The 72,089-nt window shown below is 44.6% G+C and overlaps 1 protein-coding gene across 1 annotated transcript; it reads right to left on the reverse strand.

Annotated features, from left to right (window-relative positions):
* Positions 1 to 23,376: 23,376 nt before the first annotated feature.
* On the reverse strand, positions 23,377 to 36,118 carry LOC143987661 (uncharacterized). Its single transcript, XM_077486555.1, has 2 exons — positions 35,576 to 36,118; positions 23,377 to 29,593 (listed from the first exon to the last, which is right to left on the reverse strand). Exon 2 carries the CDS (start codon positions 28,257 to 28,259, stop codon positions 27,096 to 27,098), a length of 1,164 nt encoding a protein of 387 aa, XP_077342681.1. The 5' UTR covers positions 28,260 to 29,593; positions 35,576 to 36,118; the 3' UTR covers positions 23,377 to 27,095.
* Positions 36,119 to 72,089: the final 35,971 nt, after the last annotated feature.

Here is a 72,089-nt window from a genome sequence, read left to right on the forward strand (position 1 = left end):
TCACACCCTTTCTTCAAAAAGATGTAATCTGGCCTATTGGTGTTATTAAAAAGGCTGGGGGTTTCGTTGGTTAGATTAACCACTTAAGGACCGCCACATGGCAATGTACGTCGGTGCAATGGCACCGACAGGCACAAGCACGTACGTGTACGTGCTCGCCTTCCAGCGGGTGGGGGGTCCGATCGGACCCCCTCCCGCTGGATGCGGCGGTCTGTTTCGCTGCAGGAGCGATCCGGGATGAGGGGATGGCCGTTGGTTTCTGGCCATCCCCTCTCGCTCGCTCCTGGCCAATGAGAAGCTTCCCCCGCTGTGTATAGTAAACACAGGCAGGGAGGAAGTGATGTCATTCTCCTCGGGGCGGTCTTTTTGACCAGACTACGAGGAGAACAGTGAAAGTAAGTGTGCACCAACACTACACTGACATGTAGGCACACAAACCCCCCCCCGATCACCCCCCCCCGATCGCCCCCACCCCCCTTCCCCCTCCCAGTCACAGTGTCACTGATTGCAGTGATCATTTATTTTCTGATCACTGCATTTAGTGTCAGTTGTGACAGTAAAAACTGTCAGGGCAGTTAGTGTTAGGTCCAGGGTAGCCCCCTACCCCCCAATAAAGGTTTAACCCCCCGATTGCCCCTAGAGTTAACCCTTTCACCCCCTTTTGCCAGTGTCACTAAGCGATCGTTTTTCTGATCGCTGCATTAGTGTCGTTAAGTAGCTAGTTATTTTTTTAGGTTCACCGCCAGGTTTTTATAGCGCTAGGTACCCCGATATACTACCCAATAATGGTTTTAACCTCCTGATTGCCCCTAGTTAACCCTTTCACCCCCTTTTGCCAGTGTCACTAAGCGATCGTTTTTCTGATCGCTGCATTAGTGTCACTGGTGCCGCTAAGTAGCTAGTTATTTTTTCAGGTTCACCGCCAGGTTTTTATAGCGCTAGGTACCCCGATATACTACCCAATAACGGTTTTAACCCCTTGATTGCCCCTAGTTAACCCTTTCACCCCCTTTTGCCAGTATGATTAAGCGATCGTTTTTCTGATCGCTGCATTAGTGTCGCTAGGTAGCTAGTTATTTTTTTAGGTTCACCGACAGGTTTTTATAGCGCTAGGTACCCCCATATACTACCCAATAATGGTTATAACCCCCTGATTGCCCCTAGTTAACTCTTTTACCAGTGATCACCGTATAAGTGTCACTGGTGACGCTGGTTACCCAGTTAGTTATTTAGGTTCCCCGTCAGGTTTTTATATAGCGCCAGGGACCCCCATATACTACCTAATAAAAAATTTGAACCCCCTGATTGCCCCTAATTAACCCTTTCACCAGAGATCACCATATAAGTGTTACGGGTGACTCTGGTTAGTTAGTTTGCTTTTTATAGCATCAGGGCACCCGCCATTTATTACCCAATAAAGGTTTAACCCCCTGATCACCCGGCGGGTGATATCAATTAGGTTTTAGGGTCAGGGGCTGCGTCGCCCCAGGCAGCGCTAGGTTAGTGCCAGTACCGCTAACACCCACGCGCAAAGCATACACCTCCCGTAGGGGTATAGTATCTGAACAGATCAATATCTGATCTGATCAGATCTATACTAGCGTCCCCAGCAGTTTAGGGTTCCAAAAAAACGCATTGTTAGCGGGATCAGCCCAGATACCTGCTAGCACCTGCATTTTGCCCCTCCGCCCAGCCCACCCAAGTGCAGTATCGATCGATCACTGTCACTTAAAAAACACTAAACACATAACTGCTGCGTTTGCAGAGTCAGGCCTGATCCCTGCGATCGATAACAGTTTTTTTGGTAGCATTTTATATTTAAATCCTGAAGGCGGTGCTTGGTTTTTGGGGTCCCGCACGCGGCTAGGCTCCCAAAAAGTCCCCCACATGTGGTATCCCCGTACTCAGGAGAAGCAGCAGAATTTATTTTAGGGTGTAATTTCACTTATGCCCATAGCATGTGTGAGCAATATATCATTTAGTGACAACTTTGTGCAAAAAAAAAAAAAAGTTTGTAATATTCCCGCAACTTGTGGCAAAATATAAAAATATTTCATGGCCATGGCCTTGAAGTTGGTTTCCTGGAACGTTAAGGGACTGAATATTCCTGAAAAACGGTCTAGCTGCCTGGCGGAGTTATGGCGGATGAAGTCTCAGGTGGTTTTCCTCCAGGAGACCCACTTCAGGTCAGACCAGATCCCAAAACTCTACAGCAAACACTTCCCCCTGGCATACCATAGTACTTCAACTACCTCTAAATCGAAGGGCACGTGCATCCTCCTTGCTAGAACCGTTCCGTGGTGGCTGATAGACCTCCAAACTGATAGTGAAGGGAGATACCTCTTTGTTAAAGGCACACTCCACTCGAAAAACCTTTACCCTCGCGAACCTATACATGCCGAATGTAGATCAGCTCCCGGCCCTGGACGCTTGTTTAGATGCCCTGGCCTCTTTCACAGAAGGAACTTTGATTGTGGGTGGGGACTTCAACCTCACCATTGATCCCCACAAGGACTCGTCGACGGGGACCTCCGCCCTGTCTGCGTGAACACGTATGCAAATTAGAGAACTGCTTCACTCCCACCGCTTGATAGACATTTGGCGCACCCTCCATCCACACGAGAGGGATTACACATTCTTCTCCGCAGCTCATGGGTCGTACTCAAGAATAAACATGTTTCTGGTTGCCCACGGTACGATCCCTCTAGTCTCTGATGCTCGGATCGGTCACATAGCACTGTCGGATCATGCCCCAATTTCCATGATGCTGAATCTGTTACCTGAGTCGCGGGGTTCGACCTCTTGGAGGCTCAATGAGTCCCTCCTGAAGGAACCGGAGATACATGCGGATATAACCCGGGAAATAGAGCGCTTCTTTGAGAACAATAATGACTCGGTCCCCAATCCCTTCACAGTATGGGCTGCCCACAAATGCTACGTAAGGGGTATTTTTATTAAACATGGACATAGACTCAAGGCAGCCAGGTCTAAGGCCCTCTCGGAGCTTATCTCCAAGTTACATGTGTGCGAGCAACGACACAAGTCACACCCCAACAGCGCCCTGGAGGCAGAGGTGGAGGAACTTAGAGAAAAAATTAGGGAATACTCCCTCTTTCAAGCTAAAACCAAACTCTTGTGGACCCGTAGAACATATTATGAATTCGGAGACAAATGTAGTAGGTCCCTAGCAAACGCTTTACGGGCACAACGTAATGCGTCTTATATCCCGGCAATCTCCTCCGCTACAGGATCCAAAATCCATGATTCAAAGGATATCGCAGAGAACTTCCGTTCCTTCTATGAGGGCCTGTACAATCTGCACCCACAGCCATCGGGAGACCGCCCCCAAACCCACTCTGAAGCCATTGAATCCTACCTTGCGTCAGCGAGCCTACCCTCCCTTTCAGAGGAAGAAGTGGAGACACTTTCACAACCGATCTCCCCTGAGGAATTCTCGGCTGCCTTGGCAGACTCACCCAAGGGCAAGGCGCCTGGCCCGGACGGGTTTACCGTCCCTTACTATAAAGCATTCCAGTCCCTGCTAGCCACGCCATTCATCGTTGCCTTCAATGCCATACTGGAAGGCCAGAGTGTCCCGCCGGACCTCCTGCAGGCCAGTATTTCGGTCATACCTAAACCGGAGAAGGACCCGCTGCTCTGCTCGAGTTACAGGCCCATCTCATTACTGAATTGCGACCTCAAGCTGTTTACAAAAATACTGGCGGAGAGGCTTGCACCAGTTCTTCAGCGACTGGTACCCCTAGATCAAGTGGGTTTTATTCGAGGTAGAGAAGCCAGAGACAGCACAACGAGGACTATTGACGTAATAGCCAGCGCCAAGCGCCTTAAAGTCCCGATTATGTGTTTATCAGTGGATGCCGAAAAGGCGTTTGACAGGGTGAGCTGGCCTTTTCTCCTGGCCACCCTGAGACACCTAGGTCTGCCGCCTCCTATGATTTCCTGGATAGCGGCCCTTTACTCATCCCCTTCAGCGGTAGTTAGAGTTAACGGAACCAACTCAGCTCGCTTTACAATTAGTAATGGTACAAGGCAGGGGTGCCCGCTGTCTCCCCTTCTATTCGTTCTTTCCCTTGAACCTCTCCTTCAACACATTAGACTTAACGCCAACATCAGGGGGCTAGAAACGTTGTCATACCACCACAAGGTTGCTGCCTTTGCAGACGACCTGTTGTTTTACATTTCTGACCCTCACACCTCTCTACCAGCTCTCTTATCGGAAATAAGAAGCTACGGAAAGCTTTCAGATTTCAAGATTAATCTACAGAAATCAGAGGCACTTAACGTCTCCCTATCCTCCAACACCCAGGCCCAAATGAGCAAAAATTTCCCCTTCCGCTGGGCGACCCAAGCAATCCAATATTTAGGCACCATGATCCCCCCGGACCCAAACCTTATTTTTCGGCTGAATTTTCAACCCCTATTGAAGACGTTCACCGCTGACCTGGAAAGGTGGTCAAATTTGGCGACCTCCTGGTTTGGTAGGTGTAATGTACTCAAAATGAACGTAATGCCAAGGCTACTATACCTTTTGCAAGCCCTACCCATAAAGATCCCCCAGTCATTTTTTAGAGCGCTGCGTTCCATGTTTATTAAAGAGGGATTCCACCAAAAAATATATATTAAAAGCCAGCAGCTATAAATACTACAGCTGCTGACTTTTAATAAATGGACACTCACCTGTCCCGGGTTCCAGCGATGCCGGCAGCCGAGGCCGATCGATCGCTCGGCCCTCGGCTGCTGCCGCCACCATTCTAGGTGAGGGAATCAGGAAGTGAAGCGAATCGGCTTCACTTCCCGGTTCCCTACTGCGCATGCGCGAGTTGCGCCGCGCAATAGGAAATCTCCGCGCTGTCACTGGGACCCGTGTGTGTCCCAGCAGACAGCGCGGCAGGGCAGGAAATGGCCTAGACTCCCACGGGAGTCTATGCCCGGAAGTGGGTGTAAATACCTGTCTTTGACAGGTATCTCCACCCCCCTCCCCCCTGAAAGGTGTCAATTGTGACACCAGAGGTGGGGAGGGATCCGATCAGCGGAGGTTCCACTTTAGGGTGGAATCCCGCTTTAAGTATGTGTGGCGTAATAGACCATCGAGACTTAGCCGGACATTGCTCCAACGACCGAAGCACAGGGGGGGGTAGGGCTCCCGGACCCTGCATTATACTATAAGGCGGTTCACATGAGTAGGACGGTAGACTGGTGCAGACACGTGGAAGGTAAACTCTGGGTCCGACTGGAGCGCGAATCGGTCTCGTGTCCTGCTGAGGGATTGCATTGGAGTGGGACTAGCCTGCCCGAGAGGGCTCGGGTGCATCCCCTTATTGAACCCACGCTACGGGAACTAGATAGGTACTTCAAACTGGCAGGAGTGCCTGGATTTCCCTCACCCTTGACCCCCATAGTGGGACACCCTCACTTTGTGGCAGGCACATCCGACAAATCCTTCCGACTTCATCAAGACGGAGACCTAGCTCGGGCCTCCCACTTTCTGGGAACAGGGGACTGGAGGGATCCCTCAGTTTCATATTGGACGCTAGGGAATACCGCGTTAGGCAGGTGGAAACTGGCCCAACTTTCCCACTTCCTCAAATCATTGCCTTACAGTGACCGCTTCCGCAGGTCTTTAACCCCGTTCGAGGAGATGTGCGTGGGAGAGGGACCGATCCGCGGATCACTATCACAATCATATGGCGTCCTCTTGGACCATTCCTCACAGGGGGACCCTCCGTTCCTTGGAAAGTGGGAGAGAGACCTCTGTGTTAAATTTTCGACGGACCAAAAGAACCGTGCACTCCTTTTTGCTCACAAGTCTTCCTTGTGTAGCAAGTACCAAGAAATCACTTACAAAATTTTGACCCGCTGGTACAGGACCCCTACGGTCCTAGCGGCCATGTTTCCGGGACACAGCCCCATGTGCTGGCGTTGTGGTACGCAAGCAGGTACGTTGATTCATATCGTTTGGGAATGCCCGCAGTTAACCCAGTTTTGGAGACAAGTCCTTAAGATCACTCATGACCTCACCACGGTTGACCTCCGGGATAACCCAGCTGCGATTTTCCTTAACCTAACTCCTATGTCTGGGAAACGATACCATAAATCTCTACTGAAACACCTTTTGAATGCGGCCAGGGCATGCATACCTAGTATGTGGAAGCAACAGTCCTTACCGGCAGTAACACAATGGTTCGCGAGGATCAGCGACATCTATCGCATGGAACAGCTGACGGCGGCAATGGGGGATAGGGAGGAGGAACACGATGCCCGTTGGATGCCCTGGAACATTTTCAGGTTTTCTGACAAATATAAGACTTATCTGTGAGTCCCATGGTGGGAAGTGAAGGGAGGGCCCGGCTCGCGGGAACCACTAGAGTCTCCCCCCTATATCTCACCCCACTTAGACCGCGCTGGTCCACATTACCCCCCCTTCCCTCCCCCACTGTATTTCCTCCTCATGCTCTGCTCTTCCCCGCTCCTATCCCTTCCCCCCCCACTCTTCCCCTTCCCCTCCCCCCACTCTCCCCCTTCCCCTATCCTTAGCAAAAATCTAGTGATTGTCAGGGCTTTGTCACAATATTTCCTCATCTTCCTTACCGAGGGATGGTATGGCCAAGGATTCTCCCCACTGGCGGCAAGGTGCAGCACTGTAGGGGATCTCTCCGGGACGGACTGAAAGGGACTTGTCTCGGGGAGAGGTCCAGGTGCCTGTATGCCGCTGGGCAGCCAGCTGGGTGGGGGAGCCAGAGTCGTGGCTGTAAGGTACTCACAGTAGATAGGACTATTACATAATATTTTACTACTTGACCTGTTTATTGTAATATGTGTATTAATCGGTATCAAGGAAAGAAGAGTAACATGTTTTGCTCAGTATGTTTCTGTATTACCTGCAATCCATAAATAAAGAATATAAAAAAAATAAAAAAAATATTTCATGGACTCAACATGCCTCTCAGTAACTAGCTTGGGGTGTCTACTTTCCAAAATGGGGTCACTTGGGGGGGGGGGGGGGGTTTGTGCTATTTTGGCATTTTATGGCCTTCGAAACTGTGATAGGTAGTGAGGAGTGAAATCAAAAATTTGCACCCTTAGAAACCCTGAAGGCAGTGATTGGTTTTCAGGGTGCCGTACGCGGCTAGACTCCCAAAAAGTCCCACATATGTGGTATCCTCGTACTCAGGAGAAGCAGCAGAATATATTTTTGGGTGCAATTCCACATATAACTATAGCATGTGTGAGCAATATATCATTTAGTGACAACTTTTTGTAAACTTTTTTTTTTTTGTGTCATTATTCAATCACTTGGGACAAAAAAAAATAATATTCAATGGCTCAACATGCCCCTCAGCAATTTCCTTGGGGTGTCTACTTTCCAAAATGGGGTCACTTGGGGGAGTTTTGTGCTATTTTGGCATTTTATGGCCTTCGAAACTGTGATAGGTAGTGAGGAGTGAAATCAAAAATTTGCACCCTTAGAAATCCTGAAGGCAGTGATTGGTTTTCGGGGTGCCGTACACGGCTAGACTCCCAAAAAGTCCCACATATGTGGTATCCCCGTACTCAGGAGAAGCAGCAGAATATATTTTGGGGTGCAATTCCACATATAACTATGGCATGTGTGAGCAATATATAATTTAGTGACAACTTTTTGTAAACATTTTTTTTTTTGTGTGTCATTATTCAATCACTTGGGACAAAAAAAAAATATTCAATCGGCTCAACATGCCCCTCAGCAATTTCCTTGGGGTGTCTACTTTCCAAAATGGGGTCATTTGGGGGGGGGGGGGGTTTGTACTGCCCTGTCATTTTAGCACCTCAAGAAATGAGATAGGCAGTCATAAATTAAAAGCAGTGTAAATTCCAGAAAATGTACTCTAGTTTGTAGACGCTATAACTTTTGCGCAAACCAATAAATATATGCTTATTGACATTTTTTTTACTAAAGACATGTGGCTGAATAAATTTTGCCCTAAATGTATGTCTAAAATTGAGTTTATTCAATTTTTCTTATAACAAAAAGTAGAAAATATATTTTTTTCTCAAAATTTTCGGTCTTTTTCCATTTATATCGCAAAAAATAAAAATCGCAGAGGCAATCAAATACCATCAAAAGAAAGATCTATTTGTGGGAAGAAAAGGACGCAAATTTCGTTTGGGTACAACATTGCATGACCGTGCAATTACCAGTTAAAGCAGTGCAGTGCGAAATTGTAAAAAGACCTCTGGTCCTTAGGCTGATAATTGGTCCGGGGCTGAAGTGGTTAACTGTTATACCTTCCTTACAGGTGGTGGACCCTATGAAGTTATCCCCTCTACCAAAACTAAAGTTAAAGAACACTTGTGGGTTACCTATTTGTCCCGATACCCATACTGGTTTTGTGAGTGAGGGGCAAAAGCCAGAGCTAATGTTAAAACTATAACTAATTTTACCCTCTAGGAATGTATCGTTAAGTTCTATTGACAAGTGTCTGTTTGGAGTCTTTAATTTCCTCATACCAATACGGATATCATATATAGCATGTACTGCTGCCATTGCTGGGGCATCAAGGCTTGGTGGGGGTTTGGAGCATACCCAACAGTTGGTCCTGTTCACCATTTTTGCCAGTTGGAGATGCATTTTAAACAATAAATTGGGATGCTTTTCATCACTACCCTTGTAAAATACACCAAACCAAAGCAACAAATAAAGAAGATACTCCTCATTCTTTGATGTAGTTGAGTAGCTTCTTGCAGTGGCTGGCGTGGATCCAGTTGTCTAGTTTTTCAAGCTTTAGAGAGGTCGGCATGGTCAGCTGAACCTGGAATGGTCCGAGGTATCTCGCCTCAAGTCCTGTCCTCTGGTGTTTCTTTACCAAGACCCAGTCACCTGGTAGGATAGAATGTAAAGCTGGAAGGGACTCATGAACCCTGTGGTGGATTTTATTTAGCTCACGTGGCAGGGACTGCACATACTTCGTCAGCTGAGAATGTAAAGACGACAGCTGCTGAGGAAAGTACAATCCTGTTTTTGTTTGACATCCAAACAAAACCTCATATGGAGATAACCTGTGAAGTCGTCTAGGGGCATTTCTGATGGAGTGGAGAGCTATGGGGAGACATTCAGGCCAAGGTTTCCCAGTATCAGCTATTACAGTTATTTGGAGATTTTGTTTTTAAGGATTCCGTTTAACCTTTCAACCTTACCACTACTTTGTGGGTGATAAGGGGTGTGTAATCCCTGATTGATATGGAGGGCTTTACACACTTCTGCAAATATCTGACCAGTGAAGTGGGAGCCTTGATCCGACTCGATCGTTTCAGGTAGCCCCAGCGACACACAATTTGGACAGGATCTTCCTGGCTGTAGTGGTGGCATTTGCTTTCTGAACCGGCCATGCCTCCGGCCAACCTGAAAACATATCTACACAGACCAAGATGTGTTCGTATGACCCACTCCTTGGCAACATAATGTAGTCTATCTGGATGCGCTGAAATGGATATTCTGGTCGCGGGGAATGTCGTTTTGGTACTGGTACCATCCTACCTGGGTTGTGTAATGCGCAAACCAGGCAGGCTGCTGCAAAATTAGCAGCTGCGGTAGTAAATCCAGGTGCTAATCCAATGCGAATCCACCTGCGCGCACATAACCATCTTTGACTGATGCCCTGGATAATGAGCCGAATGGGCCATCATTGGAAAAAGCGATCTTGGCAGACACCATTTATTACCAAGACCCCAGATGTCATCTGGACCTCCTGTGGCTCCTAGTGCCATCCATCTCCTCTGTTCCTGTAATTCTGCTTGTGACTGTAGTCTCTTAAACTCTTCCAGAGACACATCAGAGGGGATGGCTAGCATCAGGGTTTCCCCAGGAGGGTCCTTATCTGCCAAGGCATTCCCATCGGCCTCCAGAGTCCTATCAGTTGTGTGGGCCTTAACTTTTAGAATGGCTATCTCACGTGGCAGGTTGAAAGCAACAAATAACATGTTGATTAACTGTGCATGTTTCACGGGCTTTCCTGAACTAGTCAGAAATCCTCTTGCTTTCCAGATAGGACCGAAATCATGAGCTATCCCAAAAGCATACCTGGAATCTGTGTAGATATTGATCCTTTGACCCTCTTGGGTCTCACAAGCTCTTGCCAGTGCCCACAGCTCAGCTTCCTGTGCAGACATGTTGGAACTCAATGAACCCTTTTCCACAATTTCACTGACTGTAGTCACTGCATAACCTGTGTGTGGCTTACCATCTGGGGTGTAATACCTGGATCCATCGACAAAAAGGTTCTTAGCGTTTGGGATGGGGGCCTCCTTCACTGGGCCAATGGTTGTTGACTTTAGTTCCATCAGAGAAACACAGTCGTGGCGATCATCAACATGTTGTCCTTCTAAATTAATAAGTTGGTTAGAGGTAAAGAGGTTAGTATTGTTAGTCTGGAAAGTTTGAGTGTCGTTTTTAACGCCATTATCTCCCCCCTTTTCTTCCTCCTCAACTGGAAGGAAGAGATGCTGGGTTTAAAATTCTGACAGATTTTTTAACCACTGGAAACAAAGGGGTGTTACAGGGGGACTTGGTTGGCGCGAGAACTTTTATCAGCAGGTACCGGTCTATTTGGATTTTAAGACTATCCATCTGAGCTACACTCAAAGGGTATTGTGGTAATTGGGGAAAATGCTCCCTGGTCTGATGTTAACTGTGGTTGGTGGGACTGGCAGAAGACCCACATCATACTTGTCAATCACCCAAAGTTTGGGGTCCACTTCTGCCAGCACATCCAACCCCAGAAAACAACCAGGTTCTATCATGTATGGTAGAGCCACCATTGCACATAGGCGTTCACCCGACAATGCACTGCTAACCACAACACCTGTTGGAGTGTACTCGTTTGTATTTCCGACAAAATATCAGCTCCCAATAGATTGATGGGAACATCATCTGATACCAGTACAGACTTAATGGCCTCTGTGTGTTGGCCCAACCTACAATGGAGTGGTTTAGTGGTCTGTAGAGACACTGTCTGACCTGTGAGACCCACAGTGGGTGAAATCTCCCCAGAAAGGGGAACCTTGCCTCTGAGATCTTTGGATCTCAGAACAGTTCGAGCGGCACCGGTGTCAATGAGGCAAGGGAGGGGATATTTTAATTCTTCGATAAACAGGTTGATGACACCGCTTTGCCAACGTCCTATGAAGAATCATAGCCGTGGCTGGCCGTCCCTACAACTGAAGTTGTCGGATCATCTGGAATGAACTGCCACTTACCCTTGGGTCGGTTAGGACAGTCGCGCCTTAGATGATCTTCTTTTCCACAGATGTAACAAGTTCGGGCTTTCCAGCGTTGCGTCTTTTTCCCACGATTCTGTCTCATTTGTTCTGCATAAGGGGCTTGAGACACAAGGATTTTACATGTTTTATCCTGTTTCTTCCTATCCATCTCTCTCTCTATAGCAGAGAGGGTGGATAGAATGGCAGGTATTGTCATTTAATTAAATTCGGGTCTTGCTAATAATAACCGGTCCAGAATTTTCATATGGATGCCTTCTAAAAATTTGGCATTCACCTATGTGGACTTCGCTTCTCTAATGCGCATAGTCATTTGAAGGCAAGAAGCCCAGCGCATTGCGCTTGGTTCCTGCAAACCAACAAACCAACAAACATCCACAGACACAGAGAACATGTCTCAAATCCCATGAGAAGGCTTTCATACTGACCGTTTTTACCACTGGTTTCGATTTAACTCAAGTTCACTCTGCTAGAGCGCTCCTCGATTAAACTAGACACATGGAGACAGATGACAATCTATAAAACACACATCCTAGAATAAAAGGTTCACATAAATGTTATACAATCAAATTTCCACAACAATACACATATATTTATGTGTGTGTGTGTGTGTGTGTGTGTGTGTGTGTGTGTGTGTGTGTGTGTGTGTGTGTGTGTATACCGGCATCGAGCAAGGTAAGAAAAATGCCGCACACGTGTTTTTTTGTACAAAAAAAAAACTATATTCAAATGATATGCGTGCTGAAAATGATCAACTAATGTATATATATATATATATATATATATATATATATATATATATATAATGTGTGTGTATATATACAGTATATATGTGTGTATATGTGTATATGTATGTATGTATGTGTATATATATATATATATATATATATATATGTATGTAACCAGCGATAGCCCTGGTTGTTCACGTCAAACTGAGGATGGCTATTTACTATGGCCAGGTTTGGATGTCATACTGTACATGTATGCAATTTCATCTTGCCTCCTAATCAGCACATTTCCCTGGAAAAATCACTATTTCGCCAAAATTGTTCAAGTCTGTTTGAACATTAATATATATATATATATATATATATATATATATATATATATATATATATATATATATACTTACACGTATATGTATATATATATACATGTGTGTATATATGTGTTTGTGTGTGTGTGTGTATATATATATATATATATATATATATATATATATATATATATATATATATATGTATATATCCGCACATCAAAAAATGTAATCTACATTTAAAATCAATCTATTAAATTGATAAACAAAAAATATGTTTTTATTAATGAACTTTTAATTCATTATTTAATAAAATATTAAAATATAAAATATGAAAATCTATATATAATTGTTTTATTTCTAATTTGTATATATATTTTCTCTGGAACTGCTCAAACTCTTGTATCTATATAAATGTGTGTGTGTAATATATATATATATATATATATATATATATATATATATATATATATATATGGTAACAAATAGTGTAGCGCTGGATATATGTAGCAAAACCATACATAAATGAATTATGTGGTTGTGAAAAACAAAATGTGAATATACTGAAAATGCAACATAAAAACTGTGAGTGCTAAAAAATATGCCCCTGTTGAAGACATATTTTGTCGAAACCCGTCGGGCTTGCATCTGGCACCCCACATTGCTCTTTCTTTTAAATATTTCTTTTTTGTGATCACATGTCATAATTTTGTTTATTTTTATGACCTTTTAAATAAAACCTAATGGTTACCCTCTGACCTGCACCACTTGGAGCTTTCTTTTTTCTTTATATTTTTTGTGGACCACCTTCCACATTTGGGGTCGGTACCCCAAATGCGACACATTAGATCCTGACATTTTGAGAGATGCTTTGAGAGACGCTCACCATGGTCTTATAACATCGAAAGCCTCCCCAGCATCCATTCGGACTACCATCAATCCACCATTTGGTTCCATGTTTGGACCCCAAGCGCTGTTGACTCAACCGTCGTAAGACAGATGAGTCCATCCTCTCTGGTAAGAGTATTTTACCTATTCTTTGAAATTACTTCAGACAAGTCGATATCCTTGGTTTCACCTGATCTGTGGACTCCCTGATTTCCTTGTGAGGAATATCTACCACAACATGAGACTCACTATTTAGTTATTAATATTTTTTAGCACTTACAGTTTTTATGTTGCATTTTCAGTATATTCACATTTTGTTTTTCACAACCACATAATTCATTTATGTATGGTTTTGCTACATACAGTGGTGTGAAAAAGTGTTTGCCCCCTTCCTCATTTCCTGTTCCTTTGCATGTTTGTCACACTTAAGTGTTTCGGAACATCAAACCAATTTAAACAATAGTCAAGGACAACACAAGTAAACACAAAATGCAATTTGTAAATTAAGGTGTTTATTATTAAAGGTGAAAAAAAATCCAAACCATCATGGCCCTGTGTGAAAAAGTGATTGCCCCCTAAACCTAATAACTGGTTGGGCCACCCTTAGCAGCAACAACTGCAACCAAGCGTTTGCGATAACGTGCAATGAGGCTTTTACAGCGTCCTGGAGGAATTTTGGCCCACTCATCTTTGCAGAATTGTCCTAATTCAGTTACATTAGAGGGTTTTCGAGCATGAACGGCCTTTTTAAGGTCATACCACAACATCTCAATAGGATTCAGGTCAGGACTTTGGCTAGGCCACTCCAAAGTCTTCATTTTGTTTTTCTTCAGCCATTCGGTGGTGGACTTGCTGGTGTGTTTAGGATCATTGTCCTGCTGCAGAACCCAAGTTCGTTTCAGCTTGAGTACACGAACAGATGGTCGGACATTCTCCTTCAGGATCTCTTGGTAGACAGCAGAATTCATAGTTCCTTTTATCACGGCAAGTCTTCCAGGTCCTGAAGCAGCAAAACAGCCCCAGACCATCACACTACCACCACCATATTTTACTGTTGGTATAATGTTCTTTTTATGAAATGCAGTGTTCCTTCTACGCCAGATATACTTGGACACACACCTTCCAAAGAGTTCCACTTTTGTCTCATCGGTCCACAGAATGTTGTCCCAAAAGTCTTGGGGATCATCAAGATGTGTTGTGGAGAAATTGAGACGAGCTTTGATGTTCTTTTTGCTCAGCAGTGGTTTTCTCCTTGGAACTCTGCCATGCAGGCCATTTTTGCCCAGTCTTTTCCTGATGGTGGAGGCATGAACGCTGACCTTAACTGAGGCAAGTGAGGCCTGCAGTTCCTTGGACATTGTTGTGGGGTCTTTTGTGACCTCTTGGATGAGTCGTCGCTGCGCTCTTGGGGTAATTTTGGGCGGCCGGCCACTCCTGGGAAGGTTCACCACTGTTCCATGTCTTCGCCATTTGTGGATAATGGCTCTCACTGTGGTTCGCTGGATTCCCAAAGCTTTGGAAATGGCTTTATAACCCTTTCCAGACTGATAGATCTCAATTACTTTCTTTCTCAATTGTTCCTGAATTTCTTTGGGTCTCGGCATGATGTGTAGCTTTTAAGGATCTTCTGGTGGACCTTACTGTGTCAAGCAGCTCCTATTTAAGTGATGCCTTGATTGTGAACAGGTGTGGCAATAATCAGGCCTGGTTGTGGCTAGAGAAATTGAACTCAGGTGTGGACAACCACAGTTATAGCATGTTTTAACAAGGGGGCAATCACTTTTTCACACAGGGCCATGATGGTTTGGATTTTTTTTCACCTTTAATAATAAACACCTTCATTTACAAATTGCATTTTGTGTTTACTTGTGTTGTCCTTGACTATTGTTTAAATTGGTTTGATGTTCCGAAACACTTAAGTGTGACAAACATGCAAAGGAACAGGAAATGAGGAAGGGGGCAAACACTTTTTCACACCACTGTATATCCAGCGCTATACTATTTGTTACCTTATATTCATTGAACTTTGTTTTTTTGAAGTGTTGGCAGCTGTTTTGAAGTTTTCAGCATTTGTTTGTTATAGCGCAGTGTTTTTCCCTTTACATATAATATGTGTGTGTGTGTGTGTGTGTGTGTGTCTGTGTGTGTGTGTCTGTGTGTGTGTGTGTGTGTGTATGAGAGAGAAACACATATGTTTATATTAAATGTGCTTCTTTTATTTCAGAAAAAAGATTTACTCGTAACTGACATCCCATTTCTTACCTTTGTAAATGGTAAGTAAATTTTTTATATTTACATAGTCTGATTTATTTACGAGTGTAACATTTTTGTTATAGTAATTCAATTATATTTCATGGTACCATTTTTTTAGGAAAATACAGAAGTAGCCACAGGATTTGTATCCTGGAGTTACAGTCCTATGGCACAAGAGAAAAGGGTAATTAATACCATATATATACTCGAGTATAAGCCGAGATTTTCAGCCCTTTTTTTTAGGCTGAAAGTGCCCCCCTCGGCTTATACTCGAGTCACCGCCGTCTGCCTACCTGATCAGGCATGTCATGTAGACAGACAGTGGCCAGCGTGTCATAAAAACATACAGCAGCCATTCCAGTATTTAAAAGCCGCGCCTCCTCCTCGTCTGATAGGCAGAACACTCAATTTCCCAGCAGTCAGTTTTCAGCCTATCACGGACATCCCCTCATCCTCATACCTCAGACAAGGATGAGGGGATGTCCGTGATAGGCTGAAAACTGACTGCTGGGAAATTGAGTGTTCTGCCTATCACAGATGAAGAGGAGGCGCGGCTTTTGAATACTGAAATGGCCGCCGTATGTTTTTATGACACGCTGATCGGTGGCTGCAGATGGGCACACGGAGGCATGCACAGGACACAAAGGATGCAGATTAGCACAGGTAAGCTGCAATGGACACAGGGAGGTATACACAGGACACAGTGAGGTAGGCAGATCTGCACAGGACACAGGGAGGCATACACAGGACACAGTGAGGTAGGCAGATCTGCACAGGACACAGGGTGGCATGCAATAGACACAGTGAGGCATGCAGCTGCAGATGGGCATTGTTGACCCTCTTTGCCACTTATAGTAGCTGCTGCATTTCCTACCCACGGCTTATACTCGAGTCAATACGTTTTCCCAGTTTTTTGTGGTAAATTAGGGGCCTCGGCTTATATTCGGATCGACCTATACTTGAGTATATACGGTATGTCAAATGTTATATAACATCTACATATCTCCAGTTCTCTTTCTATACTGTATAATTATATAAATTGTATAAATTGCATTTTTTGGTTTCATATGTGCATTTTAGTATGTGTATGTTTGCATAAATAAAAAATATATATACTTTTATCATTTACGTTTATTTGTTATTTTAAATTTTAGGTTGTGCATTAATTAAATTATTTTTTTTTTTTGATAATTACAGCATTTTTTTTTTTTTTTAAATAACAATATAATTCTTTCCTTTTTTTTATCAAACCTACATATTTTTTAATTTTCTAATTTTTTATGTATTTTTTGGACAGAGAAATTTGCTAATTGCACAACTTTTGGCAAGGTATCCGGCCCCTGAACATGATAGAGCGTTTCCTAACAATCCAAAGATAACTTTACAAGTGAAGATTCAAGTACTTTCCAATTGCCAGAGACCACAGAAGACAGAATTGGCAATACAAATTGATGTTTGTGTGAGTCTGTCAAATCGAATCTGTTTGTTGTCGTGAAATACCAGAGGTCGAAGGCTGTATCCCTGAGGGCAGCAAATGCATCACAAATGCAGATATGTTCATTTCACAAATTGCAACCGAGGAATATGTTCGTCTGATGTTCATGACCATGCATCTGGATAATCTACCTGTCGTGGATGCCAACAACAATCGGTTAATCTATTATTTAAACTTTAACCACTTGCTTACTGGGCACTTAAACACCCTTCCTGACCAGACCAATTTTCAGCTTTTGGTGCTCTCACACTTTGAATGACAATTACTCAGTCATGCAACACTGTACCCAAATGAATTTTGTGTCCTTCTTTTCCCACAAATAGAGCTTTCTTTTGGTGGTATTTGATCACCTCTGGGGTTTTTATTTTTTGCGCTATAAATGAAAAAAGACCGAAAATTTTGAAAAAAAACGCATATTTCTTTGTTTCTGTGATAAAATTTTGCAAATTATATTTTTTTTTTCATAAATTTTGGCCACAATTTATACTGCTACATATCTTTGGTAAAAAAAACCCAAATTAGTGGATATTATTTGGTCTTTGTGAAAGTTAGAGAGTCTACAAGCTGTGGTGCGAATCGCACAAAATTGATCACACCTGATGTACTGGTGGCCTATCTCATTTCTTGCGACCCGAACAAGTCAGGAAAGTACAAATACCCCCCAAATGACCCCTTTTTTGAAAGTAGACATTCCAAGGTATTTACTAAGATGCATGGTGAGGTTTTTGATGTTGTCATCTTTTTCCCACAATTCTTTGCAAAATGAATTTTTTTTTTTTTTCTCACAAAATTTTCAATGTAATAGGTTATTTCTCTCACATGGCATGTGTATACCACAAATGACACCCCAAAATACGTTCTGCTACTCCTTCTGAGTATTACGATACCAAATGTGTGAGACTTTTACACAGCCTGGCCACATACAGAGGCCCAATATTGAAATAGCACCATTAGGCGTTCTAGGAGCATAAATTACACATTTCATTTCTCAACCACCTATTACATTTTTGAAGGCCCTGGAGCACCAGAACAATGGAAATGCCCACAAAGTGACCCCATTTTAGAAAGCTAACACCCCAATGTATAATCTATGAGGCATAATGAGTCGTTTGAATGGTTCATTTTTTTTCCAGAAGTTTTGGGAAAATGTGGAAAAAAAATGAAAACACATTTTTTTTATGCAAAGTTGTCCATTTATAAGATATTTTCAACACATAGCATGTACATAGCAAAAATGACACCCCAAAATACGTTCTACTACTCCTCCTGAGTATAACGATACCAAATGTGTGAGACTTTTACACAGCCTGACCACATACAGAGGCCCAATATTGAAATAGCACCATCAGGCGTTCTAGGAGCATAAATTACACATCTTATTTCTCAACCACCTATTACATTTTTGAAGGCCCTGGAGCACCAGGACAATGGAAATGCCCACAAAGTGACCCCACGTGGCACTGACGACACGTGGCACTGACAGATGGCACTGGAGGCAGATGGCACTGGAGGCAGATGGCACTGGAGGCAGATGGGGCTGACAGATGGGGCTGGCAGATGGGGCTGGCAGATGGGGCTGGCAGATGTCACTGGCAGATGGGGCTGGAGCTGGCACTGGGGCTGGCACTGGCAGATGGCACTGGCAGATGGTGCTGGCTATTTGCTCTGGCTAATTGCTCTGGCAAATGGGGCTGGCAGATGGCACTGGCGCTGGCAGGTGGCGCTGGCAGGTGGCACTGGCAGGTGGCACTGGCGGCACTGGGGCTGACGGCACTGGGGCTGACGGATGGCACTGGTGCTGGCAGGTGGCACTGGCAGGTGGCACTGGCACTGGCAGGTGGCACTGGCAGGTGGCACTGGCACTGGCACATGGCACTGGCACGTGGCACTGGCGGCACTGGGGCTGGCGGCACTTGGGCTGGTGGCACTGGGGCTGACGGATGGCACTGGCGCTGGCAGGTGGCACTGGCAAGTGGCACTGGCAGGTGGCAGGTGGCACTAGCAAGTGGCACTGGCGGCATTGGCACTGGCGGCACTGGTGGTGGCAGGTGGCACTGGCAGGTGGCACTGGCGGCACTGGCACTGGGGCTGACGGATGGCACTAGCGCTGGCAGGTGGCACTGGCAGGTGGCACTGGCACTGGCGGCACTGATGGCACTGGGGCTGACGGCACTGGGGCTGATGGCACTGGGGCTGACGGATGGCACTGGCGCTGGCAGGTGGCACTGGCAGGTGGCACTGGTGCTGGCAGGTGGCACTGGCAGATGGCACTGGGGCTGACGGACGGCACTGGGGCTGACAGGTGGCACTGGGGCTGACGGGCGGCACTGGGGCTGACAGGTGGCGCTGGCAGGTGGCACTGGCGCTGGCAGGTGGCACTGGCGCTGGCAGATGGCACTGGCGCTGGCGACACTGGGGCTGACGGCACTGGGGCTGACGGCACTGGGGCTGACGGCAGGCACTGGCGCTGGCGCTGGCAGGTGGCACTGGCGGCACTGGCACTACTGGCAGATGGCACTGGGCTGACAGATGGCACTGGGCTGACAGATGGCACTGGCACTGGGGCTGACAGATGGCACTGGGCTGACACACAGATCGCTCTCCCTCCTTACACGCTGTCTCTGTGTGAGGAGGGAGAGACACGGCAATGGGAGATGATCTCATATGTTTACATATGCTTTGATTGGCTGTTCACGGCGATCTGTATTTGCCTGTCTCCGGGAGACACGGCGAATACAATACTTCCGCAATGCGCGCCCCCGGCGGCGCGCATTGCGGAAGTAAACACCAGGCCATCCAGGGACGGCCAGGCGAAGGAACCCGCCCGCTCTCAGGCCGTCATTCGGCTATAGGGCGGGCGGGAGGAGGTTAATTACCAATAAAAGATTTAAAATAAATGAAAGTTATGCATGTTACGCATTTTAATTTATTTTATTTTTATTTTTAGACGATTACGGAAAACAGCATACCAGACATTCATTGCGTGGATATATGGATTTTTAGGGATGGGGAAACGAAGAGTCATTCCATCTTGTGCCGTTAAAGTTGTTAGAGAGGTATTTCCAGATCCAAGCGGTTCTTACGTATGTTTCCTATATTCCAATGATTACAATGCATCAGAGATGGCATTTCATTAAAGATAGATGATGGGATTTATATGTTATTTTTTTTTTTTTTATAATTTGGTTTTAATGTTCATAAATGTATTTGTTATTGTAAATAAATAATATTATTTCATTAATCAAATAGTTTTTCTTTTTATCATCCACTATATTGTATTCACAAATTTTATGCGTCCACAAACATTGTAATTTTTAGATTATCTATAATAAACAGGAATCAGTCATTTCAAATACAACAGGTTTAATAATGCAATGAAATATAAAAAATATAACAATATATTAAACTTGATATCAAACAAACTATCACACAGAAAACAAAGCAAACAATGATTTTTTTTTTTTTTTATAATTTTTTTAAAAGAAATTACATTAAAAATTAGGTGTAGACGTATGACAATGACCGTTTTTATTTTTCAAGTCTTGGGAAACGTGTCATATGGTCTTTTACTGCAGTACTGGTTTCCGGCCTTTCTACAGGAGCTATGTTTTTTTTGGCATATATGGATTTTTGGGTTTCCAAGAGGTAATTAGGGTCCCCTCAACAATGCTAATCATCTTTGAAAGAAGGTGGATGGCATGTTCATTGCCCATTTTTTTGAAGACTTTACGGACAATCCACTTCTTTCGACCTCTTGGAAACCCCAGACTTTTTCTTTCCACCAAAATCCAACTCCTTTTTCATCTATTTTTTTATCACAGCGGGGTTACGTATCACATTATGATTGTGGCATAATGCTGCCAATTTTGTTCTTGCTTCCATTGAATCAAATCTGTAATGAATTTGTTTTGGGCGATATTTTAAGATCATACTGTGATACGTTTCTATAACCCCGGTTTGACAAAAAAAAGTTAGATGTTTCATGTCCTTTTCCAATTGGGCATTTAGTACAATTGTGGACAATGCATGAAATGCAGGTGTCTGTAGGATTAACCAGGGAACAGTCGGAGATTCCTTATTGATCTCATCATGCAAGCATTTGTGCTGTACATCTCCAATTGTCCATACATGAACATTTACAACATGACGTAGTACAGATTGCCAACGTTCTTTAAAAACTCGTCTTGTTTCCTTGAGAACTTCTACTACACCAGTAGAAATGAGTCAATATGGATGGCACCCACGGCAAAAGTGCATGATTATTTTTATTTTTTTTAAATTTGAAGTAATTTTCATTTTAAATTTTTCACATAATGCCAAATGTCAAATTGATGATTTATTTTTTTATATTTTTTGGTTGTTTCTAGTAATTTTCGTATGCCAGTGTGTCGATCTGTTCCCACAAATTGAATATCCATTTTTTTGTCAATTTTCCGATCTAAACTTTTGGTAAATCTAAACTTCTCCATAGAAACCGATGAAGTTGTTTGTGACACCAGCACTAATTCAAACTCCACAATTTTTTTGGAAAAGAGATCCATAAAGGTGTAAGTGGAGTATTTGGCTGAAAAACCAGGGCTGTCACATTGACCGTCCCCTACAAGAAAAATCGTTTTTTTAGTCAAATCATCAATCACATTTGAAATATTCTCTTGCCAACTGTGATCAATAGCTTTAAAGATGTATAGATTTTGGGCACGGTTGTATGAAGAGTTTCCAAACATCTGGATGCCACATTGATTAAACATTTCTCTAACTTTGGCATAGCTTCCTCCACTTACACATAAGGCCCCAGACAGCAGAATATTACCCACTGGATATTGATTAATTTTGGACTGGCTTTCCCACAACTTCAATCTATGCGAACTCACATAGGTTGAATACGCATACACCATCGTACCAACAATTTGTTTTTCAATAGTGTGAATGCCTGAATAACATTCTGTATCAGGACAACGCATATTATATAGCAGCTTGTCCAGGCTGCTTTTAAACACAATGATTTTTTTGTCTTTCACCCAATTTAATGGGTGAGAAAATATTTGTTCTGTTTGTCTTTCGTCTACACTTTCACAAATACTCATATCACTTTTTTGTGGTGTTTCACATTCTGACGCATGAAAACTTGGGTCGTCTGCATACGCCAATTTTCTTCTTTTAGTACCAACCTCTGGACTTTCAAGATACGGATTGACCATTGCCTTTGTTTTCTGGGGTATTTGCGAAGGTGTAAACGGGACAGATGAGGGTGATAGAGGGGTCACTGGTTGCACTTCAGATGTTTTTGGCTGACGTTCGGGTGTTGTACGGCGGTGTCATTGAACCCATAGAATAAGAATGATCTAATGACAGTGCTTGTGGACTTGCTATCTTTGAATAACTGCCTTCAGAATCTGATGTGAAATCTAATGGTTCAGTTTGTGTTCCTGCTTCGTTCATTGTCACATTAGAACATTGAGTACATCTACTCCTGACGAACGTAGTATTTGAAGTTCCCGCCTTCATAAAAGCCTCTTTTCAAAATTTTTCTAACCTGTTTTGCCATTTATTCCCTCTTGCTTTTTGGGATGGCAATTTGTTGAAAATTGTTGGGACTGATTGCGGTATTAGTTTTCTTATTGTTCCCTGTAATTGGAAACAATGACTTTCAAAGTGCACTGAACACATTCGATACAAGTCTTGGTGGATATCTGCTTTAATAAGGGGTATAAAATCTTGGATCATTGTCGGCCCCATCCCAGCATTTTCAAGCCAAACTTGAATTTGCTGATCGTCCTTCGGAAAAGCATGATAACTTAGGTTGGCTGTTTTTTTTTTTGGGAAGTACTGTAGTTTTTGCAATATTTTGCAAAGCAGGCCGGCATTTCTAATGAATACATAAAAAGATTTAGTTAGTGTATACATAATTTTTTTATCTTTGGTAGCACTGTACTAAATAGGAATGGAAATTAGAATATAGAAAACATTGAAACTAAAAATAATGGTTCCATATTTAATATTTTTTTAACCACTTAACCACTTAAGGACCGCCGTATTGCCATTGTACGTCATCGCAATGGCACAGGCAGGCACAAGCACGTACATGTACGTGCCTGCCTTCCAGCGGGTGGGGGGTCCGATCGGACCCCCTCCCGCTGGATACGGCGGTCCGGTTCGCTTCAGGAGCGATCCGTGATGAGGGGATGGCCGTTGGTTTCTGGCCACCCCCTCTGGATCGCTCCTGGCCAATGAGAAGCTTCCTCCCATTGTGTATTGTTTACACAGGAAGGAGGAAGTGATGTCATTCTCCTCGGGGCGGTCTTTTTGACCGGATTACGAGGAGAAGACTAAAAGTAAGTGTGCACCAACACTACACTGACATGTAGGTGCACACAGGCACACAAACCCCCCCCGATCCCCCCCGATCGCCCCCCCCCCTCTCCCCCCCCCAGTCACAGTGTCACTGATTGCATTGATCATTTCTTTACTGATCACTGCATTCAGTGTCAGTTGTAACAGTAAAAACTGTCAGTGCAGTTAGTGTTAGGTCCAGGGTAGCCCCCTATCACCCCCAATAAAGATTTAACCCCCTGATTGCCCCTAGAGTTAACCCTTTCACCCCCTTTTGCCAGTGTCACTAAGCAATAATTTTTCTGATCGCTGCATTAGTGTCGCTACTGTCGCTAGGTAGCTAGTTATTTTTTTATGTTCACCGCCAGGTTTTTATAGCGCTATGTACCCCGATATACTACCCAATAATGGTTTTAACCCCCTGATTGCCCCTAGTTAACCCTTTCACCCCCTTTTGCCAGTGTCACTAAGCGATCATTTTTCTGATCGCTGTATTAGTGTCGCTACTGTCGCTAGGTAGCTAGTTATTTTTTTAGGTTCACCGCCTGGTTTTTATAGCGCTAGGTACCCCGATATACTACCCAATAATGGTTTTAACCCCCTGATTGCCCCTAGTTAACCCTTTCACCCCCTTTTGCCAGTGTCACTAAGCGATCATTTTTCTGATCGCTGCATTAGGGTCGCTAGGTAGATAGTTATTTTTTTAGGTTCACCGCCAGGTTTTTATAGCGCTAGGTACCCCGATATACTACTCAATAATGGTTTTAACCCCCTGATTGCCCCTAGTTAACCCTTTCACCCCCTTTTGCCAGTGTCACTAAGCGATCATTTTTCTGATCGCTGCATTAGTGTCGCTAGGTAGCTAGTTTTTTTTTTAGGTTCACCGCCAGGTTTTTATAGCGCTAGGTACCCCGATATACTACCCAATAATGGTTTTAACCCCCTGATTGCCCTAGTGAACCCTTTTTCACCCCCTTTTGCCAGTGTCACTAAGCGATCGTTTTTCTGATCACTGCATTAGTGTCACTAGTGTCGCTAGGTAGCTAGTTATTTTTTTTAGGTTCACCGCCAGGTTTTTATAGCGTTAGGTACCCCCATATACTACCCAATAATGGTTTTAACCCCCTGATTGCCCCTAGTTAACCCTTTCACCAGCAATCACAGTATAAGTGTCACTGGTGATGCTGGTTAGCCAGTTAGTTATTTAGGTTCCCCGTCAGGTTTTTATATAGCGCCAGGGACCCCCATATACTACCTAATAAAAATTTGAACCCCCTGATTGCCCCTAGTTAACCCTTTCACCACTGATCACCATATAAGTGTTACGGGTGTCTCTGGTTAGTTTGCTTTTTATAGCATCAGGGCACCCACCATTTATTACCCAATAAAGGTTTAACCCCCTGATCACCCGGCGGGTGATATCAATTAGGTTTTAGGGTCAGGGTCTGCGTCGCCCCAGGCAGCGCTAGGTTAGTGCCAGTACCGCTAACACCCACACGCAAAGCATAAACCTCCCGTAGTGGTATAGAATCTGAACAGATCAATATCTGATCTGATCAGATCTATACTAGCGTCCCCAGCAGTTTAGGGTTCCAAAAAAACGCATTGTTAGCAGGATCAGCCCAGATACCTGCTAGCACCTGCGTTTTGCCCCTCCGCCCAGCCCACCCAAGTGCAGTATCGATCAATCACTGTCACTTACAAAACACTAAACACATAACTGCAGCGATCGCAGAGTCAGGCCTGATCCGTGCGATCGCTAAAAGTTTTTTTTGGTAGCGTTTTATATTTAAATCCGGAAGGCAGTGCTTGGTTTTCGGGGTCCCTTACGTGGCTAGGCTCCCAAAAAGTCCCCCACATGTGGTATCCCTGTACTCAGGAGAAGCAGCAGAATTTATTTTGGGGTGTAATTTGACTTATGCCCATAGCATGTGTGAGCAATATATCATTTAGTGACAACTTTGTGCAAAAAAAAAAAAAAATTGTAATATTCCTGCAACTTGTGGCAAAATATAAAATATTTCATGGACTCAACATGCCTCTCAGTAAATAGCTTGGGGTGTCTACTTTCCAAAATGGGTTCATTTGGGGGGGGGGGTTTGTGCTATTTTGGCATTTTATGCCAAGGCCTTCGAAACTGTGATAGGTAGTGAGGAGGGAAATCAAAAATTTGCACCCTTAGAAACCCTGAAGGCAGTGATTGGTTTTTGGGGTGCCGTACGCAGCTAGACTCCCAAAAAGTCCCACATATGTGGTATCCTCGTACTCAGAAGCAGCAGAATATATTTTGGGGTGTAATTTCACATATAACTATGGCATGTGTGAGCAATATATCATTTAGTGACAACTTTTTGTAAACTTTTTTTTTTTTTTGTGTCATTATTCAATCACTTGGGACAAAAAAAAATATTCAATGGGCTCAACATGCCCCTCAGCAATTTCCTTGGGGTGTCTACGTTCCAAAATGGGGTCATTTGGGGGGGGGGGGGGTTTGTGTTATTTTGGCATTTTATGGCCTTCGAAACTGTGATAGGTAGTGAGGAGGGAAATCAAAAATGTGCACCCTTAGAAACCCTGAAGGCAGTGATTGGTTTTCGGGGTGCCGTACGCAGCTAGACTCCCAAAAAGTCCCACATATGTGGTATCCTCGTACTCAGAAGCAGCAGAATATATTTTGGGGTGTAATTTCACATATAACTATGGCATGTGTGAGCAATATATCATTTAGTGACAACTTTTTGTAAACTTTTTTTTTTTTGAGAGAGGGGGGGGGACACAGAGAGAGAGAGAGAGAGAGGGGGGAGGAGAGAAGAGGAAAGAAGAGGAGAAAAGAGGAGAGGAGGAGAGAGAGAGGAGAGGGAGAGAGAGAGGAGAGGGAGAGAGAGAGGGGGGACAGAGAGAGAGAGAGAGAGGGGGAGGCAGAGAGAGGGGGAGGCAGAGAGCGAGAGAGGGGGGAGGCAGAGAGCAAGAGAGGGGGGAGGCAGAGAGAGAGAGAGAATAGAGAGAGCAAGATATAAATAACATAACACATGAAAAATTATACATTACAAAAAAAGCATGTTCTTGAAATTATACAAAAACACTCGTCTTTGAAAAAGAAGGTAAGAGAGAGAGAGAGAGATGGGGGAAGTCAGACAGAGAGAGGGGGGGACAGAGAGAGAGGGGGGAGTAAAGGAGAGGAGAGAAGAGAGAGGAGAAAGAGGAGAGAAGAGGAGAGAGAGGAGAAAAGGAGGAGAGAAAAGGAGGAGAGAGAGGAGAAAAGGAGGAGAGAAAAGGAGGAGAGAAGAGGAGAGAAAGGGGGGGGGGAGAAGGGAGGGAGGGGGAGGCAGAGAGGGAGGGGGGAGAGAGAGGGAGGGGGAGAGAGAGAGAGAGAGAGAGAGAGAGAGGGAGGGGGAGAGGGGGAGGGGGGAGAGAGGGGAGGAGAGAAGAGCAAAGAAGAGGAGAAAAGAGGATAGGAGGAGAGAGAGAAGAGAGGAGAGAGAGAAGAGAAGAGAGGAGAGGAGAGGAGAGGAGAGGAGAGAGAAAAGAGGAGAGGGAGAGGGGGAGGCAGAGAGAGAGGGGGAGGCAGAGAGAGGCGCAGAGATAGAGGGGGAGGCAGAGAGAGAGATGGGGGGAAGTCAAACAGAGAGAGGGGGAGTAAGAGAGAGAGAGAGGGGGGACAGAGAGAGGCCCAGAGAGAGAGAGAAGCAAAGAGAAGAGAGGAGGGAGAAAATAGAGAGAGCAAGATATAAATAACATATTTAATAACAAGATAACAATAAGATATAAATAACACATGAAAAATTATACATTACAAAAAAAAAAAGCATTTTCTTGAAATTATACAAAAACACTCGTCTTTGAAAAAGAAGGCAAAAGAGAGAGAGAGAAGAGGGAAATGGGGGAAGTCAGACGGTGGAGAAAAAGAGGAGAGAAAGAGAGAGAGGCAGAGGGAGAGGGGGAGGCAGAGAGAGAGGGGGGAGGCAGAGAGAGAGAGAGGGAGAGGGGGAGGCAGAGAGAGAGAGAGAGGTAGAGGGGAAGCAGAGAAAGAGGGAGAGAGGTGGAGGCAGAGAGAGGGGGGGGGAGAGAAGAGGAGAAAAGAGAAGAGAGAGGAGACAGTGGAGAGAAGAGGAGAGAGAGGAGAGGGAGGAGAGAAGAGAAGAGGAGAGAAGAGAGAGGATAGAAGAGGAGTGGAGAGGAGAGAAGAGAAAGAGAGAGAGGGGGCAGAGAGAGGGGGGAACAGAGAGAGAGGGGGAGGCAGAGAGAGGGAGAGGGGGAGGCAGAGAGAGAGAGCGAGAGGGGGCAGAAAGGGAGAGGGGGAGAAGGGAGAGAAGAGAGAAGAGAGAGGGGGCAGAGAGAGTGGGAGGGGGAGAGGGAGAGAGAGGCATAGAGATTGAGAGAAATAGAGAGAGAGAGGGGGAGAGAGAGGCATAGAGAGAGGGAGAGAGAGGCATAGAGAGAGAGAGAGAGAGAGAGAGGGGGCAGAGAGAGAAGGGGGAGGCAGAGAGAGAGGCATAGAGAGAAGGGGGGAGGCAGAGAGAGAGAGAGAGAGAGAGCGAGAGACACATAGAGAGAAGGGGGGAGGCAGAGAGAGAGAGAGAGAGAGATGGGGAAGTCAAAGAGAGAGATGGGGGAAGTCAGACAGAGAGAGGGGGGCAGAGAGAGAGAAAGAGAGGGGGATGAGAGAAGAGGAGAAAAGATGAGAAAAGAGGAGAGAAGAGAGAGAGAATAGAGAGAGAGATGGGGGAAGTCAGAGAGAGAGGGGGGCAGAGAGAGAGAAAGAGAGGGGGAGGAGAGGAGAGGAGAAAAGAGGAGAAAATAGGAGAGAAAGAGGAGAGAGAGAGAGGGGGGCAGAGAGAGGGGGAGGCAGAGAAAGAGAGGGGGAGGCAGAGAGAGAGAGAGGAGGGAGAGAGAGAGAGAGAGAGAGAGAGAGAGGGGGGCAGAGAGAGACAGAAAATAGAGAGCGCAAGATATAAATAACATAACACATGAAAAATTATACATTTCCAAAAAATGCAGGTTTTTGAAATTATACAAAAACACTCATCTTTGAAAAAGAAGGTAAAAGAGAGAAAGAGAGAGAGAGAGGATAGAGATGGGGGGACAGAGAGAGAGAGAGGAGAGAAGAGGAGAAAAAGAGGAGAGAAAGAGAAGAAAAATAGAGGAGAGAAAGAAGAAAAATAGAGGAGAGAATGAAGAAAAATAGAGGAAAAAAAGAGTAGAGAAAGAGGAGAGAAGAGGGAAGTGAGACAGAGAGAGGGGGGGGCAGAGAGAGGGGGAGGAGAGAAGAGGAGAAAAGAGAAGAGGAGAGAGAGAGGAGAGATGGGAGAGGAGAGAAGAGGAAAGAGAGGAGAGAGGGGAGAGAGAGCAGAGGAGAGAAGAGAAGAGGAGAGAAGTGAAAGGATAGAGGGGGGGCAGAGAGAGATGGGGGCAGAGAGAGGCAGAGAGAGAGAGAGGGGAAGGTAGAGAGAGAGGGGGGAAGGCAGAGAGAGAGAGGGGGAGGCAGAGAGAGAGAGGGGGAGGCAGAGAGAGAGAGGGGGAGGCAGAGAGAGAGAGGGGGGGGGGGAGGCAGAGAGAGAGAGGGGGGAGGCAGAGAGAGAGGGAGAGAGAAGATTAGAGAGAGAGAGGGGGAGGCAGAGAGCGAGAGAGGAGGAGGCAGAGAGAGAGAGATGGGGAAGCAGAGAGAGAGGGAGAGAGAAGAGAATAGAGAGAGAGGGAGGGGGAGCAGAGAGGGAGAGGGGGGCAGAGGGAGAGAGTGAGAGGTGTTATGTACAGCCTTGAAATAAAGGACATTCTACGAAGTAGCATTCATCTCAATGTATATTTACTCAGAAAATCTCCGTACAGAGGACCACCCAAAGGGAGTGATTCTGAATTCATCACGGTTACAGGGTTTTATAAGAAAATGATAACATGATAGTTTATGTGTGGGAAAAAGTCAAAATAGAAATTACACAATACATTCCAGGATAATCTATTTCATATTTCACATGGTCATTTTTGCCATAACACAATAACAACTTTAAAGGTCATGCTTTATCTCATGTCAACAGTACAGGACATCTCATGTGAAGCAAATAACAAGTGAATAACAAGATATGTGTTGCAATATTGAGAATACCCAAGAAGAATTAAAAAACATTATATAAAGAAATACATTCTTATATTGAAGGGGAACTCTGGGTTATATACAGATATGTGTTACATATGTCTTCATATCTTGACATCCCTCCTATGTTTGTAATTCCTTGGGTATTTCTCTTTAAACTTCCTCTATGGCTCTGGGTTGACCTCCAGGTATACGAGCCACCATCTCATGAGCAGTTCTAACTCTTGACCTTTAGGGCTCAAAAGAACCATTGTTAGTACAAGCTTTCCAAATAGCGCTACAAGAAGTGGTAGTTATTTTAAAACAACATTTGAATAACATAGGTGCACATTTGATTATAAGGATTATAAGTATTATGATACCAACAATATATAGGATACCATGTAATATACCAGCAAACCAACCTCCAATGCCTGAAAACCAGTTGGCAGGATTAAGCCAGGAAGTCCAGCTTTCCCAGCTTCCTTCAACCCAAGCAGTTTCAGTATGCTCTTTCCGAAAATTGAGCTTAAGCTGTTGTACCTGTTCTACATGTGAAATGATAGCATCTTCTGCTTTAGTATCATTTCCAATGTAGTTACAACAGCCTGTTCCCACTATGGTGCATATTCCTCCCTGGCTCGCTGTAAGATAATCCAGCACCAGCCGGTGCTGAAAAATCTCCTTTTTAACCATTTTTAGTTCTGTGGCAAGCATCACAAAGTTCATATCATACAATGCTGTAATATTATCGATCAAGTCAGCTAAATCAATGATAAAACTGAATGCCTTTTTGATACAACATTTATTTACCCATGGTCCCATAACCCAGAGAATATTGGCTTTATCTCCCTGTCATGGGACTCTATACTAGTGCCAAGGTCACTATTATAAGTGTTATTAGTATTTTCCTCAACATTAACTAGGGGTACCTCAATGTTAGTCTCACCCTCCTTGTTCATGTCAGGATCTTTAACCTCATCATGATTCTCTTCCTCCCCCCAGGTTCTGACTGAGAATCTAAATCTCTTTTTAAAAGATGTATGGGGATTTTACGGATTTGGGACTCCTTAAACTCATCGTTACTCATATACCAAGTGGCAGGTATTACTCTCCCAAAATAACAAACCCCCATAGAATTTAAAGGGAAACAATTATATGCTTTCTTCCCACATATAAAGTAATAACCTGGGGGAGCTGCACAAGCCTTCTTGAAAGTATACCCCTGCAAACACATTAAAAATTTCATATTGTTTTGCCTAGAATGTTGTCGATGCGTGTAGTCATGTAGTTCCTGATACCGATCTGTGCTCCATGCTGTATCCTTACCATCAAACCAATATCTGATCTCAGCATTGTCCATACAGTTAGAGTTCCCAATAGGTCTGGTAGTACTTTGAAAACCTTGAGTAAGCAGCTCAGATGAATATTCTCGAGTGAAGTTTATGCAGACAGAGGGGATTGTCATTGGAGCATTAGTGAACAACAGGAGTGAAACAACTCTGTCAACCATAGTTCTGCTTACATCTTCAAAGTGAGCACTGTTCTCTATTTCAGCCAATGTGCTGGGAACACCTAATAAGGGTATAGTCTTATGTGATATAGGTGCGTGTGTGAATATCCAGCAATTAGAAATGTTCAGTTTCTTTGCTGCCTGTAGGTGCATGGACACAAAGGAGTTATGAAAGGGTTCACCCAATTTAACATGATACTCATGAGTGTCTCTTCTTGCTCTTTGATTGGGATTACGGCTTTCTTCAGGTTGCAATTTCTCACTTGTGACAGTGGCATTGAAAAGGTAGGTGTCATGTATCTTACCCTTTTCTTTATGGTATGTCCATTCGAATGCCATGACTGTAATCCACACCACCGCTCCACCACAGAGGATAACGCTCCATAACACCACATTCGGTCTAGGCCCCAGGAGATTCATTCTGGAGTCTTCTGGCTCTGGCACGAGTAATTGGCGGTGATGACCTAGAAGGCAAGGGTAAAGAAGAATACCTGCTACCAGCAGACTGATCTGTATGTTCCTTCGGAGCTACAGTCTTTTTACAATGGGAACCATGAACCCAGTACTTGTAGTCTTTCAGCTTCACTGCAGTTGGAGATACAAGAATGATCTGAAACAGACCTTTCCACCTAGGAGACAAAGTGGTCCGGGGTGTATGATTCTTGATGTACACCCACTCTCCTGACTTTAGTCCATGCGTTCCGTCACTTGTGTCCACTGGTTGTCCTGCTTTGGCTCTGAAAAAAGTATCAGAAAACGCATTGCCAGTCTGCGCACATAGTTTATCATGGTATCTTGACCATTTCTCAAATTTACTGTCTCTGGGGGTGCCAAAGGTGCAGGAAGTCTCCGAGGTGGTCTTCCAAATAGTATGTCGAAGGGTGATAGCCCGTGTTTTTCTTTAGGGGTAGTCCTAATGGTAGCTAAAGCTATAGGCAATGCTTCTACCCATGTGCTTTTCCCATTAGCAGTTATTTTTGCAAGGTATCTCTTTAACGTCTGGTTAGTGCGTTCAACCATCCCACTAGCTTGTGGCCTATATGGCGTGTGCAGCTGCTGTTTTATTCCCAAAATAGCCACTACTTCTGCCATCAGTTTATTATCAAAGTGTGTACCTCTATCTGAGGAAATGACAGCCCCTATACCAAACCGTGGTATTAATTCTCTCGTAAGACATTTAACTACCGTACGGGCATCATTCTTCGCAGTGGGGAAGCTTTCAACCCAGTTCGAAAATTGACACACGCAAACCAAAAGATACCGGTAACGGCCACAAGGGGGCATATCTGAGAAGTCAATTTGCACAATTTGAAATGGCTCCTCAGTATGTGGAATATGCTTCATAGGAGTGGGAACTGGTTTTGCAATGTTATGCATTTGACATATTGCACATTCATTAATCTATTTAGCAGCATATGTATGAAAGCCTGGAGCCCACCAGTGTTTGTTCGCTACCCAACACATCCCTCCTGTTGAGACATGGCAAGGCCCATGGCTCAAAGCAAACAAATAAATAAACAGAGTTGGAGGAGCAACCATTTTTCCCTTCATAGTCCACAGGCCATCCTCATCACAAACAGCCCCTTTGGAGCACCAGGATGGTCTGTGAGGTAAGTTTTCCTGTAAGGCAGACAAAAATGTGTAAATCAACAGGTAAATCAGTCAGAAACAACATAGGCATGGCACTGGATGGCTATTTGTAGATTGCTCCTTTAGCATATTCATTGGCTTGTTACACAAAATAGGTAGTAAGGTTTACTATAGTCAGGTAGCCCAAGAATTGGGGTTGTCAGTAAAATTTCTTTAATTTCTTTCTTCAATGCTGGGGTTAATTTGTCCTCGATAAACTTATAACTACCCTTTGTATGTCGCTTTAATAATACTTGTAAAATACCTAATACTAGGATTGAATCTCCTTCATCCAGTAAAATTTTCATTTTTTATTTATTTATTATCTATTCTTAATCACCAGGCAGCTTCCTCCGGTGACTTCTCTACTCAAGATACTGAAAAATTCTTGGTACTGACAGGGCTAAATCCCCATGACTTTTGACCATGGCCACTTTCATATAGTTTCCAGTAATCCAGACTGATGGATTCATAAGCCCCTTGTGGGCTTCTTGTAATCCCTCCTATTTAGGGTTAATAAAGTTCTGGCATAAGGAGCAAATTTAACATCTCCCTTTGCTTCAAGTATGTTTTACTCAAATCCCTTCAGGCATTAAAACTATAGTTACTCTTATATTTTCTCTGTCTAATAGACTGCTAGGGGAGTATGGCGATACACCACCTCTTACCTATAGAGGTTCAGTGACGTTGGCAGTAATTACATCATTACTTATCTTAACCAAGAAAATATCTGCTGATTTAAAGTAGGAAAATTGGCATCACATATATTTAACAAAGTCTTTTTTGTCTTTCTCGTTTAATTTGAAGAGCTACAACCTGCACTTCAATACTTTCCATATGCAGTGCTGTTTTCCTAGGTATGGGAACTTGTTATACATTTACTATTTTTATCGCTATCCTTATTAATCTCTTAGATTCTTTAAGATCCACTATTCATTAATTCTAGCGCTGGCTTCTTTCTCCATTCTTTAACTTCCTATAACAATCCTCCCACGAAACTGTTAACCAGACCATGTCTTTACACTTTCTTTTAATTCTTCTTAAATTCTTATTGCTGAGTCAGAAACTGTAGCAGCAGGCATCTGCCGCACTGCTCCCTCACTGACATGGAGCCTGTTGACCCCTCCCTTTCAGAAAATCATAAGCACATCTGCAATTTGCTAGCTGTCCCGTGCACACCGATAGGGAGAGATTAACCCATTTGCTAACTCATCACTTACTTCTCTCTAACATTTTATTGTTCACAAGCACCCTTATTCTTTGCAAATACGTTCCATACATCCACATACTTTTCAGGCACCACACAGTCAATCAAGATCCACATATTTGTATATGTGGCTTGCTGAGTCCTTTCCATCCACATCATTTTCCCATACCATTTCTTAGGACATTTTTTCCATATTGGGCAGTTTTGCCACAATTTCTCTTATCTCACTAGGCTTCCATGGGACATAAACTTGAGCCATATTAGCTACATATTGATCTCCCACTACCCCTCCTGGCAGGGCTACTTCCCTTAGGGGCATCTGCTACTTCCCTTAGGGACCTAAGCAACTCTCTTGTTTCTCTTTTCCTTTCTGGAGTATGCAGTACCCCCAGAGTTTTCTGTTTTGCTGCCTTTTGCCTTGTAGTTACTGGGCTATACTTTTGATTTATCTGTCTTAGGGGGCTATGTGATTGATCTACCTTTGTGAATTTTGCTAAAGCATTTGGCCTTGATGGAGTGTACTGCCAAATTTGTCCATCTTTATCAAATATTACCCCCTCACTTCTATCTAATGAAGATCCCAAACTACTCCTCCGCTGAGAAGTCCATTGGGCTCCCTCTAGCCTTCGATTCCTTCCCTCCTGCGAGAAGCTGGAAACTGCTTGCTGCTGCTGCTGCTGAGGGGTAACCTGAAAAAGCGGGTGGGGAGCACTTTGTTCTCCCGTGTCTTCTTCCCTTTCCTCTACAGAATCAACTTCACCTATAGGGGCAGACGCTGCTCTAGATGCTACTTCTAAATCCCTTCTTGCAAACTCATACGGGGATGCCCAAGCATTGGGAAGCTCCTCTTCATCTTCCAGATGCAGAGCAGTTTTTTCAGTACACATCTTATAAGGGGGTGGTTTTAGATTCTTTCGGGACTCTTCTTCCCAAGCAGCCAAACATTCAATCCCCCCACAATCAGACATTTTGAAAAGTAAATTAAATAACGCATCAATTGTTGGGGTATCAAGAGAACCCTCAGGGGGGCCACCATTTCGACGGGTCCTCTTTGTATTCCCTTTTTGTAATTTTACACCACTTTACATGATGTTTTAAAGCATCTGGCTCTCCACTTACCATCATCTTGATGATAGGAGCGCTTGGATGCAACTTTGATACACTTAACCCTGTTTTCTTTGCTATTTTTAATAATTTCTTTGCCCTTTTTTTTTGTTAACCCAAAAGTATTCATTACCGGTAAAATATTTTTTTCAAGCAAATTTCCCATTTTCTTTATGTTTTATGTTTTTCCTGTCACTCTTTTCAGAAATGACAATAGTTTAGAGCTCCGGGACTGAGAGCTCTACTTTTTACTTCTTACGGCTGTGTACCAGCAGCCCAGTACATATATTGAGATATCTCACTTCGTTCTACTCTCAGAAGGACGTCTCCTTTCTGAGTGGTAATAGGCTAGTCTTTCTCAACTCCCTATTCCAGAGAACATACAGCAGGTCATTCACCCATTTGTGGCTATCCGCTGAAGGCAAACCTATCCGCCTTAGGACCACAAACGTTTCTCAAAAAATCACACAAAAAATTCAACATTCACCACCTTCTATTCACTCATAGAAATTGTGGCACCTGCATTTTACACATCCCTTAATAACACAACTATATACATTGTCATTTCTGAGAGTAGCAAAAAGAAACACAAGTACGTACATTTGCATGCATCAGCTATAATTGGTACCATTATTATTCTCAGTAATCATACACAGACAGAATGCATTGAAATCAAAAAGGAACGTGTTACCTTCTGTATTCCACAAGCCCCACCCGGCTCCTCAAAACCGCACAGAAAGACAGTACTTTATAATAATGAGAAATAAAATTTTTCTCACCTGAGGCCTCTTTGTTGTCCCTCCTGTTGCGGGTTGAGAGCCGGTGGTGGGGATGCAGATAAGAAGAACGTCAGGGTCACCAAATGTTATGTACAGCCTTGAAATAAAGGACATTCTACGAAGTAGCATTCATCTCAATGTATATTTACTCAGAAAATCTCTGTACAGAGGACCACCCAAAGGGAGTGATTCTGAATTCATCACGGTTACAGGGTTTTATAAGAAAATGATAACATGATAGTTTATGTGTGGGAAAAAGTCAAAATAGAAATTACACAATACATTCCAGGATAATCTATTTCATATTTCACATGGTCATTTTTGCCATAACACAATAACAACTTTAAAGGTCATGCTTTATCTCATGTCAACAGTACAGGACATCTCATGTGAAGCAAATAACAAGTGAATAACAAGATATGTGTTGCAATATTGAGAATACCCAAGAAGAATTAAAAAACATTATATAAAGAAATACATTCTTATATTGAAGGGGAACTCTGGGTTATATACAGATATGTGTTACATATGTCTTCATATCTTGACAGAGGCGTGCGAGAAGAGAGAGAGAGAGAGGGGGGCAGAGAGAGGGGGAGAGGGGGAGGCAGAGAGAGAGGGAGAGGGAGGCAGAGAGAGAGGGAGAGGGGAAGAAGGGAGAGAAGAGAAGAGAGAAGAGAAGGGGGCAGAGAGAGAGGGAGGCAGAGAGAGAGGGAGAGAGAAGAGAAGAGAGGGAGGGAGGGGGCAGAGAGAGTGAGAGAGGGAGAGGGGGAGGCAGAGAGGGAGAGAGGGAGGCAGAGAAAGAGAGGGAGAGGGGAAGGCAGAGGGAGAAGGGAGAGAAGAGAGGGAGAGGCAGAGAGAGGCAGAGCGAGAGAGAGAGAGAGAGAGAGAGAGAGGCAGAGAGAGAGAGAGAATATTACATCAATTTTACAAATAAATTAAACAATAAAGAAATATTAAACATCTTTATATTCTGGCATGGCTTTGAAAAATTCAAATCCACTTGTCTGTGCAATCTATGGAATAAAAAAATGAAAATAATATTAGAGAGAGAGGGGGGAGAGGGGGAGGCAGAGAGAGAGGGGGAGGCAGAGAGAGAGGGGGAGAGAAGAGAGAAGAAAAGAGAGAGAGGGAGGGGGAGTAGAGAGAGAGAGGGGGAGGCAGAGAGAGAGGGAGAAGGGGTGGCAGAGAGAGGGAGAGGGGCAGAAGGGAGAGAAGGGAAGAGAGAGAGAGAGGGAGGGGACAGGTAGAGGGGGAGGCAGAGAGAGAGAGAGGGGGAGGCAGAGAGAGAGGGAGAGGGGAAGAAGGGAGAGAAGAGAAAAGAAGAGAGAAGAGAGGGAGGGGGCAGAGAGAGAGGGAGGCAGAGAAAGAGGGAGAGAGAGGGAGGGGGGCAGAGAGAGAGTGAGGGGGGCAGAGAGAGAGGAAGGAGGAGGCAGAGAGAGAGGGAGGGGGAGGCAGAGAGGGGGAGGCAGATAGATATATAGATATATATTTTTTTAATAATAATGAAAATAAAGAAAATACAAAAAAATACATTTATGAAAAAAAAAAAAATTGAAAGTACCTATAAATATATGTATATATATAATTAAATTTGCCATCCATAATCAGAGTACAATATGATCTAAATATAAATAAAATAAAAAAAAAATTATTTAGACATAAGCATTAGTTTAAAAAATACATTTACATATAAATATTTCAAATAATTGACAAATATAAAATTTTAATTTAAAAAAGTTGCTGTTGAAAAATTAGAAATGAATTATATAGTGGATTAAAAAAAAATTGCTAAAAAAAAAAAAAAAATAAAAAAAAAAAAAATAAAAGTTTTCTAAACAATTTATCTCTGTAAAAAAAAAAAAAAAAAAAAGCTAACGAATACATAAAGATGATGGTACAATAGCAATCATTTTAGAGAATTTTTTTTATATATTACAGCTGGACAGTACATTAGTACTTTGCACAATAATACAATATAGGTATAATTAGAAACCTAATGAGTCTAATTATACCATGTAGTAAAGATTACTTACCTTTTGTATGAAGCTGTATGAAGTGCAGATCCGCAGGTGCTGTGTCTTTGTGTCCTCCTTTGTTTTGCTTCCTTTTGCCTCGTGTGCTATTGTTGTAATGGCAAATACAGCTTCCTGCCCACGTTTAAAATGGCTATTTCGGACACGCCCTCGTCACGTGACCTGCGTCTTCCTTCCAAAATCTCACGAGATTTCGGCATGACGGCATCCCCCAATGATTCTTGGGAAGAATCTAACAAAGGGGGTCTTTGCGAAGCCGGGGAAAGGCGATAAACACGCCTACTCCCACGGGAGGAGAGCCCGGAAGTCATTATAATTATTACTCCTAAAAGGTAATTACTGCATAATAATATTTTTTTAAAGATCATTTCAGCATCTATGGTCCAAAGTGATTTAAATAACATTAAGTTGCAATTTTGAGTACATAACCGCTTTAAAGCTGTCCAGCTCACTTCACCTCTGCCTTTGCCTTGGTCACATCACAAGAAACCATCTCCTGCGGTTCTGTTTAAAGACTGGCTTGCTGACATCCCTTCTGGCTCCTTATCCTGCTTGCTGTTGCTCTACTTGGATCCCTGACTTCTGGACTGGCTGATTACCCGATCTTGTTATTGAACTCTGGCCTGGCTGACTACTCAATCCGGTTACTGAAATCTGGCTATGCTTTGACTACGCTTTTTCTATTTAACTTTTTATTTAATAAACGTGTGATTTAATTGTACTTCTGTCTCTGTCTGATTCATGGTTTCTCACAGGCTGTTAGCAAGTCCTTTGTGAGTTTTAGGAGGGCAGTTTCTGTGGGGTGCTGTAGAGTATGAGAGGTTGAGAGGTTGAAGATATGAGTTAAGGAGTGTAGGATTGAGTCAGATGGTGACTGTAGTATTTGAGAAGGAACAGGGTCCAGGGGGCAGGAGGTTAGGTGGGCATTAGAAAAAAGTTTAGTGACTTCCTCTATAGTAGCTGGGTTAAAAGAAGAAAGTATTGATTGTGCAGGAGGACAAGGAGTGTAAGGTGAGGGAGATGTCTGTAGAGCGGAGATCTCGAGGCAAATCATCTCAATCTTATTTTTGAAGTGATTAGCAATCTCCTGGGCGGTGAGTAAGTTAGTGGGTGGGGGTAATGGAGGATGAAGTAGAGTGGTAAAGGCAGAAAAGGGTTGATGGGGACTGTGTGAGAGGGTGTTAATGAGAGTGATAAAGTAGGCCTGTTTGGCCGTGTGCAGGCAGGAATGGTATTTTTGGAGGGCAGATTTATATTGGCTGTGACTTAGTTTTATGCCACAGACGCTCAAGAGCACGGCTACATTTTTTGAGGCTTCTGGTATTGTCTGTCTGCCAGGGTTGTAGCAGTCAGGGCCTGATTCTGTGCATAGTGAGGGGGGCGAAGGTATCCAGGGTGGATGACAGTGAACTGTTATAAACAGAAGTAGCCAAGTTGGGCAGGACAAGGATGAGATTTTGTCATAGAGACAATCTGTAGCAGAAAAGAGAAGGCTTAAGATGGCGAAGGTTTCTACAGGTAATAGTTTGGTAGTTGGAAGGCAAGGAGGAGATAGACAAGGAGAGAGTGAAACTAATAAGGTGGTGATCAGATAGAGGAAAAGGAATATTGGAGAGGGTGTGCGGAGTGCATAGGTAGGAGAATATGAGGTCAAGGCAGTTGCCAACAGAGTGAGTGGAAGCACTTATCCATTGTTTTAGATCAAAAGAGGAGGTTAGGCTCAGCAGCTTAGAAGTAGCAAGAGTGTTAAGATTAACAGGGATGTTGATGTCACCAAGAATGATTGTTGGAATTTCAGAGGAGAGAAAGTAGGGTAGCCAGGTGGAGAAGTCGTCAAGGAAGTTTGATACCGGTCCAGGGGGCCGATAGATCACAGCAATTTTCAATGAAACTGGAGAAAATAAACGAATACAGGGAGCTTCAAATGAAGAGAGGGACAGAGAGGGGGGTGGATGAAGAACCTGAAAAGTACTTTGAGGGGATAGGAGGATTCCAACACCACCTCCTTTCCATCCACTAGGCCTGGGAGAGTGAGTCCACAGGAGGCCACCATAGGAGAGAGAAGCAGGAGAAGGAAGGTCAGATTCTTGAATCCAGGTCTCAGTAATTGCAAGTAGATTCAGGGAGTTAGTGATAAATAGGTCATGGACGGTGGTGAGTTTTTTTACAAACAGAGCGGGCATTCCAAAGGGCACAGGTGAAGGAGAGTCATAGAAATGAGATTGTGTGGATTGCGGCTGCTATCAGAGGATGGGTTGTGCCTGGTATGTTGGCCGAAGGTGAATGATAGTGGTCCAGGATTTGGGGAAATATCTCCAGAAGTTAGGAGAAGCAGAAGGGTGAGAGAGGTGATATGGGAGTGGGACTTATGTGGGGAGACACGTCCCAGTGGCCTGCAGGCTTTACTGGTATATGGGTTTAGAATTAGCAGGAGCTGATGAGTGCAGTAATAAGGTGAAGACAGGAGTGAGGGTGATTTATATAAGCTGGGGGGGGGGGGGAGAAGGTGGGTGAAGAAGGGAGAATTTAAGCAGAGAGGATGCCACTGTGAGAAGGAAAAGTAGGGAGTGCATGATACAGAGTGGTGAGATTGAGAGGAAGCCTGAACGAGAGAAGAAAAAGTTTGGAGAATCAGGTCACCTATAGTCTGTTTAGTGTTCTGCAGAAGTCTGTTGTGTATTTTCGCTTTGTGCATTCGCTGAAGTGCTGAGCGGAAGTGCAATACTTAATCCAATATGAATACTTTATCCAAGATGATAGTTGCCAATGCAGTCCCAGCCTGTGCAAACCCCTGCCTGGGCATCCCTTAGGTGAGGCCTGAATTTATAGTGAATTTGGGTGGGGGTATTGAATAATTAATTAGTCAGGATTGCAAAGGATGAACACATGGCTAACATAATCAACTTCTCACACCAAGGCTCACTACAAGACACAGCAAGAGAGCAGAAAAGGTCAGTGCCGTAAAGATAAGAACAGCTCATCATTTAGGTATAGAGACAATAAGAAAGTTAAATAAACATCATTGTGATATGGACAGAGGTAAAGAATTTGACGGCAGCATAGATCACCAAAAGCACATACACAGAATTAGCAAGCAGATCCCAGTTTCAATTAAAGAGCTGAATTATATATATAGCCCTATGTGCTTTTAGATCTGTCTTATCTATATATAATACACTCTTTAAATGTGATTTAAAATGCATGTTTTTCCCTTTTATGCTGATGTTATGCTGTTGGGTTGATCTAAAAAAAATTTCCAGGGCTAGTTTTTATTCGCAGTCTGGCCTTGTCCTTGCAGGGTCTGCCGCAGCCGCCGCAGACTTTTTTCTGAGTCTGCTGCTCTCTGACTCACTGAGACCGTCCCTCCCTCACCCCCGATGCGATGGCTTGGCCACTTGGCTCCCGTCACTCTTATGTACTGTGTAGAGAGATGTAGATCCGGCTGGTGCCACCCACTCAAGTGAAGTGATGGTGGAATCCTGCCTGCGTGCAGAGTGATCTGTGGGACTTTCTGAGGGAGGGACTGTGCTGTGCAGTGGCCACCCAGCACGGGAGAGAGAACTGGAAAACAGGCAGACAGTCTGAGCCGAGGAGGAGGAGGAAGCAAAAAAGGTCTTGTGGAGTGGAAAATATGTATATAATATATTCTTTGCAGGGAGAGCCTGGAGTGTAAGAAGCCTAATGCCGCGTACACACGTAGCCGGCTATCCGACGGACTTAGTCTGGCGGACTTCCCGCCAGACTGTCCGTCGGACTTTCCGAACGGGCTACTTGCCCACACACAGCACTTTTTCAGCGGACTAATACGGCGACTAAGTCCGCCGTACTATCCGCCCTACTTTTGAAATGAACGGACTCGCCCACACGCGGAGGAAAGTCCGCTCATTTCGAGCACGTCTCCAGGTAGGCCCCCCTTCCCCAAGGCACCCCCCATGCACGTGGCCTGGTACAGCTCAGGAGGGGGGGCTCGCTCGTCCCCCCCTTTCCTGGCTGACCGGGTAGCGTGCTCAGACAAGGGTCTGATGTGGACCTGGGGGGAACCCCCACGCCGATTTTTTTCGGCGTTGGGAGTTCCCCTTTAAGTCCATACCAGGTGGCGGGGCCAGCGACGTCTCCTTCGCGGGCCCCGCCTACCTGGAGACGCGCTCGAAATGAGCGGACTTTTCTCCGGGGGGGGGGGGGGGGAAGTCCGCTCATTTCAAAAGTACGGCGGACTGGCACACACACGGCCGGATTGTCCGCCGAAATGCGAGTCCGGCGGGAAGATTGGAGTGCAAAAAAATACTTTCTAAGTCCGCCGTACTTTCGGGTCAAAAAATTATTCCAGAAGCTACACACGGGGGATTTTCCGGCGGACTTCAGTTTGCCGGACTTTTCCACCCGCTTATTTGATCGTGTGTACGCGGCATAAGTATTCTATGGGGGACCTGCCCTGGCCTTCTCTAAAGGGGGATCTATATAGGGGACCTGCACTTTATGTGATAATGACTAAGTCCCTCCCCTTCATGACATTGTTGAAAAGGGACAGGGCATGGGTGACCTTAAAATTATGGCCCCCCCTGCCCATTGATGGAACTTTATATGTATTGTTGGGTGGAATCTTTCTGCCTGACACTACAGTCTTTATTTCTGTGCCAGGTGATGAAATGCAGAGAGCTCTTCAGCGCTCAGCACCCTGCTGCCCTCTGGTGCACACAGTGTCCAGCATTTACAGGCTTTATTCAAGAATTTAAAAAGGTCCTAGAAAGAGTTGAATTAATTAATTGACAAACATAATTTAAAAAAAATAAACATAACATTAATGAAAAAGATCTGTTAGCGAATGTACCTAATTGAGTAATATGTCAAGATTCCAGCCGAAGCATGGATGTTTACTGGTTACAATGAGCCATGTTTGCATTGCCCAAGGCTACAATTTTCAAACAATCCCTTACAATTGTAAAAATACATTCATTAACTAAACCAGCTCATGAAAAAAAAAAAAGTCTGACTAAGAGGACAACGTGTACGTGACTAAAACTTTAAACTTCCTCTTTCACAAGACATCACATGATAAAAAGCAATTACAATTCCTGCCTTGTGTATTGCAGCTGCAAAATTCTGACGCATTGCCTCACCCAAGTACCTCACTCATTTAAGGCAGAGCAGTGACCTCATTGGAAGGAATCCAATTTCATCTCACAAAGCTTGCTGTAACATAACAACAAAGGTCATGTTTACCGCCTTTACATGATTAAATACTGCATACTAGGCAAAGATGTTAAATTCCAATAACTTCAGCCACTCAGGGTCACTGCTTCTGGGTTAAAGAGGAGGATAAAATAAAGTCAAGCTGTGAAAACTGCTTAACTCTTTCCCTGTTTACAGACTCATTCACGCGGTCATGCAATTACTGTATATGCATTATAGGGGATTTCTAAAAGCAATTTATACAATTTAAACTTATTACATTTCTTTTTATAAATAAATGTAATGAGTTTAAATTATATACTTCAAACACTTGTGTTTACTTGCATTTAGATGCATTCGGTTTAGATGCATTGGGAAAAAAAAGAAATGTGTGTCAAGGGGCTGATTAAATACACTGAATCCATCTAAATACACAAACACAAGTACATTTATGCATTGAGCCAATGCCAGGAAATGTAATCAGTGTGCTGTCTATCATAGCAGCTGGTCTAAGAGGCGGGACATTGTTACAGCGGCTGCCTGTGCAATTAAAATCCAACTCCTTGACTCAGCGGGAGATCGTTACTCTATGTTATCCGGGCACAGTGAGTCTGCATTGATGGGCTGCATTTGATGGGCACTGGTGAGTCTGCATCTGATGGGCCCAGTGAGTCTACATTTGATGGGCACAGTGAGGCTGCAATGATGGGCGCAGTCAGTTTGCATTTATGGGCACAATGAGTCTGCACTGATGGGCGACATTGATGAGCACAGTATTATTATTATACAGGATTTATATAGCGCCAACAGTTTGCTCAGCGCTTTACAACATGAGGGCAGACAGTACACTTACAATACAAATCAATACAGGAGGGACTAGAGGGCCCTGCTCGTTAGAGCTTAAGTCTGCATTGATGGGCACAGCGAGTCTGCATTGATGGGCACTGTGAATCTGCATTGATGGGCACCGTGAATCTGCATTGATGGGCACCGTGAATCTGCATTGATGGGCACCATGAATCTGCATTGATAGGCTGTATTGATGGACACAGTGAATCTGCATTGATGGGCTTCATTGATAGGCACAGTGAGTCTGCATTGATGGGCACAGTGAAGCTGCATTGATGGGCACAGTGAATATGCATTGATGGGCAGTGGGGGGCTGCATTGATGGGCATTGGGGGCTGCATTTGATGGGCACTGATGAGGCTGCATTTTAAGGGCACTGGTAAGGCTGCATTTGATGGGCACTGGTAAGGCTGAATTTGATGCATTGCTTTCCTGCATCATGTCTGCACAGTCTCTGATCATTTCTTGTATCTATAAAACAAATATGCTGAATAAAATCCAATATTAGCAGTGCTTCAAATTAAAATTGTTATATAGTCCATGAATTCAGTGCATCTTTATAAACGCATAAAAAGCCACAGATAAAAGTTCATCCATATGTGTCACATGCAGTATATATCCTTATTGTTTGACGTCACCACGCCTCGTGCGTTATCACTCCTATGGTAGTGGATTCACCGGATAGACAGTAGGTAAATTGCCTGTATAATCATAGGTTCATGGAGCAGCATAGTCAGTCTTTCCATCTGCATGTCACTCATGACAAAGAGATGTATATACATAGCGTAATTCTGTAAGGTAAAATTCATTAATATATTCCCCATCCCCCTTACAAGCTGCACTTACAAGCAAAATAAATTAAAAAGCATTTGAACATAAACAGTCCTATGACGATCAGTCAGAACTCTCACCGCCAGATAGACCTCTCCCACACAGCGGTGTACCTGGGTCAAGCTGATCGACAGACTGGGAGGCTGTGTGGTAACGTCCTGGCATGTTTCGTCATCACTTCGTCTGGGATCTGGTAATGATCTGAAACTGACTGCAGGACTTCACTAAAGGGATATGGACTATCCCATTGGCGATTTCCACGGGTATATGTCGCTCAAAAAAATAACATGGGGAGAGGGAAAAGGCTCTGATAGTGCAGTATTTGATTTAAAACGTAAGGTTTAATCAATAAAAATATAAATCGGACTCTCACATATAAACAATAGAACAGCACACAAAGTAAAATGGTGTCCTGACGTCTTCCGCCAGTCCTACTTCACTTCCGGTACGGCGTCACGGCCACTCCTGGCGGAAGACGCCAGGACACCATTTTACTTTGTGTGCTGGTCTATTGTTTATATGTGAGAGTCCGATTTATATTTTTATTGATTAAACCTTACGTTTTAAATCAAATACTACACTATCAGAGCCTTTTCCCTCTCCCATGTTATTTTTTTGAGCGGCTTATACCTGTGGAAATCGCCACCGCAGTTACAAGACAGTCGGCACAGGGATACGTGGCCTCCTTGTGGCCTAGTGTGGAGGTTTACTGTTCCCTAGTCAACCATAACTGAAGACCCCCTGGTGGCTAAAAACAAGAACGGAGGTTGTTTGCTTTGCTTGATGTGCCTACTTTTCAACAATTGGAGGTGAGAGTTCTGGGAGCCCATAGTCTCTCCTGTTGTAGAAGTACTTTTTACCTGCTGTTTCTCAAAAAAGTTTTCTGAATACTTCTGGCGCCATTGAACAAGATTCTGAGATTTATTATATGGACTATATTCTGTGCCTGCTTCCTGCATATTCACTATTATATATGATTTTTGTTTAAAGCACATAGCACTTTATTCATGACTATAGTTGATTTGCGCAGGACCATTTTTCATCTTTAATTTTCTATTTTGTAGTTTTGTGAAATACTATCAGGTCCAGCTGCAGCTTTTAGCACTTTATTGCAAATTTGCACGTGCACATATTTATTGCATTATTTGTCAAGCGTATTTTATTCATTTGCATATATATTTTATATATGAGGTATATTACTACCCTGCTTTCTATTCATATTTTTCACCTTTAAATAGTAGCGCAAAGGCCTATTTCTTTCACTGTGCCAGAGATAGCTTGGACTGAGACTGCTCTCATAGGATCTAAGATACTGGCCAACCCTCATCCTCAGCAGTGTCCTGGACTGTGAGCTTAGAGAAGAGTGCCCTCCTGTACTGTGCAGTGTTCCTGAGATTGTACTGAGTACCAATAACTGTGAAGTGGTACAGGGTAGCCATATGACTTGTATATGTTCCCCAGATGTGAGGCCTTAGACTATCCAATATTCACAGCTGCTTAACCACTCTGCCCCAGGTGCGCCTCCCCCCAGCTGATTGTGGTGCTCAGTATCGGACCTCTGTGAGCGGCCCACATACCATATGATTGATATGTGATCACATGACACGTAGTAAACAAGAGTCATGAATGGAATCCATTTATGGCATCATTGTTTACTACTGTGTGTAATTGATCACCAGTGATCACATGGTACCTGGGCCAATCACAGCATCACAATAATAAACAATGATTCATGAATGAAAGACTTTCATGACAGTTCAGATAATTGCTGTTACAGTTATCATCACCGTAACAACCAATCACCATGTAAAAAAAATTGTGGTGACACCGAAGTACTCTGATGAGAGTATGGACAAAACAAATAAAACGTTTTTTTTTTTGACATGTCACCAGTCAGTATCCCTGATCACTGCCACACATGTCACATTATGCCGCTATACTGCACTGGTGACATGTAAAAATAAAAAAACTGGGAGAAAAAAAAAATTACAACCTCAAAAAACACACAATGCTTATTACTAAATACTGAGTGTCTACTTTCCATAACGGTGTGTATTTGTACTGACCTGGCATTTTGGGCCTCAAGAAATGAGATAGGCAATCAGTACATTAGGACAGATCACTTTTCAAATATATACCACAGGTTTGTAGACTCTATAACTTTCACACAGGCTGAATAATATAACTGGTTCAGGTTATTTTTACCAAAGAAATGCAACAGAATACATTTTGCCCTATCTGAAAAGATGTTATTTGTTTGCGAAATTTTATAACAGAAACTAACACCAAAAAAAAGCTCTATTTGTGTGAAAAAATAGATATGATTTTCATTTGGGTACAGTGATGCATGACTGAGCACAGTGCTGAATAGCAATAAAAAGTATAGGCCAGGAGCCGTAGTGCAGCATAGGTGGAGGGCCTACATGATGGGGTTTGGACAGGAAGACTGAGGTAAAGAAGGGGTTAAAATAAGTCAGTTAAGAGTAGGAGGGGGTCAGTAAGGTGGAGTATTTTGAAGAGAAATGGTATTGGTGGAGAATAGGGTGTGGCAGGGTGGGGTAGGGGGTGGTCCATGGTCCTGAATCAGGATGCTCTGGGCGGGCTAGCAGAGGGATTGTTCATGTGGTGTCTGTTTGTTTTTCAGTTCTCGTGTCGGTGTCTGTTTGTGGTGTTTGTTTGTGTCAGACTGTCTGGACTGTCATTTGGTTTTCTTTTACAGATGCAGAATGTTTGGTGTGGATCCTGGGCCATTCTTACGTGTTCTGGGGTGCAAAGAGGGTGGAAGTTAGGCCGGAAGGGCGCCAATTGGGCTTCCCAAGGGACCAGGTTAAGGTTCGCTGGATCGGGGGTTCCTGGGATGCTGTGGTCGCAGGTGCTCCCTGAAGTTCATCATTATGCAAGGTTGGATAGTCCTGGTGCTGCATGTAGGGGGTAATGACATTGGGCTGCGGGCATCCAGGGAATTGTGCAGGGTCATTAAGTTTGTTTTTCTGCATTTGCAGACCATGTTCCCTGACACTATCGTTGTATGGTTTGACATGGTGGCCAGAGCGTCCTGGAGACTAGCGGTGTAGGTGGACAGGGTGAAAAGTTAATAAAGCAGTGGCAAAGTTCTTCGTTTGTAACGGGGGTCTGGCTGTTCGGCACCGGGATTTGGAGAAGGAGCCATGGCTGTTTTTGAGGGGGGGTGGGGTACATCTGAATGCGGTTGGAATTGACATGTGGTTTTGGGGCTGCAAGAGGGGATTCAGAGGGCCATAGCGGTGTGGCGGGCCGGCCAGGCATAAGGTGTCACGCCAGCCGGCTTTGGCAGTGGTCATAGGGTTTTTGAAGGTGGGGGATGGTAAAGTTATTTGGAGAACGATGGGCTGGGCCCATCACAGAATCGAGTGGACCTGCCCTAATGAGGGCAGAAGTAAGAGGTGGCTGTATCGGCTGGTTGAGTTTTGCCAAATTAATGTCCCTGTGCTGGCGGAAGTCATGGCTAGGGGCCAGATAAGAGGCAAGGTGCTGCTGGATACAGTGAGTGATGTCAATGGTGCCTTCAAAAACCCTCTGCAGTTTATGTTACCAGATGATTAGAGATGTTTAACCACTTGCCGACCGCCGCACGCCGATGTACGTCGGCAGAATGGCACGGGCAGGCATAAGGGCTTACATGTACGTCCTTGCCTGCCCGCCGGTCGGGGGCCCGATCGGGCCCCCGCACGGTGCCTGCGGCGGTCGGTATTCGTTCGGGAGCGATCCCGGACGAGGGGACGGCCATTCATTCATGGCCACCCCCTCTCGATCGCTCCCGGCGAATGAAAATGTCCGGTGACATCACTTCCTCTCCTGTAATGTAAACACAGGAGAGGAAGTGATGTATTCTCTCCTCCGTGTCGGTAGTTTTCGTTCCGGCACCGAGGAGAGAGGTTCGGTGAGTTGCACCAACACACCCCACATACAGTAGAACATGCCAGGCACACTCACACCCCCCCTTTACCCCCGATCACCCCCCAATTACCCCTGCCCCCCCAGTCACAGTGACACCAATTGCTTTTTTTTTTTTGCATTGGTGTCATTTGTGACTGTAATAACTGTTAGGGCAGTTAGGGTTAGCCCCCTTTAGTTCTAATGTGCCCCCCTAACCCCCCCAATAAAGGTTTAACCCCGTGATCACCCCCCGTCGCCAGTGTCACTAAGGCTGGGTTCACATTGCAGCGGTTTATGAGAACGGATGTGATTCGCACCGCACTGCAGTGCAAATCACATCCGATCTCTGTGCGATTCGAGTTCAGCCATACAGATAGTATGGCTGAATTCGTGTCGCACCCGCCGCACCCGCCGCACCCACCGCAAATTCGCACGGGACCCTTTTTTTGGCCCGCAGCAGAATCGGATCGCATGGGTGTTCACACCATGCGATCCGAGTTTGCAGATCGCACTGCGATATGCGAACTAATCTGGGGGTGTCATTAACATTTCACTGACACTCCCAGCAGTTCGCATAGGGCAGTGTGAACTGCCGCCGGGAGGCATGCGATGCGGGAACCCGCCGCGGATTCATGGCGCTCCCGCATCGCTCCAGTGTGAACCCAGCCTAATAAGCGATAGTTTTTCTGATCGCTGTATTAGTGTCACAGGTGACGCTTGTTAGGCAGGTAGGTATTTAGGTTCGCCGCAGCTTTTTATAGCGCCAGGGACCCCCATATACTACCGCATAAAGCCCCCTGATTGCCCCCTAGTTAACCCTTTCACCAGTGATCACCATAAAACTGTTACAGGTGACGCTGGTTGGTTAGTTATTTTTTTATAGTTTCAGGGCACCCGCCATTTATTACCTAATAAAGGTTTAACCCCCTGATCACCCGGCGGGTGTCATTTGTGACTGTAATAACTGTTAGGGCAGTTAGGGTTAGCCCCCTTTAGTTCTAAGGTACCCCCCTAACCCCCCCAATAAAGGTTTAACCCCGTGATCACCCCCCGTCGCCAGTGTCACTAAGGCTGGGTTCACATTGCAGCGGTTTATGAGAACGGATGTGATTCGCACCGCACTGCAGTGCAAATCACATCCGATCTCTGTGCGATTCGAGTTCAGCCATACAGATAGTATGGCTGAATTCGTGTCGCACCCGCCGCACCCGCTGCAAACTCGCACGGGACCCTTTTTTTGGTCCGCAGCAGAATCGGATCGCATGGATGTTCACACCATGCGATCCGAGTTTGCAGATCGCACTGCGATATGCGAACTGATCTGGGGGTGTCATTAACATTTCACTGACACTCCCAGCAGTTCGCATAGGGCAGTGTGAACTGCCGCCGGGAGGCATGTGATGCGGGAACCCGCCGCGCATTCGTGGCGTTCCCACATCGCTCCAGTGTGAACCCAGCCTAATAAGCGATCGTTTTTCTGATCGCTGTATTAGTGTCACAGGTGACGCTTGTTAGGCAGGTAGGTATTTAGGTTTTATAGCGCCAGGGACCCCCATATACTACCGCATAAAGCCCCCTGATTGCCCCCTAGTTAACCCTTTCACCAGTGATCACCATATAACTGTTACAGGTGACGCTGGTTGGTTAGTTATTTTTTTTATAGTTTCAGGGCACCCGCCATTTATTACCTAGTCTCACTAGTGTACCCCTAAATTTAGGGGTGTCTACTTTCCAAAATGGGGTCATTTGGGGGGGGGTTTGTGCCATCTTGGCATTTTATGGCCTTCAAAACTGTAACGCCCTTAGAAAGCCTGAAGGCGGTGCTTGGTTTTCGGGGCCCCGTACGCGGCTAGGCTCCCAAAAAGTCCCACATATGTGGTATCCCCGTACTCAGGAGAAGCAGCAGAATTTATTTTGGGGTGTCATTTCACATATGCCCATGGCATGCGTGAGCAATATATCATTTAGTGACAACTTTGTGAAAAAAAAAAAAAAAAAAAAAAAGTTTGTAATTTTCCCGCAACTTGTGGCAAAATATAAAATATTCCATGGACTCAACATGCCTCTCAGCAAATAGCTTGGGGTGTCTACTTTCTAAAATGGGGTCATTTGTGGGGGTTTTGTGCCATGTTGGCATTTTATGGCCTTCAAAACTGTAATAGGTAGTGAGGAGTGAAGTCAAATATTTACGCCCTTAGAAAACCTGAAGGCGGTGCTTGGCTTTCGGGGCCCCGTACGCGGCTAGGCTCCCAAAAAGTCCCACATATGTGGTATCCCCGTACTCAGGAGAAGCAGCAGAATTTATTTTGGGGTGTCATTTCACATATGCCCATAGCATGTGTGAGCAATATATCATTTAGTGACAACTTTGTGAAAAAAAAATAAAAAAAAATTAAAGTTTGTAATTTTCCCGCAACTTGTGGCAAAATATAAAATATTCCATGGACTCAAAATGCCTCTCAGCAAATAGCTTGGGGTGTCTACTTTCTAAAATGGGGTCATTTGTGGGGGTTTTGTGCCATCTTGGCATTTTATGGCCTTCAAAACTGTAATAGGTAGTGAGAAGTGAAATCAAAAAATTACGCCCTTAGAAAGCCTGAAGGCGGTGCTTGGTTTTCGGGGCCCCGTACGCGGCTAGGCTCCCAAAAAGTCCCACATATGTGGTATCCCCGTACTCAGGAGAAGCAGCAGAATTTATTTTGGGGTGTCATTTCACATATGCCCATAGCATGTGTGAGCAATATATCATTTAGTGACAACTTTGTGTAAAAAAAAAAAAAAAGTTTTTTTTTGTCATTATTCAATCGCTTGAGGCAAAAAAATAAAATATTCAATGGGCTCAACATGCCACTTATCAATTTCCTTAGGGTGTCTACTTTCCAAAATGGGGTCATTTGGGGGGGTTTTGTACTGCCCTGCCATTTTAGCACCTCAAGAAATGAGATAGGCAGTCGTAAACTAAAAGCTGCGTAAATTCCAGAAAACGTACCTTAGTTTGTAGATGTGACAACTTTTGCGCAAACCAATAAATATACAATTATTGACTTTTTATTTACCAAAGACATGTGGCTGAATACATTTTGGCCTAAATGTATGACTAAAATTGAGTTTATTGGATTTTTCTAATAACAAAAAGTAGAAAATATCATTTTTTTTCAAAATTTTCTGTCTTTTTACGTTTATATCGCAAAAAATAAAAATCGCAGAGGCAATCAAATACCATCAAAAGAAAGCTCTATTTGTGGTAAGAAAAGGACGCAAATTTTGTTTGGGTACAACATTGCATGACCGCGCAATTACCAGTTAAAGCAGCGCAGTGCCAAATTGTAAAAAGACCTCTGGTCATTTACCAGCAAAATGGTCCGGTCTGAAGGTGGTTAATGATTTAAAAGTGTTTTTGCTGGTATGTTTTTGGTTAATAAAGGCTGCTATGGCCATTTAAAATCCAAGAGCAAGGTGTCTGGTCTTAATACAGATGGGTTATGGGTAACGGGAATTGGTTTAGCCTGGAGTTTGGACAATACCCCATACAAGTATAGGCCAGGAGCCGTAGTGCAGCGTAGGTGGAGGGCCTACATGATGGGGTTTGGACAGGAAGGCTGAGGTAAAGAAGGGGTTAAAATAAGTTAGTTAAGAGTAGGAGGAGGTCAGTAAAGTAGAGTATTTTGAAGAGAAATGGTATTGGTGGAGAATAGGGTGGGGTAGGGTGGTCCTTAGAGGGTTGCTAGGTGGGGTGTGGGGAACCCTGGATCAGTCAGTTTGGGACAGCAATCCAGTGACATTCTCCCACCCGCCCGCCCTGGATTGGTGCAAGTAGAAGGGGGACTAGTGGTGGAAATTGTTTGGGAAAGTGATGTTCTGATGTCGTAGCAGCTGCCAGTGGTCGTAGGGTTTTTGAAGGCGGGGGATGGTAAATTTATTTGGACAACTATGGGCTGGGCCCATCACAGAAACGAGTGGACCTGCCCTAATGAGGGCAGAAGTAAGAGGTGGCTGTATCGGCTGGTTGAGTTTTGCCAAATTAATGTCCCTCTGTTGGCGTAAGTCACGGCTAGGGACCGGGTAAGAGGCAAGGTTGTGCCGGATACAGTGAGTGATGTCAATGGTGCCTTCAAAAACCCTCAGAAGTTTATGTTACCAGATGATTAGAGATGTTTAATGATTTAAAAGTGTTTTTGCTCTTATGTTTTTTATTAATAAAGGCTGCTATGGCCATTTAAAACCCAAGAGCAAGGTGTCTGGTCTTATTACAGATGGGTTATGGGTAACGGGAATTGGTTTAGCTTGGAGTTTGGACAATACCCCATACATGCCCTGGTCTTGAGGGGGCTTCCAGAATTGAAGTGTTTAGGGAGAAGATTGCTAACCTTTGTGGAGTGTTCTGTTACAAGTTTTATCAGCAATAAATCACAAAAAGACACCTGGAGCCAGAGTGAGTGGACTGCTGCTTGGGAAGCTGGTAGCCTCTGTGCAGTTTGGGGGAGAACCAGTAAAAATCAGCAGCCCTTGGAGAAGTAGCACTACATAATGTATAATGTTTTTGCACCTAGATGTGCACATATCTGCAGCAGCCTCTAAGTCTTGCTGCTATAGCTGTACCTTAGGTAGTTTTGATCAGCGAGGTAGTGTTGATTGCAAACTTTGGAACATTTGCTGTATGGACAAAATGTTTTAAAAAAAAGCCTTGCCACCCAGTACAGGAAATGACAGTTTGGGAAATTTCATTACAGCTGATAAAAGGTCTTCCTGTGTGTCCAGCTTTACAGAAGCTACTGACCTTGCTAATCATGTTGCTGTGGTTTACTGTAAGTTTGCAAAAAGATATATTAAAGTATTTATAGTGAATATAAAGGGCAAACTTTTTCCTAGCTTTGGATGCAGTGGGAAAGGGTTAAAACACTTCTCAGGATTTTATTGCTATCTGTGTTTGTGATGGGTAGATTTGACATCTCTATTTGTCTGGTAGCAATTGTCAGCTGGATAAAAAGTGGTGGGAAATTTAGTTGTCTCCTGAGCAGGAGATTAAGGAAACTTTTTCAAAAGTCATATGGGATTCAGGATATTTCCTAAGGCCTTGTTCACACCTATGCATTTTTTTAGTGCATTTTAATTTTTGCAGAAGCACACTACAGTCCATTTAACATTCTGGTTTTTGGTTCCATAGACTTCAATGGATCAAAATCGTGTATTGAAAATAGCAAAATGCACCTGCAATATGCAAACTGCAACTGCAAAGTGTGAATCAGGCCTAAAGGCTTGTACACACAATCAGAAAATTGGAAGTAAAATTTATACGGACGAATGATCTGCGGCCACACCCACCCCCACCTATTCCCAGATACAACCACACAAACCAACACCAAAAAAACAGTCTTATTTGGCAGAAATGTCTGCGGCACTTTATTGGTTTTACAACATATTTACTAGGGTTGTACTGATACCAATACTAGTATCGGTATTGTTGCTGATACTGAGTATTTGCCCAAGTACTTGTACTCGGGCAAATGCTCCAATGCTTTCCCCGATACCTGGACAGTCAGGGGGTGATTGGTGCGGCGTTGGGGGGGGAGTTACAAGCATCGATCCCCCCTGTATAGGTTTCAATAAAGTAGCTGACAGTCGCTTCTCCTCCTCTACCCTCAGCGGCTTCCAGCTGCTTTATTGAAATCTATACAGGGGGATCGGTGCTTGTAATCCCCCCCACCGCCGCACCGATCACCCCCTGACTGTGGCTGTATACTCCTCCAGTCCCCCTCCATGTTCTCCAGTCCCCCCTCCTCTGTGTGCTCTGGTCCCCCCACCTCCATGTGTTCCGGTTCCACCCCCCTTGTGTGCTCCGCCCCCCCGTGTCAATCTTTCAGGACGGAGAGCGGAGGAAGGAGCCAGTGAATATGTCGGCTCCTTCCTATTCCAAATGAGAAGAGTCAGTGATTACTGACTCTGTTCATTCATAACTGAGAATCGTAAACTAAGTTTACGATACTTCAGTTTATGAATGGAGAGGAGCCTCTGTCTCCTGTCCATTCATCTCCAGTGCAGCTGAGGCTGCTGAGAAAAGGACTGGGGAATCTCTGTCCCCAGTCCTTTTCTGTGTCTCAAAGGGGAGATGTCATGGTCTGTTAATACAACTGATATCTCACCAAAGCCCCCCCACAGGGCTGTTAAAAAAAAATGAAAGAATAATATTTTAAAAGGTTACATTGTAACAATAATAAAAAATAAAAAACACACTGACACCGTCCACCCCCCCCCCCCCCAAAAAAAATTGTAAAAAATAAAATGGTGAAAAAAAATACTGACAGTCTACGAATCATCAGTGCTGCATATTAATTGCACTGTTGATAATGTTGTCATACATCAGGCCATATAGTTGAAACAGGGATTTCTACTATGACAAAGAATCTATCAATATTTATCGTTTATAATATGCATATAGTATAAATTATTCAAACTAAAATTTGACACTGCCTGGCTTATGTGTCACTGCCACAGTATTTTTGTCCCCAAGCTTGGAAATCTGGCCTATTTACGGATAGTTACCATTAAGAATAATGACCATTTCTGCTCAACACATGCTCCATGTGCAGCCATTATTTCCAGTGCAAACAGTTTGAGTCCTGTGAATTGTCATTGTGAATAATCCCTGTAATTTGTCTAATATATTTATTTCCTATGATCATCTAGTGGAAAAATGTTGTATTTTCCCAATTTATTTCAGGAATATATTACATTATTATGGCCATTAGATGGAGCTTACGATTGTAGGAAGTAAATACATTGGACATATTACTGGAGTTATTTGAGATAGCTGTGTAAGTACTGTGATAGTCACCCAGCACATTGTTAATTGACCTTGGACAATTGATTAATTGTTAAGTGATTTGGACAAATCAGACAGTGTAAATTCTCATTTTGGGCCATTTTGGGCCACCTATAGACTGTACATACATTTAAAAATCTGTTGTGGAATCTGGGGGGTGCGTTTACAGTAAAGGTGCAATTAAATCAGTTGTTCTCAACCATTTGAAGAGCAAGGGTCACTTAAGTGATTTGGCTTTTGAAGAGAGAGAACCACTTAAGTGGTAACCGGTCACGGGCCACAATTAAAAGGTTCAAATTTTTTTTTTTTTAATAGCATAATGAAGATTTTAATCAACAATCAAGATCACCATTTTCTGTTTAATCAATCCTCATTGGATGTTTACCTACCATTACAACTTGCAAGTGTGGTACACTTTCCGGAAGCAGAATATAATAGAAGACTATAGCTCAGTGCAGCTAACCCACAGGAAAGCTGCAGGTGCATTGCGCTGTACCAGTGGATCAGTGTGAAAAAAAGTCTAATCGTTTTTAAAGCTTTTATAGGAGCTAATTTGCCCACTGCATGTGTTGTTTAATCCACAAAATTTATTTTTCTCTTGTAGCTGCTGCTGGCATTGCTCTCCAGGCTGCTATAAAGGATTAGAGGCGGAGTGCAGTTGGTATCACCGCTTTTGGAACAGGAACTGGCGCTACAGAGGAAGCATCAGCTTATGTGGCTCCTGCTTATCTCGCTGCCAGCGCTGGCTCACTGCACTCTGATGCTCTGGGGTGGCGGGTCGGCAAGGTGAAATTGTGATCGACAGGTTGCCAACCATGAGTATGCACTTCCCTGGTTTGAGGTCGTGGGCCACAGGTTGAGCACCTGTAACTTAAATAAAAGCATGTTTAAACTTTAAAGTATGAGGAAATGAAGTACAATGAAATGTAAAATTTTATAAAAGATGCGTTTGTAATTTTGTATGCCCCGTACACACGATCGGAAATTCTGCCAGCAAAAGTCCGATGTGAGCTTTTGGTCGGAAATTTCGACCGTGTGTATGCTCCATCTGACTTTTGCTGGTGGGATTCCTGCCAGCAAAAGATTGAGAGCAGGTTCTCAATTTTTCAGTCTGAAAAAGTTCTGATCAGAAATTCCGAAAAATCCCTACGCATGCTCGGAAACAATTTGACGCAAGCTCTGAAGCATTGAACTTCGTTTTCTCAGCTCATTGTTGTATTGTACGTCACCACGTCTTGACGGTCGAAAGTTCAGAGAACTTTTGTGTGACCGTGTGTATGCAAGCCAAGCTTGAGCAGAATTCCATCGGAAAAAACATCCACATTTTTTCCGACGGAAAATCCGCTCATGTGTACGGGGCATTAGTGACTTTTTTAAACAGTGCTAAAAAGCTAAAACAAAAGAAAGAATTAAATATTCATATCACACAATTTTTCAGTTGTGTCTCAATACAGGAACTGCTTGTTGTAAGCTCTAGTTAACAATTGCTTTTATCTTTGAACTGTGTCCAGCACTGTGTGTTTGCTGTCTGTAACATGATCTGAAGAAAGAAAAGTATATTTCGTTTGCTTTTCTGGAAATTCCCAAGGACATATTCTAATGCAGTTCATGCCAATGATAAATTCAGTAAAAAAAAAGGAAAAAAAAAAAAAAAAGAAATGAGCATGGGATCCTTTTTATCTCCAGCAAACTGTGACCTTTGAAACAGACTTTTCAAGTGGCAACAGTAGAGATGTCAGCATATCGTCCTACTTCTGGCATAACCTGATCGTGTTGTTATACACTGAATACAATTAGCTATTTGTTACCTTTTAAATCTACATTTGCACCTGCTTACACTATGTTTTTTTTATGTTAATTCCTGATCAATACAATTTTTAACCATCATTTTGAAAAAAAAATAATCTTTTTGAAAGTTAATATTACTATGTACAATAGGAAATTACAAAAAAGATATATCTTAAGGGCAGTATACAAATGATCACCGCTATAAGCTGCGTGAGTGGTGATGCAAGGAGCACTGACATTCTTTTTCTCCTTGGAGTGTAATGCTAGCACTGCAGCAGACACGCAGTCATTCCAGAACCCTGCATGACTGTATAAAAGCCTGTAACAATGGCAGTGAGCCATTTTTAAAAGTGCTCTCTTTTATACCAATGCTTTGCCTTTCAGTTCATGTAAGCAGGTATCAAGTTTTCAAGAAAGGCCTTGGAAGGGAAAAGCTTTCAGCATTTGGTTAGTGATGTACTTAACAATGTACACGCTTAATAAAGCAAGTCTGTGTTTGCTTCAAACATTTAATTGTAGTGACAAGTTACATTTTAAAAAAAGCTTTCAAGGATGACTAAAGGCAAAACTGTTTTTTGTGGTTTTGGATAGAGAGGAGAGGAAATAGAAAATCTGTCAGGTTTTTATTGCTCCCTGCACCCCCAATTAGAGATATTCACCCTCTCTATTTGTTCTGTTTCCCGTTATCACAGTGAAAGTTAAGAAAATCCCACATTTTGTGCTGTTGCAAGAACAAGAATCGAGGGGGAATCTACCAATGAGGCACATTCCCTCACTTTGGAGGGATTTCCTCTAATAATCGGTTTTAGCTATGGGACAAGAAGTGAGGGAAATCTTTCCAATGAGACACAAAAAACTGACATTGGTTATAACCCTCCCTTTAACTGCCCTATGCATGAGTTAAAAATATTTTGTTTAATTTTGTTAGTATATCAACCCTTTTGTATGCATGGAGTTATTTGTTCTAGTTTTGTTATACAGTGCCTTGAAAAAATATTCATACCCCTTTAAATTTTTTACATTTTGTCATGTTACAACCAAAAAACATACATGTATTTTATTGGGATTTTATGTGATAGATCAACACAAAGTGGCACATAATTGTGAAGTGGAAGGAAAATGATAAATGATTTTAAATAGTTTTTACAAATAAATATGTGAAAAAGTGGCGTGCATTTGCATTCAGCACCCCTGAATTAATACTTTGTAAAACCACCTTTCGCTGCAATTACAGCTGCAAGTCTTTTTGGGTGTGTCTCTACCAGCTTTGCACATCTAAAGAGTAACATTTTTGCCCATTCTTCTTTACAAAATAGCCCAAGCTCTGTCAGATTGTATAGACAGAATTAGTGAACAGCAATTTTCAAATCTTGCCGCAGATTCTCATTTGGATTTAGGTCTGGAAATTGGCTGGGCCATTCTAAGTGTTTGGGGTCATTGTCCTGGTGGAAGAAGAACCTCCACCCCAGTCTCAAGTCTTTTGCAGACTCTAATGTTGCGTACACACAACCGGATTTTCTGACAGACTAGGTCTGATGGTCTTCCCAACGGACTTTTGGCAGAGTTCCGACGGAATTTCCAAACGAACGGACTTGGCCACACACAAACGGACTGAGTCAGTTCGAAAGTCTGTTCGCTTGAACGTGATGACGTAAGGACTAAAAAAGGAAGTTCAATAGCCAGTAGCCAATAGCTTCCCTTGCGTCGTATTTGGTCCGTCGGACAGTTTTCCTGATAGAAATTGAGTCTGTAGGACAGATTGTTCTATTTCTAGGTCCGTCTGATTTTTTTTTTTGCGAAAAATTATCGGATTAGCCCACATGTGTTCGGATTGTCCGACGGACTGATTCCGTCGGACCTAGCCTGCCAGAAAGTCAAGTCGTGTGTACACGGCATAACAGGTTTTCTTTTAAGATTGCCCTGTATTTGGCTCCATCCATCTTTCCATCAACTCTGACAATCTTCCCTGTCCCTGCTAAAGAAAAGCCACCCCACAACATGATTGTGTCGCCACCATGTTTCACGGTGAGGATGATGTGTTCAGGGTGATATGCAGTGTTAGTTTTCTACCACACATAGCATTTTGCTTTTAGGCCAAAAAGTTCAATTTTGGTCTCATCTGACCAGAGCACCTTCTTCTACATGTTTGCTGTGCCCCCCACATGGCTTCTCACAAACTGCAAACAGGACTTCTTATGGCTTTATTTAACCACTTGCCGACCGCCGCACGACGATGTACGTCGACAGAATGGCACGGGCAGGCATATGGGCGTACCTGTACGTCCCTGCCTTCCCGCGGGTGGGGGGCCCGATCGGGCCCCCCCCCCCCGGTGCCAGCGGCGGACGGTATCCGTTCAGGAGCGATTCGGGATGAGGGGGCGGCCATCCGTTCATGGCCACCCCCTCGCGATCGCTCCTGACGAATGGAAGTGAGGCGTGACATCACTTCCTCTCCTGTAATGTAAACACAGGCAGAGGAAGTGATGTAATCTCTCCTCTGTGTCGGTATTTTTCGTTCCGGCACCAAGGAGAGAGGATCGGTGAGTTGCACCAACACGACACTACACAGTAGAACATGCCAGGCACACTCTCACCCCCCCCTTCACCCCCCGATCACCCCCCCAATCACCCCTGCCCCCCCAGTCACAGTGACACCAATTGCATTTTTTTTTTTTTGCATTGGTGTCATTTGTGACTGTAATAACTGTTAGGGCAGTTAGGGTTAGCCCCTTTAGTTCTAAGGTACCCCCCTAACCCCCCCAATAAAGGTTTAACCCCGTGATCACCCCCCGTCGCCAGTGTCACTAAGGCTGGGTTCACATTGCAGCGGTTTATGAGAACGGATGTGATTCGCACCACACTGCAGTGCAAATCACATCCGATCTCTGTGTGATTCGAGTTCAGCCATACAGATAGTATGGCTGAATTTGCGTCGCGCCCGCCGCAAATTCGCACGGGACCCTTTTTTTGGTCCGCAGCAGAATCGGATCGCATGGGTGTTCACACCATGCGATCCGAGTTTGCAGATCGCACTGCGATATGCGAACTGATCTGGGGGTGTCATTAACATTTCACTGACACTCCCAGCAGTTCGCATAGGGCAGTGTGAACTGCCACCGGGAGGCATGCGATGCGGGAACCCGCCGCGGATTTGTGGCATTTCTGCATCGCTCCAGTGTGAACCCAGCCTAATAAGCGATCATTTTTCTGATCGTTGTATTAGTGTCACAGGTGACGCTAGTTAGGCAGGTAGGTATTTAGGTTCGCCGCAGCTTTTTATAGCGCCAGGGACCCCCATATACTACCGCATAAAGCCCCCTGATTGCCCCCTAGTTAACCCTTTCACCAGTGATCACCATATAACTGTTACAGGTGACGCTGGTTGGTTAGTTATTTTTTTATAGTTTCAGGGCACCCGCCATTTATTACCTAATAAAGGTTTAACCCCCTGATCACCCGGCGGGTGATATAAGTTTGAGGGTCAGATAAGGTCTGCGTCTCCCCAGGCAGCGTCAGGTTAGTGCCAGTACCGCTAACACCCACGCACAAAGCATACACCTCCCTTAGTAATATAGTATCTGATCAGATCTATATTAGCGTCGCCAGCAGTTTAGGTTTCCCAAAACGCATTGTTAGCGGGATCAGCCCAGATACCTGCTAGCACCTGCGTTTAGCCCCTCCGCCAAGCCCAGACCAGCCCACCCAAGTGCAGTATCGATCGATCACTGTCACTTACAAAACACAACACACAACTGCAGCGTTTGCAGAGTCAGGCCTGATCCCTGCGATCGCTAACAGTTTTTCTTGTAGCGTTTTGATACAGTCGCTGACAGCCTAGGTGCTTTTTTACCTGTGAGTCTCACTAGTGTACCCCTAAATTTAGGGGTGTCTACTTTCCAAAATGGGGTCATTTGGGGGGGGTTTGTGCCATCTTGGCATTTTATGGCCTTCAAAACTGTAATAGGTAGTGAGGAGGCGGTGCTTGGTTTTCGGGGCCCCGTACGCGGCTAGGCTCCCAAAAAGTCCCACATATGTGGTATCCCCATACTCAAGAGAAGCAGCAGAACTTATTTTGGGGTGTCATTTCACATATGCCCATAGCATGTGTGAGCAATATATCATTTAGTGACAACTTTGTGAAAAAAAAAAAAAAGTTTGTAATTTTCCCGCAACTTGTGCCAAATATAAAATATTCCATGGACTCAACATGCCTCTCAGCAAATAGCTTGGGGTGTCTACTTTCTAAAATGGGGTCATTTGTGGGGGTTTTGTGCCATCTTGGCATTTTATGGCCTTCAAAACTGTAATAGGTAGTGAGGAGTGAAGTCAAAAATGTACGCCCTTAGAAAATCTGAAGGCGGTTCTTGGCTTTCAGGGCCCCGTACGCGGCTAGGCTCCCAAAAAATCCCACACATGTGGTATCCCCGTACTCAGGAGAAGCAGCAGAATTTATTTTGGGGTGTCATTTCACATATGCCCATGGCATGCGTGAGCAATATATCATTTAGTGACAACTTTGTGAAAAAATAAATAAAATAAAAAAGTTTGTAATTTTCCCGCAACTTGTGGCAAAATATAAAATATTCCATGGACTCAACATGCCTCTCAGCAAATAGCTTGGGGTATATACTTTCTAAAATGGGGTCATTTGTGGGGGTTTTGTGCCATCTTGGCATTTTATGGCCTTCAAAACTGTAATAGGTAGTGAGGAGTGAAGTCAAAAATTTACGCCCTTAGAAAGCCTGAAGGCGGTGCTTGGTTTTCGGGGCCCCGTACGCGGCTAGGCTCCCAAAAAGTCCCACATATGTGGTATCCCCGTACTCAGGATAAGCAGCAGAACTTATTTTGGGGTATCATTTCCCATATGCCCATAGCATGTGTGAGCAATATATCATTTAGTGACAACTTTGTGAAAAAAAAAAAAAAAAGTTTGTAATTTTCCCGCAACTTGTGCCAAATATAAAATATTCCATGGACTCAACATGCCTCTCAGCAAATAGCTTGGGGTGTCTACTTTCTAAAATGGGGTAATTTTTGGGGGTTTTGTGCCATCTTGGCATTTTATGGCCTTCAAAACTGTGATAGGTAGTGAGGAGTGAAATTACAAATGTATGCCCTTAGAAATCCTGAAGGTGGTGCTTGGCTTTCGGGGCCCCGTACGCGGCTAGGCTTCCAAAAAGTCGACCACATGTGGTATCCCCGCACTCAGGAGAAGCAGCAGAATGTATTTTGGGGTACAATTCCACATATAACCATGGCATGTGTGAGCAATATATCATTTAGTGACAACTTTGTGTAAAAAACGTTGTCATTATTCAATCGCTTGAGGCAAAAAAATAAAATATTCAATGGGCACAACATGCCTCTTATCAATTTCCTTAGGGTATCTACTTTCCAAAATGGGGTCATTTGGGGGGAGGGTTTGTACTGCCCTGCCATTTTAGCACCTCAAGAAATGAGATAGGCAGTCATAAACTAAAAGCTGCGTAAATTCCAGAAAACGTACCTTAGTTTGTAGATGTGACAACTTTTGCGCAAACCAATAAATATACAGTTATTGACTTTTTTTTTACCAAAGACATGTGGCTGAATACATTTTGGCCTAAATGTATGACTAAAATTGAGTTTATTGGGTTTTTCTAATAACAAAAAGTAGAAAATATCATTTTTTTTCAAAATTTGCGGTCTTTTTACGTTTATATCGCAAAAAATAAAAATTGCAGAGTCAGTCAAATACCTTTAAAAGAAAGCTCTATATGTGGGGAAAAAAGGACGCAAATTTTGTTTGGGTACAACATTGCATGACCGCGCAATTACCAGTTAAAGCAGCGCAGTGCCAAATTGTAAAAAGACCTCTGGTCATTGACCAGCAAAATGGTCCGGTCTGAAAGTGGTTAAACAATGGCTTTCTTCCATAAATACCAGACGTGTGGAGTGCAGGACTAATAGTTGTCCTGTGGACAGATTCTCCCACCTGAACTGCGGATTTCTGCCGCTCCTCCTGAGTTACCATTGGCCTCTTGTCTTCTTCTCTGATTAATGCTCTCCTTGCCCAACCTGTCAGTTTATGTGGATGGCCATGTCTTGGTAGACTTGCAGTTGTACCATACTCTTTCCATTTTTGGATGATGGATTGAACAGTGCTCTGTGAGATGTTCAAAACATGGGATAATTTTTTTTTATAACCTAACAATGCTTTAAACTTCTTCACAACTTTATCCCTCACCTGTCTGGTGTGTTCCTTGGCCTTCATGATGCTGCTTGTTCACTAAGGTTCTGTAAGGGCTTCACAGAACAGAACCTCTGAGGGCTTCACAGAAGAGCTGTATTTATAATGACTGTAAATTACACACAGGTGGACTCTATTTATTAAAATAGTGACTTCTGAAGGCAATTGGTTCCACTAAATTTTAGTTATGGGTATCAGAGTAAAGGAGGTTGAATACAAATGCATGCTACACTTTTCAGATATTCATTTGTAAAAAAAATATAAAAACATTTATCATTTTCCTTCCACTTCACAATGATGTGCCACTTTGTGTTGGTCTATCACATAAAATCCCAATAACATAAATTTTTTGGTTGTAACATGACAAAATGCGTAAAAAGGGGTATGAATACTTTTTCAAGGCCCTGTAAAGAGGGAAGAGATTTGTATTTGCCTGAACATACATTTGCAGTGAAATTCCAGAACTCCAATTCTGCATCAAACTGATGAATTTTGGTTAAACACCTCGTGATAAAATTTTGATGCCAAGCCATAATGCCTCACACAAACTTTGACCCTAGTTAGGGCCTCACAGCAGCCAATAAAGTGTAGAAGGTAGATAATCCAGACCCTCACTACAAAAGGAGGTAAGAGTAGCCATAGTATCAGTGGGATGGAACTGTTCAGGTTAGAGGAAGGGAGAGCTGAATTGGTACATAGGGAAAGATTAGGTAAGTTAACAAATTGGGTTTGAGTTCAGTGCATTGCATTTGTGTTTTTTTTTACATTCTTGTGTGTGTCTCCCCCCCCCCCCCCTCAAAAAAAAAAAAAATCACAGATTATTTATATTCTTTATGAGACTACTATCTACACAATATTACGAAAAGTATTGGGACATCTGCCTTTACACATACGTGAAGTTCTTCTAGCAGTGCATTTGTGAGGTCAGGCACTGATGTGGACAGGAAAGGTCTGGGCTCTAATTCATCGCAAAGGTGTTCTATCGGGTCGAAGTTAGGACTCTGTGCAAGCAGAGCACGTTCCTCCATCCCAAACTTGAACATACATATCTTTATGGACCTTTTTTGTGCACTGTTGCGCAGTCATGTTGGAATAGGAATGGACCATCCCTGTTCCTATATAGATCCGTGTTCCCACACAATTGGAAGAATGAAATTGTCCAAAATGTCTTGGTATGCTGACACCTTAAAAGTTCCCTTCACTTGAAGCCTAGAGGCCAAGCTCAACCCCTGAAAAAAAAAAAAAACACTATAACCCCCCCCAAAAAAATAATTTGGACCAGTGTGTCTGTGTGAGCTGTCTCCCCCTACCCTCTTGTCAGTATTTGTAGTTAAAAAAGTTTAATAATGGTCACTGGCAGCCCCTTTGTTTTATCCAGGGATAATGTAAGTGTTTTTTATAAACAAAGCCTCTAAATAACTTTTTTCAGTTACCGTATATACTCGAGTATAAGCCGAGATTTTCAGCCTCTTTTTTGAGGCTGAAAGTGCCCCCCTCGGCTTATACTCGAGTCATCGCTGTCTGCCCGCTCGATCAGCGTGTCGAGCAGACAGACAGCGGCCATTCTATTCAAAAGCCGCGCCTCCGGCTCCGCCTTCGCCTGTGATAGGCGGAACACTGAATTTCCCAGCAGCCTGTGTTCCGCCTATCACGGACATCGTATCATCCTCGTACTACGGACGAGGATGATACGACGTCTGTGATAGGCGGAACACAGGCTGCTGGGAAATTCAGTGTTCCGCCTATCACAGGCGAAGGCGGCGGCGCAGCTTTTGAATTTTACAATGGCCGCCGACGAAGAGGGCACGGGACGGAGGCAAGGCAAGGCACGGCATGGCACGGGACGGGACGGGACGGGGGCAAGGCAAGGCACGACACGGGACGGATGCAAGGAGGCAAGGCACGGCACGGGACGGAGGCAAGGAGGCAAGGCACGGGACGGAGGCTCGGGACAAAGGTAGGCTGGACACACACACACACACACACACACACACACACACACACACACACACACACACACACACACACACACACACACACATGGATGGAGACACACACAGGGATGGATGGATGGATGGATGGAGACACACACACATAGGGATGGATGGATGGATGGATGGAGACACACACACACAGGGATGGATGGATGGATGGATGGAGACACACACACACAGGGATGGATGGATGGATGGACACACACACACACAGGGATGGATGGACGGACACACAGGGATGGACGGACACACAGGGATGGACGGACACACAGGGATGGACGGACACACAGGGATGGACGGACACACACACAGGGATGGACAGGCATGTCTCACCCTCGGCTTATACACGAGTCAATAAGTTTGCCAGTTTTTTTGGGGGTAAATTGGGGGCCTCGGCTTATATTCGGGTCGGCCTATACTCGAGTATATACGGTATATTCTGGCGGGTCACTTGACTCCTGACCACTCTGCTACTCCAATCCAGGGCTACAGCGGGAGAGGCCCAGAGGCCACGTGACCTCCCCAGCTGACATCAGAGGGAGATCTCAGCCCCTCCTGCTGTTGCCCTGGATTGGAGTAGTAGAGCAGCTGGGAGTCACGTGGCCGTCCTGAATTTAGCTGGAAAAAAAGGTATTAAGAGGCTTTGTTTATATAAAAAACATTTACACTGTAAATTATCTCTGGATAAAATAGAGGGGCTGCCAGTGAATCGGTTTGAAAGGTAACAACCATTTTAAAGTGTATCTAAACCCAAAAACGAAAACATTTTATATATTGCAACTAGGGATGAGCTTCGTGTTCGAGTCGAACATACGTTCGACTCGAACATCGGCTGTTCGCCCGTTCGGTGAATTCCGAACATTATGGGCCGTTCGGGCCAAATTCGTGTGGCGCTCACGGCCCACAATGCACTGCGTCATCGCAGTGCATTGCTGGCTCATAATTGGCCATAATTGATGCAGGATGCCTGTGGCCAATCATAGCTCAGGCTGTGTAGTACACGCCCCACACTATATAAGGCCGCCAGCACGACGGCCTTGTGCAGTGTGTTGGCGTCTGACGCAGTTAGTGGGTGTTCTGTGTACCTTCAACACAGTATACACCGATCGTTATCGGCCGATTTTCGATCTTGCTCTTCTGTAGTGGTTGTTGTCTTGTCTGCATGCCCTGACCGCAGTATACACCGCTATATTCACCTCACCTATATAGCTAGTGATCTATCTTTTATAATAGAGCTTGCAGTCAGTAGTGTTAGGAGCTTGTGCGTGCTGTATGCGTGCTCTGTACCCAGTACATACCGCTATATCCACCTACATAGCTCTTCTCTATTTGAGCCATCTGCCATCTGCAGGAGTTATTGGAAGTTGTGTGTGCCTCCAGCACAGCACAGTATACATCTGTATATACCCCTTTATCTCTGGTGTTCTATAATAAAGGCATCTGCAGGAGTTAGTGGGTGTTTTGTGCCTCCAGCACAATATACACCTGTATCTACCCTTTATTGCTGTTCTCTAATAGAGCCATCTGCAGGGCTTAGTGGGTGTTGTGTGACTCCATTACAGTATACCCCTTTATCTCTGGTGTTCTATAATAAAGGCATCTGCAGGAGTTAGTGGGTGTTGTGTGCCTCCAGCACAATATACACCTGTATCTACCCTTTATTGCTGTTCTCTAGGGATGAGCTTCGTGTTCGAGTCGAACGTACGTTCGACTCGAACATTGGCTGTTCGTCCGTTCGGCGAAGTCCGAACATTTTGGTCCATTGGCGCCAAATTCGTGTTGCGCTCACGGCCCACAATGCACTGCGATGGTGCAGTGCATTGCTGGCTCATGATTGGCCAAGCATGCACTGTGACCCCGCATGCTTGGCCAATCGCAGCGCCAGCAGAGAGGAGAGCCATGATTGGCCACAGGCAGGATGCCTGTGGCCAATCATAGCTCAGGCTGTGTAGTGCACGCCCCACACTATATAAGGCCGCCAGCGCGGCGGCCTTGTGTAGTGTGTTGGCGTCTGAAGCAGTGGGTGTTCTGTGTACCTTCAACACAGTACACACCGATCGTTTTCGGCCGATTTTCGATCTTGCTGTTGTGTAATGGTTATTGTCTGCGTGCCCTGACCGCAGTATACACCGCTATATTCACCTCACCTATATAGCTAGTGATCTATCTTTTATAATAGAGCTTGCAGTCAGTAGTGTTAGGAGATAGTGCGTGCTGTCTGCGTGCTCTGTACCCAGTACATACCGCTATATCCACCTACATAGCTGTTCTCTATTTGAGCCCACTTGCCATCTGCAGGAGTTATTGGAAGTTGTGTGTGCCTCCAGCACAGCACAGTATACATCTGTATATACCCCTTTATCTCTGGTGTTCTATAATAAAGGCATCTGCAGGAGTTAGTGGGTGTTCTGTGTACCTTCAACACAGTACACATCGATCGTTTCCGGACGATTTTCGATCTTACTGTTGTGTAGTGGTTGTTGTCTGCGTGCCCTGACCGCAGTATACACTGCTATATTCACCTCACCTATATAGCTAGTGATCTATCTTTTATAATAGAGCTTGCAGTCAGTAGTGTTAGGAGATAGTGCGTGCTGTCTGCGTGCTCTGTACCCAGTACATACCGCTATATCCACCTACATAGCTGTTCTCTATTTGAGCCCACTTGCCATCTGCAGGAGTTATTGGAAGTTGTGTGTGCCTCCAGCACAGCACAGTATACATCTGTATATACCCCTTTATCTCTGGTGTTCTATAATAAAGGCATCTGCAGGAGTTAGTGGGTGTTCTGTGCCTCTAGCACAATATACACTACCCAACTGCTTTTTTACCCAACTCCCTTCAGGCCATTACCATGTCTGGAAGGCCAGCAAGGAGAGGCAGACAGGCGCGAGCCGATAAAAGAGGGCAAGCAGGCTCTGTGTCTAGAGACAACAGTGCTGGTTTTGGACGCGGTGCATTGTCATCAGCACGTGGCCATGGGACACGCTTGTCCTTCTTTTCGGCAGCTGGACATGTTGAACCGCAACATGCCAACGACTTGGTAGAGTGGATGACCAAGCCCTCTTCATCCTCCTCATCCTCTCTCACCCAGTCTCAGGGTACTAGCAAAGCAGCTGCCAACGCATCGTCTTCCCTCCTCTCAATGTCATCATCAGTGACTCCTTCCCTAGACCCACCACGTCCTCCTGAGGAGTCTCCTGAACTCTTTGAGCACAGTGTTGGGTACATGCTCCAGGAGGATGCCCAGTGTTTTGTGGGCTCTGATGATGACACTCAGCTAGAGGAAGGCAGTAGCGTGAGCGCAGAGAGAGGGGATGCTCAAGAAGGACAGCAATCTGGCAGTCATGTTCCACAAGCTGCAGCATACTGCCAGGTTTGCTACAGCGATGAAGAGGGAGGGGATGATGAGGGCACTGACTCCACGTGGGTGCCTGGAAGGAGAGAGGAGGAGGAGGAGGAGGAGGAGGCACATGTCCAACGAGGCAGGATGCCCTCCGGGGGCCAGCTTAGGGGCAGTACACCGACTGAATCACACTGCAGAGCTCCGCCTGTGCAGAGCGCTGCCTCTGCGCGTTATTCTAAAAGTTCTTTGGTGTGGGCCTTTTTTGAGACGAGTGCATCAGATCGCACCGCTGCTATTTGCAACATATGTCTCAAGCGTATCTCAGGTGGCCAAAACATCAGCCGCTTGGGCACCACATGCTTGACCAGACATATGTTGACCTGCCATGCAGCTCGTTGGCAAGCGTACCTCAAAGACCCACACCAAAGAACAAAGCGGACCTCTCCTTGCTCCTCATCAGCTGGCATCTCCAACCCCACTAGACCTTCAGTCCTCTCTGAAACCTGCTCTGAGAGGAATGAAGGTGTAGAATTAGGTGTGTCACAGCCAAGTGCTTCCGGGAACTCTGCTAGCGGTACACCCACGTCTGATTATAGCAGGCAAATGTCCCTGCCCCAGCTGCTGGACCGGCGAAAGAAGTTTACTCCCAGCCATCCACATGCCCAGCGGTTAAATGCTAGCTTGGCTAAATTGCTAGCACTTCAACTGCTGCCTTTTCAGTTGGTACACTCGGCCCCCTTCCGTGAGTTTGTACAATGTGCGGTTCCTCAGTGGCAGGTCCCCAAACGCCATTTTTTCTCATGGAAGGCGATTCCGGCTCTCTACCGGCATGTGGAAGGCAATGTCCTTGCCTCGCTGGACAGGGCGGTCAGCGGTAAGGTGCATATTACCGCTGACTCATGGTCCAGCAGGCATGGACAGGGATGTTACCTGTCTTTCACGGCCCATTGGGTCACTCTTCTGGCAGCTGGGAAGGATGCAGGACAAGGTGCAGTAGTGTTGGAGGTTGTTCCGCCACCACGCCTCCAAAATGCTACTATTGGTTGTGACACACCTCTCTCCTCCACCCCCTCCTCTTCTTCTTCCTCCATGGCCTCTTCCAGTGCTCTGTCCTCAGAACCAGCAGTGCTCCGTAGGCGTTCCAGGGACTACGCAAGTACGCAGGCAAAACGATGCCATGCCGTGCTTGCGCTGGTTTGTTTGGGGGACAGGAGCCACACTGGGGCGGATGTTTTGTCAGCTCTGCAGGGGCAGGCCGAGAGGTGGTTGACGCCACGCCAGCTTAAGCCAGGAATGGTGGTTTGCGACAATGGCACCAACCTCCTCTCCGCCCTCCGACAGGGACAACTGACCCATGTGCCCTGTGTAGCTCACGTCCTTAACCTGGTGGTGCAGCGGTTCTTGGGCAGGTACCCCGGCTTACAGGATGTCCTGAAGCAGGCCAGGAAAGTCTGTGTGCATTTCCGCCGATCATTTAATGCCTGTGCTCGGCTGGCTGAGCTCCAAAAGGAGTTGAACCTGCCCAAGAACCGCCTTATATGTGACATGCCCACCAGATGGAACTCAACATTGGCCATGCTGCAGCGGCTGCACACGCAGCAGAGGGCCATCAATGAGTACCTGTGCGACTACGGCACCAGGACAGGGTCAGGGGAGCTTGGTTTTTTCTCACCACGCCAGTGGGGCATGATCAGGGATGCATGCACTGTCCTGTCACCGTTTGAGGAGGCCACAAGGATGGTGAGCAGTGACAGTGCATGCATCAGTGACACTGTACCTCTTGTCCACCTCTTGGAGCATACGCTCCGTGGAATAATGGACAGGGCACTTGAGGCAGAACAGAGGCAGGAAGAGGAGGACTTCCTTGCCTCTCAAGGCCCCCTTTATCCAGACAGTGTTCCTGCTGTGCCACCCATCACACAGGAAGAGGATGAGGAGGAGGAAGAGGAGGAGGAGGATGATTGTGTCAGCATGGAGGTGGAGGCTGGCACTCAGCATCAGCAGCAGCAGCAGCAGTCTTATAGGGATGATTTACAGTCCCAAGAAACACGTGGACTTGTACGTGGCTGGGAGGAGGTAGCTGCGGATCATGTTGTCCTTAGTGACCCAGAGGACTCCGGACCGAATGCCTCAGCTAACCTACGCTGCATGGCCTCCCTGATCCTGCAAAGCCTGCGGAAGGATCCTTGTATTCTTCGGATCAAGGAGAGGGACCATTACTGGCTGGCCACTCTCCTTGATCCACGGTACAAGGGTAAGGTTGTCGACCTTATCTTGCCATCGCAGAGGGAGCAGAGGATGAGACATCTCCGGGAGGCCTTGCAGAAAGCTCTGTGCAACGCGTTCCCAGAGACCGGGAGGTTACAAACTCCTGGTCCTGGACAACGTGTTGCTGAGGCATCGGTCAGAAGGAGCAATGGAGAAGGTGGCCGTCTGACTGATGCTTTCAGACAATTTTTTAGTCCGCAGCCCCAAGGTATGATCGGTTCCAGCAACCATCGCCAGCATCTGATTTACATGGTGCAGGAATACCTAGGGGCAAGGTCAGACTTGGACACCTTTCCCACCGAAAATCCTCTGGCCTACTGGGTCTTGAGGATGGATCACTGGCCAGAGCTTGCACAGTATGCAATTGAGCTACTGGCCTGTCCTGCATCCAGCGTTCTTTCGGAACGCACCTTCAGTGCTGCTGGAGGCTTTGTTACCGATCACAGGGTGCGCCTGTCCACCGAATCAGTTGATCGACTGACCTTCATCAAGATGAATCAGTCTTGGATCACCCACAGCTACCAAGCACCTGAAGCTGATGTAACCGAATAATTTTTTTTGAAATATCACATCCCTTCAAGACTGCCTATGCTGATGCTGAGTGACTGTCCTGTTATGTTGATTGTCTATCCTCTTCCTCCTCCGCTGATATGTTGGAAGAACATTTCTGGTTCTAGGTGATGCCATCAGCCCAATTTTTCTGCCCCTGTTTAACAGGGGCATTTAATTACAATTTTTGATGCAATGCTTTGCAGCAGGGCTAATTCCTGCAATAAAACTAGAGTATATGGGAGAGGTTGCAGTGTGGTGGCACCAGCACCAGTGCCTAAGGCCCAATTTTTCTGCCCCTGTTTAACAGGGGCGTTTAATTACAATTTTTGATGCAATGCTTTGCAGCAGGGCTAATTCCTGCAATAAAAATAGAGTATATGGGAGAGGTTGCAGTGTGGTGGCACCAGCACCAGTGCCTAAGGCCCAATTTTTCTGCCCCTGTTTAACAGGGACATGTAATTACAATTCTTGATATAATATTTCACAGGAGGGCCCATTCTTGTGCCCACCCAGAGTAACTGTGAGGACTTATAGTGTTGTGGCACCAGCACCACAACCAAAGATCAATTTTTCTACCACTGTTCAACAATGGCATGTAATTACAATTCTTGATATAATCGTTCACAGCAGGGCGCTCCAGCGCCCACCAAGAGTCACTTTGAGGGCTTACAATGTTGTGTCAAAACCAACACCTTGTTCCGCCATTTCTGCAGAGCATAT

Source organism: Lithobates pipiens, unplaced genomic scaffold, assembly GCF_037356315.1.
Source record: "Lithobates pipiens isolate NorthernLeopardFrog02 unplaced genomic scaffold, aLitPip1_a1.2 Scaffold_18, whole genome shotgun sequence".
NCBI classification, from domain to species: domain Eukaryota; kingdom Metazoa; phylum Chordata; class Amphibia; order Anura; family Ranidae; genus Lithobates; species Lithobates pipiens.

Coding starts and splice junctions, on each gene's coding strand:
- LOC143987661 (XM_077486555.1), bottom strand. CDS start 28,259: ATGTATAATTTTTCATGTGTTATGTTATTTATATCTTGCGCTCTCTAT.